At 44.6% G+C, this 72,089-nt stretch overlaps 2 non-coding genes across 2 annotated transcripts; one reads left to right on the top strand and one right to left on the bottom strand.

The window, feature by feature from the left end:
• Positions 1–35,592: 35,592 nt before the first annotated feature.
• Trnat-ugu (transfer RNA threonine (anticodon UGU)) lies at positions 35,593–35,667 on the bottom strand. The gene has a single exon. It is a non-coding gene; the product is annotated as a tRNA-Thr (tRNA).
• Positions 35,668–36,070: 403 nt separating this feature from the next.
• On the top strand, positions 36,071–36,145 carry Trnat-ugu (transfer RNA threonine (anticodon UGU)). Its single transcript has one exon. It is a non-coding gene; the product is annotated as a tRNA-Thr (tRNA).
• The last annotated feature ends 35,944 nt before the right edge of the window (positions 36,146–72,089 follow it).

The following is a 72,089-nucleotide window of genomic DNA, read 5'->3' as shown; positions in this document are numbered from 1 at the left end:
CAGATTTCGCATATAGTAGATGAAGTGATGCGAATGAATTCATGCTTACGGCGTGGAAATGGCTGACTAATCTTCTATTTCTATGATTGTAGTATGTAAGTGAATCAAATGGTTCAAATGGCTCTGAGCACTATGCGACTTAACTTCTGAGATCATTAGTCGCCTAGAACTTAGACCTAATTAAACCTAACTAACCTAAGGACATCACACACAGCCATGCCCGAGGCAGGATTCGAACCTGCGACCGTAGTGGTCGCTCGGTTCCAGACTGTAGAGCCTAGAACCGCACGGCCACTCCGGCCGGCAGTATGAAGGTGCAAATGTTTTCCAGAGGACTCGCTGCAATCGCTGTTGACGATTAAGATGCCAGATACCGTACCACCTGGACTACATTTAACAAATAAGAAACATACGCCTCAACCCAGGATCGAATCATCGACCTCCTGCATGATAACCCAAAACTCTGTCCACTGCACCAACTGTACAGTATAACTGATTTGTGCTGACAGAGATAGTTACCGTACATGTGGCTACAGTGTTGCCAGATTGCCACTCTTTAACGTCGTTTTTCTGCCGACTCTACTCGCCGGACGAAATTTTTTGTGACAGACATTTTTTTTTTTTTTTTATTCCTGGCATGTGAGGAGTCGCGTTGCGAAGCTCGCGTGCGCGAATTTCTCTTCACCCTGTATATATATTCAGATGAATCGATATTGACATACGGGAGCCATCACTGTATGGATATAGTGAATTCGTTATTCGCGCGCTTCCTTCGAAGCTTGACAGAGGAGTCGTTGTCAAATCTCCGAAGGAAGCACTCGAGTAACAAATCCACTATATCCAGACACTGATAGGTTCAGTATGCCAATATCGATACAACTGAGTATCTATATACACTCCTGGAAATGGAAAAAAGAACACATTGACACCGGTGTGTCAGACCCACCATACTTGCTCCGGACACTGCGAGAGGGCTGTACAAGCAATGATCACACGCACGGCACAGCGGACACACCAGGAACCGCGGTGTTGGCCGTCGAATGGCGCTAGCTGCGCAGCATTTGTGCGTCGCCGCCGTCAGTGTCAGCCAGTTTGCCGTGGCATACGGAGCTCCATCGCAGTCTTTAACACTGGTAGCATGCCGCGACAGCGTGGACGTGAACCGTATGTGCAGTTGACGGAATTTGAGCGAGGGCGTATAGTGGGCATGCGGGAGGCCGGGTGGACGTACCGCCGAATTGCTCAACACGTGGGGCTTGAGGTCTCCACAGTACATCGATGTTGTCGCCAGTGGTCGGCGGAAGGTGCACGTGCCCGTCGACCTGGGACCGGACCGCAGCGACGCACGGATGCACGCCAAGACCGTAGGATCCTACGCAGTGCCGTAGGCGACCGCACCGCCACTTCCCAGCAAATTAGGGACACTGTTGCTCCTGGGGTATCGGCGAGGACCATTCGCAACCGTCTCCATGAAGCTGGGCTACGGTCCCGCACACCGTTAGGCCGTCTTCCGCTCACGCCCCAACATCGTGCAGCCCGCCTCCAGTGGTGTCGCGACAGGCGTGAATGGAGGGACGAATGGAGACGTGTCGTCTTCAGCGATGAGAGTCGCTTCTGCCTTGCTGCCAATGATGGTCGTATGCGTGTTTGGCGCCGTGCAGGTGAGCGCCACAATTAGGACTGCATACGACCGAGGCACACAGGGCCAACACCCGTCATCATGGTGTGGGGAGCGATCTCCTACACTGGCCGTACACCACTGGTGATCGTCGAGGGGACACTGAATAGTACATCCAAACCGTCATCGAACCCATCGTTCTACCATTCCTAGACCGGCAAGGGAACTTGCTGTTCCAACAGGACAATGCACGTCCGCAAGTATCCCGTGCCACCCAACGTGCTCTAGAAGGTGTAAGTCAACTACCCTGGCCAGCAAGATCTCCGGATCTGTCCCCCATTGAGCATGTTTGGGACTGGATGAAGCGTCGTCTCACGCGGTCTGCACGTCCAGCACGAACGCTGGTCTAACTGAGGCGCCAGGTGGAAATGGCATGGCAAGCCGTTCCACAGGACTACATCCAGCATCTGTACGATCGTCTCCATGGGAGAATAGCAGCCTGCATTGCTGCGAAAGGTGGATATACACTGTACTAGTGCCGACATTGTGCATGCTCTGTTGCCTGTGTCTATGTGCCTGTGATTCTGTCAGTGTGTTCATGTGATGTATCTGACCCCAGGAATGTGTCAATAAAGTTTCCCCTTCCTGGGACAATGAATTCACGGTGTTCTTATTTCAATTTCCAGGAGTGTATGAAGTGCACAAAATAATTTCTCAAATACGTACAGCCATTTGGCCGTTTGACCAGCCGCTGTTCCGTATCCACAATGGATCAACATAGATTCTGTGTATGAAGCCTGTATGACATTAAACGGGAACAGTTACAAAGGAAACCTAAACAAGTACCACTGGTTAGGCGAATGGAGTAACATACCATGACGTGGCAAAAGTTATGGGATAGCGATATGCACACATACAGATGGCGGTAGTACCACGTACACAAGGTATAAAAGACCAGCGCATTGGCAGACCTGTCGTTTTTACTCATACTTTGAACGCAGAATGGTAGTCGGAACTATACGCATGGAACATTCCATTTCGGAAATTCAACATTCCGAGACCCACAGTGTCAAGAGTGTGCAGAGAACACCAGTGTCAGGCACTGCCTTCCACCAAGGACAACGCAGTGGCCGACGGCCTTCACTTAACGACCGAGAGTAGTGGTGTTTTCGTACAGTTTTCAGTGTTAACAGACAAGCAACACTGCAAGAAATAACAGCAGAAATTAATAGCGGACGCACGGCGAACACATCCGTTAGGACAATAAGGCGAAGTTTGGCGTTAATGGTGTAAAGTTGATGCATTAAGTTGTTCTGAAAGCGGTGCTGATATTCAAGATAATAAAAGAGAGTTAAAAGCTGTGACCTATCTGGGGAACTTATCCTTGCATTACTGAGCAACTGTGTTTTTACCAGGTATCCAGTCTTGTTTACCAAATTGCCAACCAGACTAACATTAATTATAATCTTTTAATAGTCATCTTACGTCAAAGGGTGTCCCAGCTATCTTGTCCACCGAAACAAAATATCTCTGGAACAATAACAGCTATTGGAAAACGACTTTCACCGGTATCAATGTAGGGCTGGGGCCCATGAATGTACATATTTGGAAACATTCTAAAACGAAAGCATATGTGTTTTTTAACATAAATATATGTTTTTTTAAATGGACCTCCTATATTTTTTCTTCGGCAATCCATAGCATGACAAAGCAGATACACAATGGCGTTGATTGCATCGCAATATTCCCATTACATCCCGAGATACTGAGACGCGAAGTTGACGCTTGAAACACCCGACATGCGCTGCTAGCGCACGTCCTGAGGCTCAGGCGTGAACCCCATGCTGCCCGTAATCGCGATGTGATTGACATGTGTAATCACACCTCCATACTTATCAAGAGGTCCGAAACGAATAATACGGTCTGCTGCCATCAACTCTCATAAGCACATAATGGTTTCCCTCTTGCACGTTTTACGTATCTACGTACACAATATGAACCAGTACCGATCGATGTACACCTGTCAGGTTGTCTTATTTATCCTGCACACCCAAAATAAGGTTTATCTAATGCGTTATATGACCCATTGTGCCTGTCGCGCAGGGCCTGGCTCTATCTAGTCAAGTGTCCAACGTAGTTCCCACTACTGCCACAGTTACCACTTCGCCTTGTTTATGATTTGTGACCCATGCAAACTCCTGTACTCCACCACCCTCCGAGCATCCCATTTGTTGTTGCTTTGGCGTGCAGTACACCGCTTGCCAGTGTAGCCGTGCATCAGAGTAATCTAGTGACGGCAAGGAGGTAGTACACATTGTGAACAAACGTTGTGTTGTGGAACTTATACTATACAGTATAATGTACACACATGAAGATATGGTAGAAATGCTGCTGATCTATGGAGAATGTACGTTGACGGGAAATGCGTTATGATATTGCTTGTTTGTTGATAGTACTGTTAGCGAACATTATGATTATTAATATGTCTGTTTTCTACCCTACTCTTCATACCTGTACTGTACCCTGTTGTAGGTGGACGAAATGCTGTTCAGGCAGAACGACTGTACAGAAGACGATTCCCTGACAAGCCATCGCCTTCGCGCCGGATGTATGGTCGTCTCACATCTCGTCTACGTGAAACGGGAAGCTTAAATCCAAGACCTCGACGTCGTTCTAGAACACGCACAGATGAACATGCTGAAGTTGCTGTGCTCGCTACCATAGCTGTGAATCCTCAAATCAGCACACGTCAAATTGAACGTGAAGTTGGTGTGTCGAAATCATGTGCACAGGGTATTCTTAAACGTCATAAATTTCATCCTTACCATGTTCATTTACACCAGGATCTTCATGGAAATGACTTCCGCAATAGGGTAACATTTTGTCGGTGGGCTCAGCAAAAACTTCTGACTAAACCAATTTTTTTTTTTTTGCAGATGTTCTCTTTACCGACGAGGCATCATTCTCCAACAAAGGAATTGTCAATATGAGGAATATGCATTATTGGTCCGCAGACAATCCAAAATCAGGTAGAGCATCAACGTCCGTGGAAAGTTAATGTTTGGTGTGGGATTATTGGAGATACCATTATCGGACCTTTCTTTATAAATGGCATCCAAAATGGCAGACAATACTCCAGATTTATACGACACAATCTTCCTGTTCTCTTGGACACCGTACCTCTGAACCGGAGAATGGTCCTGTGGTATCAGCATGAAGGATGCCCTGCACATAACGCCTTACGAGCACGACGACGTCTGAACCTTAAGTTCCCTGGTAGGTGGATTGGACGAGGTGGCCCAGTTTGGTGGCCTGCCCGATCTCCGGACCTTACACCGCTGGATTATTTTATTTAGGGAGCAGTGAAGGATGCTGTTTACCAACATGAACCAACAACACCAGAGGACATGACGCAACGCATTATTGATTCTTGTACAGCCATCAAAGAGGAAACAGTAGCACGAAGTGGGGCATCCTTCATCCGCAGAGTGACCCTATGTATGCAAGCCAATGGGCATCACTTTGAGCATGAGATGTGAACGCTATGTTTAGTATGTAGTGCTGGCATCACAGTGGAAGTTTCTACAAAGGGCCATTTTACCCAGTGATGTTAAGAAACATTTGTTTGCAACAATTTGTCATTTAACGCATTAGATAAACATAACATTGATAATTACGTGATAATTAAACTAATTGGTTAAACATGTTTACATTCATCTTCTATGTCCTACCTGAACTTCCCAAATCAAAACATTTTAACCTAAACAACGGTAAAACTTTTAGTCCACTTGCTCGTTTCACTAAAACTATAAACATGAATTTTACTATTACGATTAACTGTCACTTGCGCTAGATCTACAGTAAAGTAAAGTTTTAACGTTGAACGGCATTACCTTTTTAGTAACGGATTAACGATAAGCGAAGTTAACTTTGTGACTAACGTTGCGGTATACAGATATGTTACAGAACCGCATCACCCCTAGCCTATGGGATAAATACCTGCTGGAATGTACGACGTTAAGGCAGGATGGCAGCAGACCGTATTATTCGTTTCGGACCTCTTGATAAGTATGGAAGTGTGATTACGCATGTCAATCACATCGCGATTACGGGCAGCATGGGGTTCACGCCTGAGCCTCAGGACGTGCGCTAGCAGCGCATGTCGGGTGTTTCAAGCGTCAACTTCGCGTCTTAATATCTCGGGATGTAATGGGAATATTGCGATGCAATCAACCCCATTGTGTATGTGCTTTGTCATGCTATGGATTGCTGAAGAAAAAATATAGGACGTCCATTTGAAAAAAACATAAGTTTGTGTTAAAAAACACATGTGCTTTCGTTTTAGAATGTTTCCAAACACGTACATTCATGGGCCCCAGCCCTGCATTGATACCGGTGAAAGTCGTTTTCCAATAGCTGTTATTGTTCCAGAGATATTTTAAACTTGATTCATAACTAAACTGGTGCCTAATTTACGATTGTGAAAATGTGAGTTTGTAATCTAACGGAACACATCAAATATGGAGCCAAGATTGGGAGACTGCATACAACACTGAATTCATAAAATAATACACGAAAAACGTTGAAACATATGCAAGAGGAAATTAACCACAACCAAGCGATTCAAGAAGTTAAAGTCGTAGCCCAATCCTGTCCGTCATGAAATTACCACACACTGGTATACTAAATTCATATTAATTGTCTGTGAAATATTCTCGAAAAGAATAGCTGAGGGTGTAAGTAGGCTGTTTAGGTTTTTATATTGGTAACGCCACGTAGCGCTCTGTATGAAAATCACAGACTGCACACAGCACAGCCAGTGATTTTCATACTATCTGCATAATAATTCATTAAGTTTTCTAAGGGGACACTTCAAGGGATACTTTGATAATTACGCCACATGCTTCACGTGGTCAATTTGGTTTACACACAGAGTGTAACTCCACAATAATTTTGGTAATTAAAATAAATTACATCGAAAGGCAATTTACCAAAGAAAATCCTCGAACTAGCTACTATTGTCATACTATTAACCTGATGGGTCAATCAATTATATAAGCACGTGGTACAGGTCTCACACAGTACACCCCACGTGGGTTGAACATAAAGAAAAGTTTCTATATTGAAAAATATTGTCAAGACGAGACATTATAACCTCACACACATTCGCATTTAAGATTGATGATCTTAGTTAGAGTTACGGATCATCAACACGTGGTTCCACTTAGCTCACAAAGTAGTGACAAAGCAAATACTGGAAGATATTCTGAACTTCACACTCGAATTACTCTGCGTTGCAACTTAAGATAACATATTTTAGATATAAACCTGAAACAAAGGTGATTAAATTTTCATTTAGACTGAACTTAAGTAATCCATTGTCCTACGGACTTAGCAGAGACGCATATAGCAGGAGATCTTACCACTTCAGACGCTCGCCGCAGACCTACTGCTGTGGGCCCCTACCGAGGGTGCCTCACAGATACAATCTCCAGAGAGGCAGCTTCCTATACCAACATGACAAGGGATGGACAGGACCATACCAAGAATAGAAACCTCTTTGCTTTTAGAAAGCGTAGCTACTGTTCTGACGTTGGTCCTACTGTTCTCTAGCAGACAGGCTTGTCTGCTACAATCATGCTTGCAACTAGAAATACATTTGCTCATTCATCCTTTCACACAGAAGAGAAGGGGGATGACAGTATCTTATCATATACACTATATAGAAGAAAGCGGATGTAGGTTCCATATGAGACTGTGTGACATGAATTACATATAATCTGTGTTTTCAAATGCAGTAGTGTGAGAGATCGTTCTTGTTTACGTGTAAAAGTAACACGTTCCACTGCTTAGTCTTCTCTCAGATCGAGTCAGAAACACCACAGTAAATTTAGAAGTGAAATGTATGCCATAAATGACGACAGATTTCAGAAATTAACATGAAAGGAATCCAACAGAGACCTTTCAATGGGTTATGGCAGCAGAAGACCGACGAGAGCGCCTTTGCTAACTGCACGACATGGCCTGCAACGCCGCTCCTAGGCTCGTGACCATATCGGTGGAACACTAGACGACTGGAAAGCCGTAACCTGGTCAGAGGAGTCACGATTTCATTCTGTAAGAGCTGATGGTAGGGTTCGAGTTGTCGCAGTCGCAAGTTGTCAACAAGGCAGTACGGAAGCTGGTGGCAGTTCCATAATGATGTGGATTACGTTTACGTGTAATGGATTGTGTCCTTTTGTGAAGTGAACGATCATTGAGTGGCAATGTCCAGATAATTGGAGATGTTTTGCCGTCATTCATCGGCTTCATATTCCCAGACAACGAAGGAATTTTTACGGTGACGATGCCCCATGTCACCGGGCAACAATTATTTGCGATTGGTTTGAAGATCATTCTGGACAGTTAGAGTGAATGTTGTCGCCCATCTCGCCCGACATGAATCCCATCAAACATTTATGGGATATAACTGGGAGGCCAATTCGTGCAGAAAATCCTGCACCAGCCACACTTTCACTATTGCTGATGGCTATTGACGCAGCATGGCTCAATATTTCTGCAGAGGACTTTGAGAGATTGCAGGGCACTCTCACTTCTGATCCGGTGTCATGCCACTTAATGTTCTTAGGAAAGATGATCTTTATTACGGTCTGACTTCATACATCATGATGAAATGGTGGGCAGTAGTTAACACTCCTGCTTGTGTTCTCTAGTGTAGGAATTGTGGTAAGCTTTCCCGGCGTTCGAAGGAATGGGGTGCTGATTTAAACGACTGCAGTAAAAGGGTACGTGACTGATGGCCGAGGGCAGCGCGTTTATTCTGCAGAACTTGGGTGAAAACATTTCCAGACGGCCGCGTATCACGGTCTCATGGTGCGGACACGTTGGATGGCGCTGGTCAGTTGGGGGCCGCGTCCAGATAGGCTTGCTAGGGCCAAGGAGAATCCGCTGCAATGGGCAATGCATTGAAGACCGGCAATAAAGCAGAGGATGGGCGCTTGTTAGGCAGGAAGCCGACGAGACAAGTGTGAGCTTTCTGTGAATGTCTGTGCGACAAGTCACTGGCACCCAGACGTCCAGACTCTGTTACAAAACGTATTTGTGAAGGCACGAGGCTTTGAGCGAGTTTATGGCTGTTCTTTGGAAAGTTCGAAAATGGACGGAACAGGGGAGATAACAATCTTTTTATGGAGGGCTGTGGTTCCATTCTGGTCATGTTGTTAGCAAAAGCCACGGTGTAAATTGTAAGTAGGCTGTTTATATTTTCTTATTGGCAACGTTACGTAGCGCTCTGTATGAAAATCACTGGCTGTGCTGTGTGCAGCCTGTGGCTAGTTTGCCTTGTTGTCTGCCATTGTAGTGTTAGGCAGCGGCAGCTGGATGTGAACAGCGCGTAGCGTTGCGCAGTTAGAGGTGAGCCGCCAGCAGTGGTGGATGTGAGGAGAGAGATGGCGGAGTTTTGTAATTTGCATGAACTGCTATATGTATATATTATGACTATTAAGGTAAATACATTGTTTGTTCTCTATTAATATCTTTCATTTGCTAACTATCCCTATCAGTAGTTAGTGCCTTCTGTAGTTTGAATCTTTTATTTAGCTGGCAGTAGTGGCGCTCGCTGTATTGCAGTAGTTCGAGTAAGGAAGATTTTTGGTGAGGTAAGTGATTTGTGAAACGTATAGTTTAATGTTTGTCTGGGCCATTCTTTTGTAGGGAGTTTTGATAGTCAGATTGCGTTGCGCTAAAATTATTGTGTGTCAGTTTAAGCACAGTCATGTATAATTTGTTCTAAGGGGACGTTTCAAAATGAGTGGGGAAGAGGCCACGAAACTGAATCTGTTTTTTTTTCTTTTCTCCCAATTAACTTTAAAGTCTCTGATTGGTCAAATCGGTGTATGGAGAGCAAGAAGCAGTCTCCCATCTTAAGATTGCGGCGCTCCAGCTTGTGATTCGCTTGTGCTAAAGTGGGAGTAGTCTAAGATGTAAATGTATGTTGCTACCGAGCTGGCAAGCGTAGAGAAAGAGAAGAGGAGCATTCTTGTACTGACGCTTCGCTAGTAAAGAACTGCAGGTCTCTACCTAAACGGTGAGACTTGTGTCCTTTGCAAGTGTGCCATTTAGAGCCTGTGCCAGTCACCTTCTGAACCGTCAGAGGTACGGCTTCTAGCATCACACAAACTACGAGTGATACGTGGGTGTACTTATTTGTCTTTAGTCGGCCGTCTGAACATTTCACGTATTCTATCACGCATAGTCGTGGGACGAAATCAAATTGGTTTGGCAGACCAGCAAACGGGTCCACCAGCACACTGGAATCCACCAGAGCTTCAGAGCCTCATAGGGAAGTACCTGCGTTCCGAATTAGCTGAACGAGAGACCACGTACTTGCATTTTTCGGGCCCGCGCCATTAATAACAGAATGCTGCCGTCCATGACTTTAAGTCGCCGAACGCACCGTGGTGTGCCGTCCTGACCAGTAGAAGGGTAAAGTATTCGCTGCTACCGCGTAGGGCTCCAATATACGTTTCTGAGCACCCTGTTCTTTCGAACCATACTCCTCTTTTTGGAATAGAAGAGTACAGATGCTTGATAGTAGCGTAGTTTTTGTGCCATACCCAGGATTCACGTGTACGAAGTCAGTTACAGCGATTAGTGTTCTGTTCAGAGTCGTGTGTCGATCCCCAGCTGATCACTTTGTCCACCATAGACCCTATATTAGTGAAAGCGTTTGTCAAATAAAAATATGTGTGTGAAGTTTCCTTAGCCATTTTTTTGTCTTGTGATGTTAAGAATGAATAAATCTATTGTTATTTAGCTCACAATTCCTTCCTGTGTTCTGATTAACATTACCTTTGCCGTTTTTATTAAAATGTTGATTCCAAAAGAAAGTAACAAGCTTGCAACTTCCAACGACTTGTTGAGTCCATAGTACGACGAACCGGTGCACTAAGTCATGCAAAAGGAGTTCCGAAAAAAAGGCAAAAAGAGGTCAGATACGACATTGGGAGGTGTCCCCTGACTGTTGCCACCTCAGTGTACTATAAGTATTGCCTCAGAATTTTTTATGTGAAAACGTTTTAAGATTATTAAATAAAAAAAACATCTTTTTTCTGTAGGTCTATATATTTATTTCACAACATAGTCACCACGGCAACGATCACATTTTTCCCAACGAGAGACCGGCTTGTTGATACCGACACTGTGGAATGTTTGACTTTGTTGACGGAGCCACAACCTCACCTCTGTTTGCACCACTTGGTCACTATCAAAGTGAAGTTCTTGAAGGCGTTCTTTAAGTTTTGGACACAAATAAAAAGTGGATGGGACCAAGTTGGCACTGTAAGGAATATGATAGAATGACAGTGAACCCAAAACGTCATGTCGCAGCTCTCGTGTGTACTCTGGTATTGTCATGCTGAAGGAGTGGGTGCTCCATGTGTAGACGTAATCTCCGAATTCGATACTCGACTACAATACTCTGTTTCTTACACGCCGATATACACTCCTGGAAATAAGAACACCGTGAATTCATTATCCCAGGAAGGGGAAACTTTATTGACACATTCCTGGGGTCAGATACATCACATGATCACACTGACAGAACCACAGGCACATAGACACAGGCAACAGAGCATGCACAATGTCGGCACTAGTACAGTGTATATCCACCTTTCGCAGCAATGCAGGCTGCTATTCTCCCATGGAGACGATCGTAGAGATGCTGGATGTAGTCCTGTGGAACGGTTTGCCATGCCATTTCCACCTGGCGCCTCAGTTGGACCAGCGTTCGTGCTGGACGTGCAGACCGCGTGAGACGACGCTTCATCCAGTCCCAAAAATGCTCAATGGGGGACAGATCCGGAGATCTTGCTGGCCAGGGTAGTTGACTTACACCTTCTAGAGCACGGTGGGTGGCACGGGATACATGCGGACGTGCATTGTCCTGTTGGAACAGCAAGTTCCCTTGCCGGTCTAGGAATGGTAGAACGATGGGTTCGATGACGGTTTGGATGTACCGTGCACTATTCAGTGTCCCCTCGACGATCACCAGTGGTGTACGGCCAGTGTAGGAGATCGCTCCCCACACCATGATGGCGGGTGTTGGCCCTGTGTGCCTCGGTGTATGCAGTCCTGATTGTGGCGCTCACCTGCACGGCGCCAAACACGCATACGACCATCATTGGCACCAAGGCAGAAGCGACTCTCATCGCTGAAGACGACACGTCTCCATTCGTCCCTCCATTCACGCCTGTCGCAACACCACTGGAGGCGGGCTGCACGATGTTGGGGCGTGAGCGGAAAACGGCCTAACGGTGTGCGGTACCGTAGCCCAGCTTCATGGAGACGGTTGCGAATGGTCCTCGCCGATACCCCAGGAGCAACAGTGTCCCTAATTTGCTGGGAAGTGGCGGTGCGGTCCCCTACGGCACTGCGTAGGATCCTACGGTCTTGGCGTGCATCCGTGCGTCGCTGCGGTCCGGTCCCAGGTCGACGGGCACGTGCACCTTCCGCCGACCACTGGCGACAACATCGATGTACTGTGGAGACCTCACGCCCCACGTGTTGAGCAATTCGGCGGTACGTCCACCCGGCCTCCCGCATGCCCACTATACGCCCTCGCTCAAAGTCCGTCAACTGCACATACGGTTCACGTCCACGCTGTCGCGGCATGCTACCAGTGTTAAAGACTGCGATGGAGCTCCGTATGCCACGGCAAACTGGCTGACACTGACGGCGGCGGTGCACAAATGCTGCGCAGCTAGCGCCATTCGACGGCCAACACCGCGGTTCCTGGTGTGTCCGCTGTGCCGTGCGTGTGATCATTGCTTGTACAGCCCTCTCGCAGTGTCCGGAGCAAGTATGATGGGTCTGACACACCGGTGTCAATGTGTTCTTTTTTCCATTTCCAGGAGTGTAATTACACTACACGCGGCCATGTCACAAGGTACAGTTCAGAGCCCGCTAATGGAAGCGGGTTGGAATTATCTAGACATGAAGCATAAAGATGTAGAATCTTAATAACGTTTTATTTAATAGAACATTGAGTTTTCACGCAAACCACTTCGGTGCGCTTTCGTATGTAATAGAGTCGGAATAAAATGCAATATATCAATAGCGTTTCAATTCCATTTCATGAATATAGAGATCCGTATCGAAACACGGGAACATCACTCACAAAGACATGCTATGATACAATGATATATGAAGATGACAGATTAAGCTTCGAAATCAAAATTATATCAGCAATGGAGATTAGTTCCCATATAGGGAGTGTTATTTTTGTAAGAAACACAATGAATCAGAGAATTAAATTTCACCAAACCAGTTCATTGCCTTTTAGCTCTTTGTTTGGCAATGCTGCTCTCGAGCAATATCAAAATTGCACACTGTATTCTGCATCATGTTTCTAGTTTTTTTTTCCTTAGAAGGGTAATGGCGCTTGCATGTTATACTCTACTGGCCATTAAAATTGCTACACCAAGAAGAAATGCAGATTCATTGCACAAATACATTATACTAGACATGCCATGTGATTACATTTTCATGCAATTTGGGTGCATAGATCCTGAGAAATCAGTACCCAGAGCAACCACCTCTGGCCGTAATAACGGCCTTGATACGCCTGGGCATTGAGTCAAACAGAGCTTGTTTGGCGTGTACAGGTACAGCTGCCCATGCAGCTTCAACACGATACCACAGTTCATCAAGGGTAGTGACTGGTGTATTGTGACGAGCCAGTTGCTCAGCCACCATTGACCAGACGTTTTCAATTGGTGATAGATCTGGAGAATGTGCTGGCCAGGGCAGCAGTCGAACGTTTTCTGTATCCAGAAAGGCCCGTACAGCAACTTCAACATGCGGTCGTGCATTATCCTGCTGAAATGTAGGGTTTCGCAGGGATCGAATGAAGGGTAGAGCCACGGGTCGTAACACGTCTGAAATGTATAATGTCCACTGTTCAATGTGCCGTGAATGTGAACAAGAGGTGACCGAGACGTGTAACCAATGGCACCCCATACCATCACATCGAATGATACGCCAGTATGGCGATGACGAATACACGCTCCCAATGTGCGTTCACCGCGATGTCGCCAAACACGGATGAGACCATCATGATGCTGTAAACAGAACCTGGATTCATCCGAAAAAATGACGTTTTGCCATTCGTGCACCCAGGTTCGTCGTTGAGTACACCATCCCCGGCTCCCCTGTCTGTGATGCAGCGTCAAGGGTAACCGCAGCCATGGTCTCCGGCCTGATAGTCCATGCTGCTGCAAACGCCGTCGAACTGTTCATGCAGATGGTTGGGATCCAGCACGGCGTTCCGTATTACCCTCCTGAACCCACCGATTCCATTTTCTTTTAACAGTCACTGGATTTCTACCAATGCGAGCAGCAGTGTGGCGATATGATAAATCGCAATCGCAGTAGGCTACAATCCGACCTTTATCAAAGTCGGAAAGGTGATGGTACGCATTTCTCCTCCTTACACGAGGCATCACAACAACGTTTCACCATGCAACGCCGGTCAACTGCTGTTTGTATATTAGAAATCGGTTGGAAACTTTACTTATGTCAGCACGTTGTAGGTGTCGCCACCGGCGCCAACCTCGTGTGAATGCTCTGAAAAGCTAATCATTTGCATATCACAGCATCCTCTTCCTGCCGGTTAAATATCGCGTCTGTAACACGTCATCTTTGTGGTGTAGCAGTTTTAAGGGTCAGCAGTATATTTAAACTCTCATACGCTTCGATATTCTGTTTGCTCTGGTGAAAAATTTCTGAATAGTGTGCATCTATAGAGGACATATTGCAAGGTTATGTGAGCATCAGGTACCGCTGTAGTAGTTTGGTTAGATTTTTGACGATATTTTTCACTGTGCAACGAAAACTGCCCATAAATGGAAAGAAGCTGAGTTATTATACAAATGTGTTAGCGAATTCTTATCTGAGACATTGCAAACGTCTTACCTTTTTTTGGGAAGGCGAAAGATGGCTTTGAGTATTGGATGGACAACACCAGAAGAAGAAATAACAGGAGCTGCTGTGGCAGTGAATGATTTGTTCCAGTTTTGGTCACTGGCCAGAGAATGCACCTAAAGCGATGACATGAAATTTGCCCTCAGCGATAATCGACTGTAGAAAGACGTTAACATGCAATAGTGCAAAACGCAAGCAGTTTTTCAGCCACAGAAACAACATTGTAGTATCTTTACTATAGTACCGATGAGCCTTTTGTGGGCCATGATACTTGCAAGTAACATGTATTTTGAAACAATGTACGTAAGTCCGTGTACTGGACCATATACATCTAATTTATGTAATCTAATAACTTTTCATCGCAAAATATCTGAGAAAGCCAAATACAAGGTTAGCTTCAACAGAACTTGGGTAAATCACCGGAAACAAGACTTTACACAACTTTTGTTTCTAATTGTCAGTGTCAGTGAAATTCACCAAGAGCCATGTAACTTAAGATGTTATTTTATTTTATTTTGAAGGCTACCAGTTTCAGCATTTCATTACGCCATCTTCAGGCTCCATACGTGTAATGAAATGTTGAAACAGGTAGCCTTCAAAATAAAATAAAATAAAATAAAATAACACTTCAAGTTAGTCGGATGTTGGTGAATTTCATTATCACTGACAATTACTTAATCAGCCCACAGACAATTACTTAATCAGCCGATGTCCCATGTCCATGATGGACCTACAGAGACTTTTGTTTCTGGTCGTTTCCCCACTGCTCTTGAGATTAGACGGTGAGGAAATGCCATTTCAGTTTTTACTTAGTTAAGTTTTTTTATTTTATTATCATCAGACTTTCGACTGGTTGGATTCTACCTGCCACTATTACCCCTTTTATATCAGTCTCATCATCTGAGAGTAGGACACGCAAAGTCCTCAATATGATGAACCAGTCTCTGTCTTTCCGTACATATTTTGGCTTCTACGACTCCATCTAATATACTGGAAGTTGTTTTCCAATGTCTTAAGTCATGGCGAGCCAGTCTGTATTTTACCGATATTCCTTCTCTGGTCGATTGCGCGGAGTACCCCTTCATTTCTTCGTATGAGTCCAGTGAAGTTTCAACAATCCTCTGCAACATCGTATTTCAAATACGTCAATTCTTTTCTCGTTAATTATAAACAGAACGAGAAACGACAGAGTTGACTCTTGGTTGTGTCTTCACAAGACGCTCTCGGGTAACGAGGTGAAGCGACGGCAGGTGGCTGCCTGGCACCCACGTTGATGAGCGGTTTCACTTTCACTCGGGACGAATGGGCAGGTGCAGCTAATGGGTCAGACAGCTCCTAGCTGCACGCAGTCGGCCTAATGATTCACTCAGCGTGACACCGACTAAATTCAGAGGACGCTTTTATTATTTTGTATGCATTGAGGCCGGGTGCAAACTTTTCTAACGTTACATTATTTTACGAGTATATATATATATATATATATATATATATATATATATATATATATATATATATAATACAAATTGGCGAGTTTCAAATAGATCATGTGGCGATTTCATACCCAGTACAAAAAGAAATTTACGACGTCGAAGTACGCAGAGGAGCAAACATTGATTCAGACCATTACCTAACTAGAATTAAAATCAAGTTTACAGCACGAAGAAGTCATCAGAAGAAAACAGAAATACAGAAATGTGACACCAAGAAGATTAAAGAATCTAAAGTAAAAGAAGAATGGGAGAAGGAAAAGGCAAACACATGGGAAGAATTTCATTCTAAAATCACGCGAATAGCTAAGGAAACTATTCTCTTGAAAAAGATATTCAAACACCCTTGGTGGGATTCAGACTGTGAAAATGCATTGGAAAGGAGAAAAAAGGCATTTCAAGAATATAACAGTAAAAAATCACAAGAAAGTCTACATTTATTTAACGAGGTTAGAAAACAGGTTTCAAAATCTATTAGGCAAGCAAAAAGGAAGTACACAAAGGCACAACTGGATGCCATAGAAGAAAATTTCCAAAGCTATAATACAAGAGACTTCTACAGAACTTTCGCAGATAAAATACGAGGATATATCCCTCAAAATTTATGTTTCAGAAAACCAGATGGTAAATTAGCCCTAACAAACCAGGAAAACTGTCAAGTATTGGCTCAATATTTTTCTAATCTACTAAATTGCCCAGAACCTAGTTTAAGGTTTCCCAAAGAAATCAGTGCCAACGCTCAACCGGATTCATTACCACCAAAACAGGAAGAAATCAAATGTCACATTAAAAACTTAAAAAATAATAGAACATGTGGCAAAGATGGCATTGTTGCAGAGCTATTAAAAAACCTAGAACCAAAGACGTTGCAAGAGCTCACAAAAATAATAACAAAAATATGGGAAACAGAAAAATTACCAGAGGATTGGAAATGTGCCCTTATTCACCCGTTACATAAAAAAGGAGACAGAACAAATGTCAGTAACTACAGGGTGTAACGCCGGAAATGCATATCCTCCTATTTCCATCTATTGTACTATTATTTTTTTCCCTTGCTTTGTTACCTCAAGATATGACATTTCTGTCTCTTTGTATATTGTAATTGTTTTACTGTTGGTATATATATATTTATACATTTATGTCGATGTATAATTGGTTTGTTTCGTGAATATTATTTGTATTTTTACGCTGGGTCTTGCCTAGGGAAAACTACGCTATCGAACGATTACATCGATAGGTCGTGTGAAGAATCAAAGTGTGTAGGATCTTTGGTAGTGTGAACTCTGCCGCGTGGAGCGCGGGCTGAGCAGAAGGAGTCTGGCTAGAGTAGCGAGTGGAGCAGGTGTGTTGTGTGAAGCTCCCGCGAGTTGCCGCGCTTTCGGGGTTTGGCAGCATGTAATTGCGCTCGACTTGTGATGATAGTTTCTGACATGGTGTCGCGGACGGGAAGCATTAGCTGGCGCACATCAAGAGCCCGTTTCGCCTGGTGACCGTGTCGAGAAGAAGGCGCGCCAACATACAGCTTCTGCAACAGCGACGGCCGACAATGAGTGACTGTCGCCACCTCCTCGACCGACGGCTTCAAACCTTCAATCAACCAACAAGGAAGACTGGAAGCAAGTAAAGTTTTAGAAGTGTATGGCAGACCTCAGCTTTTCAATCTGTACCATTTTCGTAACTATAATTACAGCAACTTAGCATGAACCTTTGTTGCTCATTGTCCCAATTGCATTGCCAAGCAGGGTCCCTTCCTTTTCCGGAATGAGCCCGAGTGTCGTTGAAATTCAGACGCCAGCATTAAAGTAACATCATTTCAATGCTTTAATTTCAAAGTTAGATTACACAAGCACAAATTAAGAGTGCGAGTTTTGTTAGCATATTTTAGCTTACCTGTGACTGCAGCTGTGCTTGGTACGTACTAAATTTTTCTATTGTTAATTGTTCAGAATCATTTAATTCAAGTTCAAAGTTAAATCTCTTATTTCTAAATTGCGTAGATTCAAGTAGCTTTTGAAATGATTGTTGAGGTAGTCCAAGACTAACCGTATTTTACTGAATTTCGATGTGCTTCAGAAAGAAAGCTCACTATTAACTTCAGTCACTAAATTAACTTTCGATTTTCCGGTTTTATTAATTCTTTTGCTAAATTAAGTCAGGGTGTAGCGAAATTTATTACTTCTGACAAACTTTCAGTTTTCACACTACACGTGTCAACCTTCAGTTGCCACGCTTCTAGTGCTAATTATATGTGTAATAACCTTTCTTTTTCAGTTACTATAGTAATTGTCCTTAGGACTGGCGACCGTTATTTCCCCCAAATCTCAAATACCTAATTACCGCTAGTTAATTGTTAACGTAACGGCTGCACATTTACTTTCTTTATTAACTTTACCCCTTTTCAAAATTAATTTCCACCAGTTTCATTAGCACATTTCCTTTCATTTAGATGTAACCCTTTCCTCCCTCTTTACCGACAGGTTAACTTCGGTGACGATTGCTTTTCCAAAACTCCCATTAGGTACACGCGGTTTCATTTTTCACTGTCATTAAGGTCGGTAAGTGAGGGGGAGGTTACACGTGGCGACCTGGTGACAGGACAATCTTCGGATTTGAGGTTGTTCTGGACACGAATTTTGCATTGTGCAAATCTCATAACAAAGTACTGGTTACGTACAGGCCGTTACGTCAGCGAGAATAAGTAGTGGGAGTAATCCTAATTATATTTGAGATTTGTCATTTATATTGAAAATTATTAAAATGAGTGAAGGCAACAATTACCAAAATTTGGTAGACTTGGATACGGAACAATCGGTCGAACAGTGGGAAACGCGCACGGCGGTTCCCATTGTTCAGGGGCAGGCGGCTAGCATGAAAGACGCGAGCGCCGAAACGCAACAAAGAGCAGAAATGGAATTCCAAACTTTAGAAAATGTTTCGAAATCGGAAGCGAAAATCAAATCTGTACCCCTTGATGATGAATACGGGGGAACATGTATAGAGGAACCAGCTACGGAAGTAAAACCGGTAGTCTCCGGGAATTTAACTGATTTATTGAATGTTTTGATTAATGAAATCAAGAGTCAATCGGCAGAAATTATAGCTCTGTCTGCCAATCAAGAAGCTCAGTCTGAAAAAATTGAACGAAAGCTAGACAATCAGAACAAAGCTATTAATGTTGTTAACAACAATGTTGGAGTTGTTAATACAAAAGTTGATAAAATCAAAGAAGATATTGTTGTAATTAATACCGAAATCGGTAATCTTAAACAGGAAATGATGGGCGTTCAGGCGGAAATTGCGAGCATAAATACTCGTTTTAATTCCGAAATTAGCAGAATCGAGAAAAGTGTAGGAGAAGCAGTTGCTCCGATCATCGAGAATAAGGTGACGGAACAAATTCAATTAGTGAAGAAAGAGGATCAACAGAAGGTGGAAACTTTAAAGGCTTTAGTGTCCGAAGTAGACACTAAAGTGAGGGAGCAGGCTAATACCTGCGAAGAGAAAAAGAGGGAAGTGGAAACGCTTGCGACAACCACTTGCCAAGTAATTACGAGAGTGTCGGAATTAGAAAAGAAACTTGACGAAAAACAGAGCTGTGTGCCAATCTGTGCACATAGTTCGGAATTGTTGACGAAAGAGGAGCGGTTCGACCCCTTGAAAAAAGGCGGTATACACGCGACGGATTTCATTAAAAATTGTGAAAGAGTTTTACCCAGATCATGGACTAATGAGAGAAAAATTAATGCGGTTATTGATGTGCTGGCTGGTGATGCCAAGCGTTGGGGCTTAAACATTACGAACCTAACTTTTGACGAGTTTAAAAATTTGTTTCTGGCTGAATACTGGTCAGAGCAAAAACAGCAAAGTGCCTGGCGCGAGTTTGTCGTATCGAGGCCTTTCGATGCGAATTCGCGCGGTTCGATGAGGGAGTTTTGTGAGGGCTGGATCCGCAAGTTGGAATATTTGCGTGATCGCCGCACGGAATCCGAAATAGTCTGGGAACTCTACAAGAAGCTTCCAGATGATACAAAACGCTACGTAGGAAGCAATTACAGGACAATCAATGATTTCCTGGAAAGAGTTGAGGACGAGGACAATTGGCGCAATAATCGCGACATTGGTAGAGGCAGTGGTAACAACAACGGGTACCACCCCAACCATAACAACGATAACCATGGGAATAATGCATACCGCAGCAATAACAATAATGGTTCGGACCGTAATGAAAATCGGTACAATGCAAATAATAACAGGAATGACAGAAACCAGTATCATAATAACGTGATACGGGCTTCACAGAATAGTAATAACGCCAGAGGGTGTGATCAGCCGCCTCAGCAGCATTCGGGGAGCGTATCTGCTGGGACGAGACAGGGAAACCGGTGAGGGGCCGAGCGGGCGTGGAGAAATTTTGGCGGCCCAATAACAGGAGAAAACCCAGGTATCCTCATTATGAAAATTCCGTGTGGAATAATCAACGGCGGGAGTGTGTGCCAGTGTTAGGAGAAAGGAGTGCGCCCATAAGTTGTAGATCAGCTGTATACACGGCAGTAGGAAGTACATTCACTGTCAGTGAGAACAATTTAAGTAGTGTTCCGGAAATCGATTATAAAGTGGCAGCTATAATACCCACAGCGGAACTGGAGATTGAGTTTAAGAATGATTCGCAAGTGTTGACAGGAGATCAGATGTCGGATAAAACGTCCGTCATCGAGCGAGGGGATGCAGAGAGGGATGAGGTCTGGTTAAGGCAGTTCGGTCGCTTATACGACGAACTAAGAGATTATAGGGGCCTGTATGGGAGAAGTGTTTATGGGGAGCGCGTGCAGGATTTGCCGCGTCTCGTCCCGCAGAAGATAGTGTTTGTGAAATGATAGAAAGTTCTGGCCCTAATCGGCAGACTTTACTAGAAATAGTTGATGTTAAGGGGGAGCACGAGCAAGATTCGTCGTGTTTCGTCCCGCAGGAGTTAGATGTTGAAGTAGTAACGGAAAGTTCTGGCCCTAACCGGCAGACCTTACCGAAAGTTTCAGTGGTAGAAGTAACCGACCCATCCGACGCAAACCTCCAGTTTAAACATTGCGAGAGTATTAAGGAGAAAGATTGCGAAAATTTTAGTGATAGCCGGACACGATTGGTAGAAAAGCACATAGATTACAACGTGTATGAGGTTAGAGCTGACATTATACGGTCAGACGATAGCAGTGTGGGTTGCGCAGATCTAGCGGAAGTAATTGCAGAAACTACTGGACACATTCCTCCAGGTAGATTGGCGGATGAGATTAATCTGACCAAAGTGGGATCAACGAAGGTGACGATTAATGAATTGATAGCAAAGCAACACTCACTAGTTGACGAGTTACAGGAAAAGGTTTCGGTATTGGAGGCGAAGCTACAGACTAAGCCTCAGGGCAAACTTGTTGAAATTAAAACTGTATGTGAACAGAGGCTGAAAAGGCCGCCAGATAAGCCGGATTTAGGATCAAAGCCGGATGGTTTTTTCTGGAATGACCTGGATATACACTCCTGGAAATGGAAAAAAGAACACATTGACACCGGTGTGTCAGACCCACCATACTTGCTCCGGACACTGCGAGAGGGCTGTACAAGCAATGATCACACGCACGGCACAGCGGACACACCAGGAACCGCGGTGTTGGCCGTCGAATGGCGCTAGCTGCGCAGCATTTGTGCACCGCCGCCGTCAGTGTCAGCCAGTTTGCCGTGGCATACGGAGCTCCATCGCAGTCTTTAACACTGGTAGCATGCCGCGACAGCGTGGACGTGAACCGTATGTGCAGTTGACGGACTTTGAGCGAGGGCGTATAGTGGGTATGCGGGAGGCCGGGTGGACGTACCGCCGAATTGCTCAACACGTGGGGCGTGAGGTCTCCACAGTACATCGATGTTGTCGCCAGTGGTCGGCGGAAGGTGTACGTGCCCGTCGACCTGGGACCGGCCCGCAGCGACGCACGGATGCACGCCAAGACCGTAGGATCCTACGCAGTGCCGTAGGGGACCGCACCGCCACTTCCCAGCAAATCAGGGACACTGTTGCTCCTGGGGTATCGGCGAGGACCATTCGCAACCGTCTCCATGAAACTGGGCTACGGTCCCGCACACCGTTAGGCCGTCTTCCGCTCATGCCCCAACATCGTGCAGCCCGCCTCCAGTGGTACCGCGACAGGCGTGAATGGAGGGACGAATGGAGACGTGTCGTCTTCAGCGATGAGAGTCGCTTCTGCCTTGGTGCCAATGATGGTCGTATGCGTGTTTGGCGCCGTGCAGGTGAGCGCCACAATCAGGACTGCATACGACCGAGGCACACAGAGCCAACACCCGGCGTCATGGTGTGGGGAGCGATCTCCTACACTGGCCGTACACCACTGGTGATCGTCGAGGGGACACTGAATAGTGCACGGTACATCCAAACCGTCATCGAACCCATCGTTCTACCATTCCTAGACCGGCAAGGGAACTTGCTGTTCCAACAGGACAATGCACGTCCGCATGTATCCCGTGCCACCCAACGTGCTCTAGAAGGTGTAAGTCAACTACCCTGGCCAGCAAGATCTCCGGATCTGTCCCCCATTGAGCATGTTTGGGACTGGATGAAGCGTCGTCTCACGCGGTCTGCACGTCCAGCACGAACGCTGGTCCAACTGAGGCGCCAGGTGGAAATGGCATGGCAAGCCGTTCCACAGGACTACATCCAGCATCTCTACGATCGTCTCCATGGGAGAATAGCAGCCTGCATTGCTGCGAAAGGTGGATATACACTGTACTAGTGCCGACATTGTGCATGCTCTGTTGCCTGTGTCTATGTGCCTGTGGTTCTGTCAGTGTGATCATGTGATGTATCTGACCCCAGGAATGTGTCAATAAAGTTTCCCCTTCCTGGGACAATGAATTCACGGTGTTCTTATTTCAATTTCCAGGAGTGTAGACGAGGATTTACTGTGGGAAAATGAAGATACAGTCGAGGACAAGTGTAGACAGATAGTAGTGTCTGTTAATATGCACGACCTACAACTAAACGTGTTGATTGACACCGGTGCAGAATTGATTGCTGTATCTGGGAAAATATTTGAGTTACTGAAAGACAGACCTGGCATCGTAGTTATGCCAGTAGCAGGAGTGAAAATTATTGGTGCTACTGGGAAGGCCAGTAAACCGGTCACAAAACAGATTTTTGTCAACTTCGAGATATGTGGGGCACGATTTGAACAAGAGTTTGTCGTCGTGCCAGACTTAACTACGGAAGTAATTATTGGGTTAGATTGGCTATTAAAGTACCGTGCAGTGATTAACTGCGAAAGCAAAACTTTGACATGTACGTCACAAGATAAAACAATAGTAGTTAGTTTTGACGAGGCAGGAGACGGTGTGCATAGGCAATACCAGCCTATACACATTGTTAACTGGCCGGATGACATTGACGTAGGAATGAATTTGAACTGCCGTAACGTGAGGAATTTCGGCATTGACAAAAGTGTAGAAAGTGAATTGGAAGAGATAATCAAATTCCCTCCACGGATTGACATTAGTATTGGTGTGAAAAAAGATCGTTTGCGAGAAGTAATGAAGCTAAAAGCCGACGCTCGCATACGTCGTCATGACGCTAAAGCGCGTTTTGCTAAGTTTGCAATCGGAGACTTAGTACTTGTAAAAGCTCATGAGAAATCGAGCGAGATAGACCATGAAATCTCTAAATTTAAGTTTGTTTATAATGGACCATATAAAGTCATTGGTATACCTCACACAAATGCTTATTGCTTAGAGTATCCAAGCTCTGGAAAACGATTAGGTATACGGAATATTGTAGACTTGAAATTGTACCAACCTAGGATCGATTAATGCCACACAATGGGTAACTTGTACAGTATGTAAATATAGAGTGTAAGATTTAAGGATGTGCCATGTTACGATGCTTTTGCCTGACGTAGAGGTCATTAAAGAAGTTGTAATTAATAAGTAATTAAATTTGACTAAATGATTTAAGAGTAACTGATTAGTAATCATCTGAAAAATCCAAGCTGCTAGTTTAAGTTTTCAGCTGAGTCACAGTAGATTAAGGAATGTAAATATGATATTGTAACTTGCTGTAATATTTCATGAATGTGTGTTTTTATTAGCCATTGCCGATGTACTTAGACGCTGTTTTAAGTTTCAGGCTAGTACATGCGTGTCATGATGGACAGTGTTGAGTTATCCGCTGTGATAGTGTTTATGGACTCCTTGAGATTACTCGGGAGTGAGTTTTTCCGAAAGAATTCAGTGAAACGGACGTTCTGCAAATGCCGTTACACAGGCGAGTGAGATCAAGCGTGCCGCACAGGCGGGCGCAACAATACTTGCGAGGCGAAGCCGCTGTCGGCTCTTGTGCCGCTGCCGGCTCTTGTGCCGCTGTCGGCATCCTTTGTACTTGCGAGTACGGAAGGTGGAGTTGTTTTTCTTCCCGGACAGCTGATGTGAAAGAATTCTGCTGTCAATATTTATGTTTTATTTTATCTGCTGTATATTATTTTCTTGTTTAGCGTTAATTGGACATGACGAGAATATTAATTATGATAAGGTTACATAAAGATGTGTATTCTATGTAATTAATTATTAGTTTGCGTATTTTGATATACCTGTTTTTTATGACCATGTACTCTGATCAATTTTGCAAATAGTATTCCATTTCTTATAGTGTTACGAATTTTAATGATTTTGGAATAGCTAAACCATTTTCTATGTTTTCTATGAATTTTGATATGTTGTCAACCTGTTTTATTTTGTGCAAGATGACAGAGTGGAATAAGATTAGGAGTGTCTCCACTCAATTATTATTGTCTAAAAATTGGTTTATGGTTAATTAGACGAATGCTAAATTTTTTTGATGTTTTGAGCATATGCATTTCCGCTGTTTCTTTTTTGGGACATTTTCTGAGTCTGTTTACGTTACACGAACATCCTCAGACAATGTGGGGCACGTGTAACGCCGGAAATGCATATCCTCCTATTTCCATCTATTGTACTATTATTTTTTTCCCTTGCTTTGTTACCTCAAGATATGACATTTCTGTCTCTTTGTATATTGTAATTGTTTTACTGTTGGTATATATATATTTATACATTTATGTCGATGTATAATTGGTTTGTTTCGTGAATATTATTTGTATTTTTACGCTGGGTCTTGCCTAGGGAAAACTACGCTATCGAACGATTACATCGATAGGTCGTGTGAAGAATCAAAGTGTGTAGGATCTTTGGTAGTGTGAACTCTGCCGCGTGGAGCGCGGGCTGAGCAGAAGGAGTCTGGCTAGAGTAGCGAGTGGAGCAGGTGTGTTGTGTGAAGCTCCCGCGAGTTGCCGCGCTTTCGGGGTTTGGCAGCATGTAATTGCTCTCGACTTGTGATGATAGTTTCTGACATGGTGTCGCGGACGGGAAGCATTAGCTGGCGCACATCAAGAGCCCGTTTCGCCTGGTGACCGTGTCGAGAAGAAGGCGCGCCAACATACAGCTTCTGCAACAGCGACGGCCGACAATGAGTGACTGTCGCCACCTCCTCGATCGACGGCTTCAAACCTTCAATCAACCAACAAGGAAGACTGGAAGCAAGTAAAGTTTTAGAAGTGTATGGCAGACCTCAGCTTTTCAATCTGTACCATTTTCGTAACTATAATTACAGCAACTTAGCATGAACCTTTGTTGCTCATTGTCCCAATTGCATTGCCAAGCAGGGTCCCTTCCTTTTCCGGAATGAGCCCGAGTGTCGTTGAAATTCAGACGCCAGCATTAAAGTAACATCATTTCAATGCTTTAATTTCAAAGTTAGATTACACAAGCACAAATTAAGAGTGCGAGTTTTGTTAGCATATTTTAGCTTACCTGTGACTGCAGCTGTGCTTGGTACGTACTAAATTTTTCTATTGTTAATTGTTCAGAATCATTTAATTCAAGTTCAAAGTTAAATCTCTTATTTCTAAATTGCGTAGATTCAAGTAGCTTTTGAAATGATTGTTGAGGTAGTCCAAGACTAACCGTATTTTACTGAATTTCGATGTGCTTCAGAAAGAAAGCTCACTATTAACTTCAGTCACTAAATTAACTTTCGATTTTCCGGTTTTATTAATTCTTTTGCTAAATTAAGTCAGGGTGTAGCGAAATTTATTACTTCTGACAAACTTTCAGTTTTCACACTACACGTGTCAACCTTCAGTTGCCACGCTTCTAGTGCTAATTATATGTGTAATAACCTTTCTTTTTCAGTTACTATAGTAATTGTCCTTAGGACTGGCGACCGTTATTTCCCCCAAATCTCAAATACCTAATTACCGCTAGTTGATTGTTAACGTAACGGCTGCACATTTACTTTCTTTATTAACTTTACCCCTTTTCAAAATTAATTTCCACCAGTTTCATTAGCACATTTCCTTTCATTTAGATGTAACCCTTTCCTCCCTCTTTACCGACAGGTTAACTTCGGTGACGATTGCTTTTCCAGAACTCCCATTAGGTACACGCAGTTTCATTCTTCAATGTCATTAAGGTCGGTAAGTGAGGGGGAGGTTACAAGGGGAATCTCACTTTTACAAGTCACCTACAAAATTCTCTCAACATGCCTGCTGAAAAGAACACAAGAGCAGCTGGAACGACAAATTGGTGATTATCAATCAGGCTTCCGCCCCGGTCGCTCATGCATAGAACAAATATTTAATTTAAAGACAATATTAAAACACAAAGCAATTAGAAATGCCCCATAATTTGTACATTTGTAGATTTTAAGAAAGCCTATGACTCAATTGACCGGCGATCTTTGTTTAACATTTTAGAGGAACTTGGACTTGACTCCAAAACACTAAGGCTTATCAAAGAATCACTGACAGACACTGTATCTAAAGTTAAATTCAGGGGAGAAATCTCTGAACCTTTTCTCATAAAAACTGGAGTACGTCAAGGTGACGGGCTATCTCCACTTCTGTTTAATATAGTCCTGGATAAAGTCATTAAGGAATGGGAAAAAGAATTAAAAAATCAATCTTACTGGAAACCAATCCATCTTGGTAGAACCAAAGACAACGTGGAGGTATCTTGTTTAGCATTCGCGGACGACTTGGCCATACTTGCAGATGATGAAGAAATCGCCACCAAACAAATAGAGATCCTTAAGGAATGCGCGGATAAAGTAGGTTTACAAATTTCGTTTCAAAAGACAGAATTTTTCTGTACGAAATTCCATATACACAGTTTGAACACAAAATATGGAAAAATAAATAGAGTAAAACATTTTAAATACCTAGGTGAAATTTTGGAGCCAACCGGAGGAGAGAAAGTTGCACAGAAGATCAGACAACAGAAAATGAAGAGAGCATATGGTATGACACATGAAATATACAATAAAAAATGCATCTCCTCGGACACAAAAATCAGACACTACTGCGCAGTAATTAAACCAGCAGCACTATATGCTAGTGAAATGCTCACACTCCACACAAAATGTGTCTTAGAAAAAATACTAAAAGAAGAACGCAAAATTATGAGAAAGATTTTAGGTCCAAAATTAACAGAAGAAGGATACCGGATACAATCAAGAAGAACCACAGAAACTATATCAAACCTGGCAGCAGACATAAGAAGGCGAAGATTAAAATTTTATGGACATGTCACTAGACTTCCCCCCACACGACTCACCAACAGAATTCTCACTTACATAGAAAAAGTCAAATCAACAACACTATGGATTAGCCAAGTAAAATTAGATGTACAAAAAGCAAATATTGAACTTAAAGATGTCAAAGATAGAAAAACTTTTAGAAATAAGGTGGAAAAGTGGATTGTATTGTCGGAGAAGGAAGCACTAAAGAGACCAGGAACAAAATGGACAGAAGAAAGAAAAAGAAAACATGGAGAACGAATGAAAGAAGTATGGAAGAAACGACGTCAGAAAGCTTTGCGTGATCCTTCTGGGTCCATTCGCGATAAGTAAGTAAGTAAATACATATATATATATAGTGTTATTATAAGTGTTGCTGTTGCAATGTTGGACAAAAATATAGGAAAACCGCGACAAATACATTCTTGAAGATAAAAACAGATACTAGGCGAGCATGCAGGCCGTGCTGTTTTATTTGACCACGAACATCTGTGAGTGTCCCCAATACTTACCAAATGTCAGTCTGGTCAGAACACTGTTCTGTGTAGTTGTGAGTGCCTTATAATGGATCCAAGAGCATTCGAACGTGGGCTGATTGTTGGTGCTTGTGAGGTGGATGCTACCGTAATTAAGGTAGCCGAAGTGTTTCATGTTTCAAGATGCACCGTATTGATGATTTATGCTGCAAGCAGGGAAAGCAGAGAAACATCATCCGCTAAGTCATGTTGTTGTTGTTGTGGTCTTCAGTCCTGAGACTGGTTTGATGCAGCTTTCCATGCTACTCTATCCTGCGCAAGCTTCTTCATCTCTAGTACTTACTGCAACCTAAATCCTTCTGAATTTGCTTACCTTGTTCTTCTCTTGGCCTCCCTATATGATTTTCACCCTTCACGCTGCCCTCCAATGCTAAATTTGTGATCCCTTGATGCCTCAGAACATGTCCTACCAACCAGTCCCTTCTTCTTATCAAGTTGTGCCACAGACTCCTCTTCTCCCCAATTCTATTCAATGCCTCCTCATTAGTTATGTGATCTACCCATCTAATCTTCAGCATTCTTCTGTAGCACCACATTTCGAAAGCTTCTATTCTCTTCTTGTCCAAACTATTTATCGTATATGTTTCACTTCCATACACGGCTCCACTCCATATAAATACTCTGAGAAACGACTTCCTGACACTTAAATGCATACTCGATGTTAACAAATTTCTCTACGTCAGAAACGCTTTCCTTGCCATTGCCACTCTACATTTTATATCCCCTCTCCTTCGACTATCATCAGTTATTTTGCTCTCCAAATAGCAAAACTCCTTTACTACTTTAAGTGTCTCATTTCCTAATCTAATTCCCTCAGCATCACCCGACTTAATTCGACTACATTCCATTATCCTCGTTTTGCTTTTGTTGGTGTTCATCTTACATCTTCCTTTCAAGACCCTGTCCATTCCGTTCAACTGCTCATCCAAGTCCTTTGCTGTCTCTGACAGAATTACAATGTCATCGGCGGACCTCAAAGTTTTTATTTCTTCTCCATGGATTGTAATACCTACTCCGAATTTTTCTTTTGTTTCCTTTACTGCTTGCTAAATGTACAGATCGAATAACATCGGGGAGAGGCTACAACCCTGTCTCACTCCCTTCCCAACCACTGCTTCCCTTTCATGCCCGTCGACTCTTATAACTGCCATCTGGTTTCTGTACAAATTGTAAATAGCCTTTCGCTCCGTGTATTTTTACCCCTGTCACCTTTAGAATTTGAAAGAGAGTATTCCAATCAACGTTGTCAAAAGCTTTCTCTAAGTCTACAAATGCTAGAAATGTAGGTTTGCCTTTCCTTAATCTATTTTCTAAGGTAAGTCGTAGACTCAGCATTGCCTCACGTGTTCCAGTATTTCTACGGAATCCAAACTGATCTTCCCCAGGTCGGCTTCTACCAGTTTTTCCATTCGTCTGCAAAGAATTCGCGTTAGTATTTTGCAGCCGTGACTTATTAAACAGATAGTTCGGTAATTTTCACATCTGTTAACACCTGCTTTCTTTAGGACTGGAATTATTATATTCTTCTTGAAGTTTGAGGGTATTTCGCCTGTGTCATACATCTTGCTCACCAGATGGTAGAGTTTTGTCAGGACTGGCTCTCCTAAGGTCGTCAGTAGTTCTAATATAATGTTGTCCGCTCCCGGAGCCTTGACTCGACTCAGGTCTTTCAGTGCTCTGTCAAACTCTTGACGTAGTATCGTATCTCCCACTTCATCTTCGTCTACATCCTCTTCCATTTCCATAATATTGTCCTCAAGTACATCGTCCTTGTATGGACCCTCTATATACTCCTTCCACCTCTCTGCTTTCCCTTCTATGCTTAGAACTGGGTTTTCATCTGAGCCCTTGATTTTCGTACAATTGGCTCTCTTTTTCTCCAAATGTCTCTTTAATTTTCCTGTAGGCAGTATCTGTCTTACCCCTAGTGAAATAAGCCTCTACATCCTTACACTTATGCTCTAGCCATCCCTGCGTAGCCATTTTGCACTTCCTGTCGATCTCATTTTTGAGACGTTTGTATTCCTTTTTGTCTGCTTCCTTTACTTCATTTTTATATTTTCTCCTTTCATCAATTAAATTCAATATCTCTTCTGTTACCCAAGGATCTCTACTAGCCCTCGTCTTTTTACCTACTTGGTCCTCTGCTGCCTTCACTACTTCATCCCTCAGAGCTACCCATTCTTCGTCTACTGTATTTCTTTCCCCCATTCGTGACAATTCTTCCCTTATGCTCTCCCTGAAACTCTGGTTTAGTCAGTTTATCCAGGATCCATCTCCTTAAATTCCCACCTTTTTGCAGTTCATAACGTGGACGAAAATGTGTGTTGAGTATTGGTGGCGGATGTAGATTGAAGAGGACTGTGACGAAACATAAGAGGACGACAGCTGCGAAAGTCATTTCAGAACTGAACGTCGCACTCGCGAGATCTGTCAGCTCCAAAACAACGCGAAGGAATCACCGGAAGCAGGGGACCGCAGGGCTAGCCGGAATTCCAAAACCACTTATCAGTGGTACAACTGCCCGTAACAAGAAAACTTGCTGCCGAAGCCGTAAAACCTGGACTATCGAGCAGTGGAAGGAAGTCGTTTGCTCGGATGGGTTGTTTACCTACTTTCCGTGTTCTGACGAAGATTACGTCCCCAGAGAGAAACATAGTAGGGATTCGGTGATGATTTGGGCAGCCATATCGTGCGTAGTATTCCATGGGCCCCATAGTCACTCTTGAAGATTGCATTACCGGCAAGGATTATGTGACACGTCTAGCTGATCAGATCTATCTCACGGTAAAATGTTTGTTCCCCAATATTAAGGCTGTGTTCCAAGACGCACAACTCGCATCGTTTGGGGCTGTTTCACTGTTACTGAGTCTTTCTCGCCTACTTTGGAGAGAAGGGTGCATTAACGCTGTCCACCTCAGTCACCGTTACCTCAACTTGCCACTGGTAGAAGATTCTCTTGGAAGCCGTATATACACTACTGGCCATTCAAATTGGTACACCAAGAAGAAATGTAGATGATAAACAGTTATCAATAGGACAGATATATTATACTAGAAGTGACATGTGATTTCATTTTCACGCAGTTTGGGTGCATAGATCCTGAGAAATCAGTACCCAGAACAACCACCTCTGGCCGTAATAACGGCCTTGATACGTCTGAGCATTGAGTCAAACAGAGCTTGTTTGGCGTGTACAGGTACAGCTGCCCATGTAGCTTCAACACGATACCACGGTTCATCAAGAGTAGTGACTGGTGTATTGTGACGAGCCAGTTGCTCGGCCACCATTGACCATACGTTTTCAGTTGATGAGAGATCTGGAGAATGTGCTGGCCAGGGCAGCAGTCGAACATTTTCTGTATCCAGAAAGGCCCGTACAGGACCTGCAACATGCGGTCGTGCATTATCCTGCTGAAATGTAGGGTTTCGCAGATATCGAATGAAGGGTACAGCCACGGGTCGTAGCACATCTGAAATGTAACGTCCACGGTTCAAAGTGCCGTCAATGCGAACAAGAGGTGACCGAGACGTGTAACCAATGGCACCCAATATTCTGCTAAGAATCATTGGATCTCGAACAACACGAGCAGCAATGTCGCGATACGATAAACCGCAATCGCGATAGGCTACAATCCGACCTTTATCAAAGTCGGAAACGTGATGGTACGCATTTCTCCTCCTTACAAGGGCATCACAACAACGTTTCACCAGGCAACGCCGGTCAACTGCTGTTTGTGTATGAGAAATCAGTTAGAAACTTTCCTCATGTCAGCACGTTGTAGGTGTCGCCACTGACGCCAAGCTTGTGGAATGCTCTGAAAAGCTAATCATTAGCATATCACAGCATCTTCTTCCTGTCGGTTAAATTTCGCGTCTGTAGCACGTCGTCTTTGTGGTGTAGCAATTTTAATGGCCAGTAGTGTAACATGAATTTATCCATTCCGAGACAAGTGGAAGCTGGCTTCAATTCCAGTGGTTTCGCTACACCGTCTTCGGCATGGTAACGTGTGGTGTTTGTGGTGTTTCCATCCTTTTAAATGCGTAGAAAAAAAAGTGTGTCGATCGTAGTTTTATGTTTTTGCTGTAGTTGGTGAGAAAGAACGGACAGATCGAACCTCCTCTCTAATAGTGCCAAGGAAATCGCTGAACGAATGGTCACATCACAAGGTAGTGAAAAGGAGTTCGGTATTTAAACCAGGACATTGTTACAGTCAAGTGACCTGGGATTTTTACACCATAACATCTCTTTCTCAGCCGGCCGGTGTGGCCGTGCGGTTAAAGGCGCTACAGTCTGGAACCGCGTGACCGCTACGGTCGCAGGTTCGAATCCTGCCTCGGGCATGGATGTGTGTGATGTCCTTAGGTTAGTTAGGTTTAATTAGTTCTAAGTTCTAGGCGACTGATGACCTCAGAAGTTGAGTCGCTTAGTGCTCAGAGCCATTTGAACCATTTTTGAACCATCTCTTTCTCTTGCCGGCCAAATCGTTGCTAAGCTGGTTTCTTCCACAGCCAGTAGACTTCCACTGTGGATTTGCAAAATGCACTTCTACCTCCGCGCTAACCGAGAATATACAATTTTTTGGTATAATCCTTCAGGAAGATTGTTACGTTCTAAAATGTAGTACTTAAATATTTCGATTTTTATTAATATTAGTTGTGGTAGTATATGAAGTTCCTTTGATAGTATCGCATAATGTGATTGAAAGTGTCGAAACCGAATAAAGAAAAGGAATGGCTTAAAAGTGGCTGCGGACAGATATACAGTATTCAATCTACTCCTGAGCTGCTCTAGCAACGATTCTCACAAATATCATCAAACTAAACTTTGCAGTAGTCTGTAGTATCGCGTATCACGCCTGATTTTACCGATAGTGGTGGAAGGTACCGTGTTGATACAGCAGCCGGACACTGTGGCCGAGCGGTTCTAGGCGCTTCAGTCCGGAACCGCGCTGCTGCTACGGTCGCAGGTTCGAATCCTGCCTGGGGTATGGATGTGTGTGATGTCCTTAGGTTTAAGTAGTTCTAGGTTTAGGGGACTGATGACCTCGGATGTTAAGTCCCATAGAGCTTAGAGCCATTTGAACCATTTTTGATACATCAGTCTATAATCCGACAGGTAAAACATCTACCAGCATGTGAGCGGGCTTGATGTCTTTGAAGGACACTCACTTAACATGCAGAGTTGTCGCAACAGCTCTCGACGAAAATGTTATATGACTTGGAACACAAGGTCGGACTGGGTACTGATCGGAGCCACGACATGCCATCTCACAAATATTGCGTGTTGCACTGCAGACCTGGGGTATAGCCTCACAAACTTCCTCTCTTTTGCCACGGCTCATATAATCGGAGTCTGGTGACCTATCCCCTACCAAGTGGCTAGGCCTATCATGTGGCTATGCTCTGGGCAAAATGCCTGAGGATGGAGCATTAATCATATGAAACCTGTAGTCCTTAACAAGGGCCATTTGCCACAAGCGAATTTTATTTACGGTAACTGCCACTGCCTTTCAGCGATATCAGTGGCACATGAGGATAAAATTCGCCGTATGTTTCTACATAGACTGCGGTACTGCTGTTGCGGAGGAACAAGTGTCGTCCGAAACACTATCTGAATCACCAATAAATACATTCTGTAGTGCTTCAGGATCTTCCCTGTGCTCTACGTACTTATAAGGGCCAATCAAAAGGTTTCCGTTCGAAGGCCATAGAGTTCAGAATCGGTATCCTAATGAGGCTAAATCTCCTCGAGCATTTAGGCAATGATCCCAACAACACATCAGGTTGAAGATTCCGTTGGGTAAAATACCATATCCTCCTTAACTGTCTGCTGCACGTCCTCGACCAGGAGGAATTGTCGATCCTTCAAGGCCTTTATCAAGGGACCGAAAGCGTGATAATGGGGAGATATCAGGACTATATGGCGGGTGCTCGAGTGTCTGTATAACGACATTTACGATGTGGTGACTGCGTCATCATGAAGGAGCAGCACCCCTTGTCACAGTTTTCCCGGAAGTTTCACCTTAATTGTCCCACATACATTCTTCATCCTCCTGTGGATGTGCCCGGTGTTTGTCTTTCGCCAGCTAAGAAAAGAATAACACCACATCGGTCCTGTTTGTTCGATAACAACGTCACCATAGTTCGCGTTTCAACGTTTACCGCACGCACGTCGAAAAGACACGGATCCAACACTAATCTCTTACCTAGATGCCTGTGCTTATATACCGCATCGGAATCGCATTGCGTTGCATATACGCTACAGCAACGCCCTCAAACAGAAATATTGATCACCCCTTACATTAGATCGAGCCCGAACGCTATGAGGATGGACATTAGCGAGAAGCTAAAAATGCTTGCCGACCTTCTAGGCAAGTCTCTTGCGAAATGAACCATCCGTTCGTGCCTTATGAACCTACACTTGAACTTCCTCTTATTTCTTATGGGTCTTTGATTTGATTTTCACACATTTTATTGGAGTACACTATGATCGGTTATACTAAGATCCTTCTTCTTCTGTCGCGTGTTGTGTGAGCACTCGACGCGTTAAAGGAAGTATATAACCGTAGCAGAGAGGAATGGAGAATCATTACACCGTCAGTATGAGCCGCAATTGAGGAAATCCACTGCAATATGCAACTTTGACAAAGGGCAGATTGCTATGGCTGGGCTCGTGTGAACGATCATCTCGGGAACGGGGAATCTGGTCGGCTGTTAACGTATTACTGTAGTGAGCATGGAAGTCGTTGAAGGGCGGTGCGGTGCCCAGAAGTAGGGGTCAAGTTGTTGGACGTACATGCCACAACACAGAACTTGGCTGTCAGAGGATTGAAGTGTCTGCAAAGCAGAATAGGTTGCGATATGTGACAGGTCTGACCACAGGCTACAGTGCTGCCACAGCCACAAGTGTTTCGATGTGCAACATTCAGCTTACTTTGTTGACCAGACGACTGTAACGTGTCCGCTGTTGACCCATCAGCACCGTCAATTATGGCTGCAGTTCGCACAAGGTCATCGAGATTGGCTCGTGGATCAATGGAAACGTTTACATGGTCGAATGAATTGCATTTCTTTTTGGCACCAGGTCGATGGTCGTGTCCGAGTACACTGTCATCCAGGGGTACGGATGCTAGTAACGAGCACCACGCAACGGACACATGCCAGTGGTGTTAGTGCTGTCCTATGGAGACATCCTTCTTGGTTCCCAAAGGACCTTTGGTAGTGATTAAAGGCACGATGACAGTTCTGCATTAATGAAACGATAATTAAATTGACACCCTAGCTGCAAGCAGGCGTTGATACACTTCATTGGGGACATGTTGAAAATGTGTGCCCCGACCGGGACTCGAACCCGGGATCTCCTGCTTACATGGCAGACGCTCTATCCATCTGAGCCACCGCGGGCACAGAGGATAGTGCGTCTGCAGGGACTTATCCCTTGCACGCCCCCCCCCCCCCACGTGAGATCCACATTCCCAACATGTCCACAACACTACATTCGTAGTGCGCCTAATAGATGTTTGCCCATCATACTCATTACTCGTGGCAGATTAATCTACCAAGTCCCGCACGAGTTTGGGCATAGCGTGTGCGTTCGCACAAGAAGGTCAAAGGCCGGGAACCCATATTTTTAACTATATATGACGGTAGTATCTGTTCCCGAAAGAACAGTTACCGTCGATGACCATGCAGCTTTGCTAGAAATGAAAAGATAATTAAATTGACACCCTAGCTGCAAGCAGGCGTTGAATGTGGATCTCACGGGGGGCGTGCAAGGGATAAGTCCCTGCAGACGCACTATCCTTTGTGCCCGCGGTGGCTCAGATGGATAGAGCGTCTGCCATGTAAGCACGAGATCCCGGGTTCGAGTCCCGGTCGGGGCACACATTTTCAACATGTCCCCAATGAAGTGTATCAACGCCTGCTTGCAGCTAGGGTGTCAATTTAATTAACATTTCATTTCTAGCAAAGCTGCATGGTCATCGACGGTAACTGTTTTTTCGGGAACAGATACTACCGTCATATATAGTTAGTTCTGCATTACGTAAACGTTGGTGAGAAGCACCAGCTCCCGCTTGATGTCTACCCCGATAGCGGTGGCATTTTCTAGTAGGAAAACTGTCTATATCACCATATTCGCCTGGTCCCGACACTATTGAACACATCGGAGATGCAATCGGGTGCCACCTGCGCTCCGAGAAAACACCGATTCTCTGTTTAATGGAAATGCTGTATGTAGACGTCCGGTGCTACAGATCTCCAGGATTATACCAAGGCCTTGTCCAATATATACCACACAGAATCGCTGTTGTATTGCGTCCGAAAGATGGACCAATACACTTCTGGTTGTCATAACTTTTTGGCTCATCGGAGCTATTAATTCTTCTTTTTTTTAATTAACTGTTTCGTAAACAATACTGATATACTGTTTGAGGCCTTACCGTCGTAACAGCTGCTTGAAGAGCAGTCCTGCGTTGCGGCAGATGGTGTTGTGAAAAGTGAACAGTATAAACAAGGCAGCTGCTCGTCATCTTCAGCTGCCCCTGAAGATGATGAGCAACTGCATCGTTGAAATAGTGGGTAGGTTCCGTAGCACCATACACAAAGTGGTGACGAAAGTCATAGGGTAGCGATAAACAATACAGATTGCGACAGTAACGCGTGCACAAGGTATAAAAGTGGAGTACATTGGCGGAGCTATCATTTATGCTCAAGTGATTCATATGAAACCGTTTCCGACGTTATCATGGCGCACGACGCGAATGGTAGTCGGAAATACACTCCTGGAAATTGAAATAAGAACACCGTGAATTCATTGTCCCAGGAAGGGGAAACTTTATTGACACATTTGTTGGGGTCAGATACATCACATGATCACACTGACAGAACCACAGGCACATAGACACAGGCAACAGAGCATGCACAATGTCGGCACTAGTACAGTGTATATCCACCTTTCGCAGCAATGCAGGCTGCTATTCTCCCATCGAGACGATCGTAGAGATGCTGGATGTAGTCCTGTGGAACGGCTTGCCATGCCATTTCCACCTGGCGCCTCAGTTGGACCAGCGTTCGTGCTGGACGTGCAGACCGCGTGAGACGACGCTTCATCCAGTCCCAAACATGCTCAATGGGGGACAGATCCGGAGATCTTGCTGGCCAGGGTAGTTGACTTACACCTTCTAGAGCACGTTGGGTGGCACGGGATACATGCGGACGTGCATTGTCCTGTTGGAACAGCAAGTTCCCTTGCCGGTCTAGGAATGGTAGAACGATGGGTTCGATGACGGTTTGGATGTACCGTGCACTATTCAGTGTCCCCTCGACGATCACCAGTGGTGTACGGCCAGTGTAGGAGATCGCTCCCCACAGCATGATGCCGGGTGTTGGCTCTGTGTGCCTCGGTCGTATGCAGTCCTGATTGTGGCGCTCACCTGCACGGCGCCAAACACGCATACGACCATCATTGGCACCAAGGCAGAAGCGACTCTCATCGCTGAAGACGACACGTCTCCATTCGTCCCTCCATTCACGCCTGTCGCGACACCACTGGAGGCGGGCTGCACGATGTTGGGGCGTGAGCGGAAGACGGCCTAACGGTGTACGGGACCGTAGCCCAGCTTCATGGAGACCGTTGCGAATGGTCCTCGCCGATACCCCAGGAGCAACAGTGTCCCTAATTTGCTGCGAAGTGGCGGTGCGGTCCCCTACGGCACTGCGTAGGATCCTACGGTCTTGGCGTGCATCCGTGCGTCGCTGCGGTCCGGCCCCAGGTCGACGGGCACGTGCACCTTCCGCCGACCACTGGCGACAACATCGATGTACTGTGGAGACCTCACACCCCACGTGTTGAGCAATTCGGCGGTACGTCCACCCGGCCTCCCGCATGCCCACTATACGCCCTCGCTCAAAGTCCGTCAACTGCACATACGGTTCACGTCCACGCTGTCGCGGCACGCTACCAGTGTTAAAGACTGCGATGGAGCTCCGTATGCCACGGCAAACTGGCTGACACTGACGGCGGCGGTGCACAAATGCTGCGCAGCTAGCGCCATTCGACGGCCAACACCGCGGTTCCTGGTGTGTCCGCTGTGCCGTGCGTGTGATCATTGCTTGTACAGCCCTCTCGCAGTGTCCGGAGCAAGTATGGTGGGTCTGACACACCGGTGTCAATGTGTTCTTTTTTCCATTTCCAGGAATGTAGAAGCACGGGACATATCATTTTCAAAAATCGTTAGGGAACTCAGTGTTCCGAGATCCAGAGTCAAAAGCGTGCCTTGAATACCGAAAATCTGGTATTATCGCTCACTACGGAGAATTCAATATATGACGCCCTTCATTCAACGACCGAGAGCAGCAGCGTCTGTGAAGAGTTGTCAGTGTTAACAAGCGAGCAACTCTGTGTGATAACCGCAAAAATCAATGTGGGACTTACGAAGAACGTATCCGTTTGGACAGTGAAGCGAAATTTAGCGTTAATGGACTATGGCAGCAGACAACCGACGCGAGTGCCTTTGCTAACAGCGCAACATCGCCTGCGGCGCCTCTCCTCTGTTCGAGACCATGTCGGTTGGGCTCTAAACGACTTGAAAACTATGGATCCAAGTTGTCAAACCCAAGTTGTCAAACCCAAGTTGTCAACAGGGCATTATGCAAGCTGGTGGTGGCTTCATAATGGTGTGGGCTGTATTTACATGGAGTGGACTGGATCATCTGGTTCCACTGAACCTATCATTGACTGGAAATCGTTCTGTTCGGCTACCTGGAGACCATTTGCAGCCATCCATGGACTTCATGTTCCCAAACAACATTTCACAAGACCACAACTGTTCGCGATCGGTTTGGAGAACATTTTGGACAAATCGAGGGAGTGATTCGGCCACTTAGATCGGCCGACATGAATCCCATCGAACATTTGTGGGACATAATCGAGTGGTCAATTCGTGCACAAAATCCTGCACCGGCGGCACTTTCTCAATTATAGACGGCTGTAAAGGCAGCTTGGCTCAATATTTCTGCAGGGACCGAGTTGTTGAGTCCATGGCACGTCGAGATGCGAGTTGCTGCGCTACGGCGGGCAAAATAAGGCCCGACACGTTATTAGGACATAACACTCGACTTCTCCTACCACAGTGTATTATGCCCTTTCCCCTTTTGTGAGCAAGCTCTACTATCGAACATATTCATATAAAACTAATATTCATTTCCTTTAATTTACGTCCATGGTCACAAAATGTTAAATGAAAAATCAGCACCAGCATCGTCAAATATATATAAATAACATCATATGCACGAGTCACGTTGTCAGTCGCAATACTGTTCAAAACAAGCTTGTCAACAATATTTGACGATGCAGTACATTAGGACTTTGTTTGTGATGATGGTCATTATAAACCGAAACCGGTAAACTGTTAACAAAAAGTTTGTGACCATAAACGTAAATTAAAGGAAACTTATTGTATATGCGGGTCACTGTTTTATTCGCGACAATGTCGCAGCTTGTGATACTAGTGTAAAGCTACTTGCTGGGCAGAGATATAATTAATGTTGGGACTTTAGTGATATCGTTACTGTATGGACACTAGGGGTAAGATAGATAGTGCCTACAGGAAAATTAAAGAGACCTTTGCAGAAAAGAGAACCACTTGTATGAATATCAAGAGCTCAGATGGAAATCCAGTTCTAAGCAAAGAACGGAAAGCAGAAAGGTGGAAGGAGTACATAGAGGGTCTATACAAGGGCGATGTACTTGAGGACAGTATTATGGAAATAGAAGAGGATGTAGATTAAGATGAAATGGGAGATACGATACTGCGTCAAGAGTTTGACAGAGCACTGAAAGACCTGAGTCGAAACAACGACCCGGGAGTAGACAACATTCTATTAGAACTACTGACGGCCTTGGGAGAGCCAGTCCTGACAAAACTCTACCATCTGGTGAGCAAGATGTATGAGACAGGCGAAATACCCTCAGACTTCAAGAAGAATGTAATAATTCCAATCCCAAAGAAAGCAGGTTTGACAGATGTGAAAATTACCGAACTATCAGTGTAATAAGTCACAGCTGCAAAATACTAACTCGAATTCTTTACAGACGAATGGAAAAACTGGTAGAAGCCGACCTCGGGGAAGATCAGTTTGGATTCCGTAGAAATGTTGGAACATGTGAGGCAATACTGCCCTTACGACTTATCTTAGAAGAAAGATTAAGGAAAGGCAAACCTACATTTCTAGCATTTGTAGACTTAGAGAAAGCTTTTGACAATGTTGACTGGAATACTCTCTTTCAAATTCTAAAGGTGGCAGGGGTAAAATACACGGAGCGAAAGGCTATTTACAATTTGTACAGAAACCAGATGGCAGTTATAAGAGTCGAGGGGCATGAAAGGGAAGCAGTGGTTGGGAAGGGAGTGAGACAGGGTTGTAGCCTCTCCAAGATGTTGTTCAATCTACATATTGAGCAAGCAGTAAAGGAAACAAAAGAAAAATTCGGAGTAGGTATTAAAATCCATGGAGAAGAAATAAAAACTTTGAGGTTCGCCGATGACATTGTAATTCTATCAGAGACAGCAAAGGACTTGGAAGAGCAGTTGAACGGAATGGACAGTGTCTTGAAAGGAGGATACAAGCTGAACATCAACAAAAGCAAAACGAGGATAATGGAATGTGGTCGAATTAAATCGGGTGATGCTGAGGGAATTAGATTAGGAAATGAGACACTTAAAGTAGTAAAGGATTTTTGCTATTTGGGGAGCAAAATAACTGATGACGGTCGAAGTAGAGAGGATATAAAATGTAGACTGGCAATGGCAAGGAAAGCGTTTCTGAAGAAGAGAAATTTGTTAACATCGAGTATGCATTTAAGTGTCAGGAAGTCGTTTCTGAAAGTATTTGTGTGGAGTGTAGCCATGTATGGAAGTGGAACATGGACGATAAATAGTTTGGAAAAGAAGAGACTAGAAGCTTTTGAAATGTGGTGCTACAGAAGAATGCTGAAGATTAGATGGGTAGATCACATAACTAATGATGAAGTATTGAATAGAATTGGGGAGAACAGGAGTATGTGGCACAACTTGACAAAAAGAAGGGACCGGTTAGTAGGACATGTTCTGAGGCATCAAGGGATCACAAATTTAGCATTGGAGGGCAGCGTGGAGGGTAAAAATCGTAGAGGGAGGCCAAGAGATGAATACACTAAGCAGATTCAGAAGAAGGTGGGTTGCAGTAAGTACTGGGAGATGAAGAAGCTTGCACAGGATAGGGTGGCATGGAGAGCTGCATCAAACCAGTCCCAGGACTGAAGACCACAACAACAACAACAACAATGGACATTTATTCTTTGCCTTTACTCTATGCTTAGTCTATTGGTATTCTTTTAGATGAAGATAAGTCTGAGTTTTGCCTGGAGAGATATTGATTTCTGTACTAGGATGTACGGTAAAATGTGGAAAGGAGTTGTAAGAAGGCGAATGAAGAATTAGGCCAATGTTGTCTAGGGAATTATTTGGACGCATGAATCAAAATACCAATAAGCGTCTTCATTGGTTCTTTTCTGGGAGACTAAATTAGAATTGTACGCCAATTCATTTCACTAATTAGTCATAAATGTTGCAGATCGATGGCACTGACGTGACAGGGAGTCGCCACTTCAACGGACGAATCTGCAGTAAACGGTCGATTCTATGTCTCTACACCGCTTCGAGAGTGGCCATTCCCTATATCTGTATTTCCGTACATGGAATATACGTAATGAATGTACGAGTGCATGTTGTGCACACATTCCTACGTATCGAATATACATAATGAACGTAAGAGAGGAGGTTGCAGAGACATTTCCATACTGGGAATATATCGGGTGTTTCCGTAAGACCGCGAAAACATTTAACAGGACGTAGAGGACGTTAAACTGAACAACTTGAGGTAGGGAACCTGGAGTCGGAAAAGCAGGTTAAGGAAATAATAGGAAAAAAATCTTATTACTGTGTACTTCTTTATTTATATCAGTTACAGTTAACTGCAAATGCCATCAGTGAGACAATGAGCGTACCATTTGTACTGTATGTTACAAAACGTGCTGAAACTGGCGGCCGTCAGCCTCAATGCAAAGCATGACATCGGCGAACAGGATTCTGACGCACCCTGACGAATATCCCCGGTGTGTTTCGAATCACATCACAGACGGCTACAATTCTGGCAATTAATTCTGTGGTGTCACCGCCAGACACCACACTTGCTAGGTGGTAGCTTTTAAATCGGCCGCGGTCCGCTAGTATACGACGGACGCGCGTGTGGCCACTGTCAGTAATTACAGACCGAGCGCCACCACACGGCAGGTCTAGAGAGACGTACTAGCACTCGCCCCAGTTGTACAGCCGACGTTGCTAGCCATGGTTCACTGAGAATTACGCTCTCACTTGCCGAGACGATAGTTAGCATAGCCTTCAGCTACATTTGTTACGACCTAGCAAGGCGCCGTATTCAATTTATATTGAGATTCTATTAATGTATCATCAAGAGCGATGTTCTACAAATGTGGATTAAAGTTAAGTATTCCAGAAGCTACGTACTTTTCTTTATAGCATTCATTACGTATCCTGTTCCAGACCTCACGCCAGCCTGCGTGAGTTTAAGCGCGTGCCTTTCGGCTTCCTCTCATTGTGTCTAGGCTGTCTTGTCTAGACACAACATATTCCATCTTTAGATATCCCAAATGAAATAAACAAGGGGATTCGTGCCAGGCGACCACGCATGCCGCGCAGTAGCACCTCTCCTTCCAATCCAGCGACCAGGAAATACAGCATTGAGATGGTTGCAGATATCCACTCTGAATTGAGGCGGTGCACCATCCTGTTGTATCCACTCACGAACAGCCAAGGGTACGCTGTCCAACAATTCAGGTAGAACCCTTTTCACGGAGCTCAAGTACAGTTGCCATTCAGACGGCCAGGTTGAAAAAATGGCTCGTTCTCCTTGTTTCCTTGCAGGAAATAAAGAATGTACTTATAAATAAACAGCATAGTACGTGTAAACTTGCACGCATGTTAGTTGTAAATAAGCTGTAAAACAGTAATACTAGGCAAAGCGATAGACAACTTTACTTCCATATCCCCTTAAGCTGGCTTCTCCGACTTCAAATTCCCTATCTCAAACTGTTCAGTTGTGCATCCTCTATGTCCTGTTAAACTTTTGCGCGCTGTTAAGGAAACACCCTGTACATAATGGATGTGCGAGTGTAGGTTGTGGACACATTGTTGACGACGTATGGAAGTTTGGGTCTGGCAGTGAGTCGTGCCCGGATAGCCGAATGGTAAGCCGATCGGTCGCGATAAGCCGGAAATCACGGTTCGAGTCCCGGTCCATCACAAATTTTCATTGTCGTCATTCCATTATGCAGGCGTGGCTGCCCATTCGACTATACAGGTGATGGTTATCCATATCCGCAACAGCGAACATATTTCAAGCTAGGGATGCGGCTACACTGCGAGACGGACGACTTTGTTGTCAGTCATGGGCTGCTACCATCACGCGTTTTGCAGTCGTTCTCTTATTGATTGACCGGTGCAAGACTGCCATCCGGTCTCTGATAATACAGCCTTATTTGCTACACATGTTGCATTCGTACCGACTACACAATTTAGTAATTGTAAAGGTGAAGGTTAACTGTCATACATTTTTCTTTTATTATTTCGCAGCAGAGGCCTTAATTTTGAGGCTTTTTCAAAGTTACATCCTTGAACGTTATAACAAAAAAAGGCACGTAATTTTCGTGGAAGCCTTGCAACACAGTTCAAGAAACGCTGCTCTAGAGGACTCAACGATACTGTGTTTCAAACAAATCCGCTTTTTCACATTTGCGAGGAAACCGTGAACAACTTCTATGAAACGTCCCCTTAGAAAAATTGTACATGACTGTGCTTAAACTGACACACAATATTTTTAGCGCAACGCAATCTGACTTTCAAAAATCCCTACAAAAGAATGGCCCTGATTAACATTAACCTATACCTTTCACAAACCACTTACCTCACAAAAATCTTCGTTACTCGAACTACTGCAATACAGCGAGTGCCACTACTGCCAGCTAAATAAAAGATTCAAACTACGGAAGGCACTAACTACTAATAGGCATAGTTAGCAAATGAAAGATTTTAATAGAGAACAAACACTGTATTTACCTTAATAGTGTTGAAAAATCATAATATACATAGCTGTTCATGACATCCAGTCTTAGAAATTTCAAAACTCCGCCATTTCTCTCCCCACATCCACCACTGCTGGCGGCTCACCTCCAACTGCGCAACGTTACGCGCTGCTCACATCCAGCTTCCCAACACTACAATGGCAGACAACAATGCAAACTAGCCACAGACTGCACACAGCACAGCCAGTGATTTTCATACAGAGCGCTACGTAACGTTGCCAATAAGAAAACATAAACAGTGTACTTACACTTCCTATCGTTATTATGCCCGTATTTGTGGTGTCGAAAGAAGGAAGAGAGTAAAAACCACTCCTGGGCATTGCAGCAAGAGAATCTACATCTATAAATTCACATATAGTTCGCCAGCCGCCGTATGGTGCATGGCGGAGGGTACTCTGTAGCACTGTAGTAATTTCATTTCCTGTTCCGCTCGTAAACAGTGTGAGGGAAAAATGACTATCTATATGCCGATGTATCAGCGCTAATGTCTCGCGTCGTACCTTCATGCTCCTTACGCGACATATATGCTGGTGCCAGAAGAATCGTTCTGCAGTCAGCTTTGAATTCGGTTGACTAAATTTTCTTAATAGTGCTCCTCGAAAAGGAAGTCGCCTTGCCTCCAGCGACTCCCATTTGAGTTCTCGAATCAGCTCCGTAATATTTAAGTGTTGTTCGAGTCTATCTGTGACAAATCTAACAGCCTGTCTCTGAGTTGCTTCCATGTCCTCTCCTTAAATCCGGCTAGGTGCGTATCCGAAACGCACAGTACTCAAGAGTAGGTCGCACTAGCGTCTTGCATTTGTTCTCTTTCACAGGTGGACCACACTTTCCCAGTAATCCGACTATTGGCCTTTCCTACCATAATCATGACGTGTTCGTTCCACTTGTAACGCCAGAAATGCATATCCTCCTATTTCCATCTATTGTACTATAAATTTGTTTTCCTTATTTTTGTTACCTGAATATATGACATTTCTGTGTCTTTACATATTGTAATTGTTTTACTTTTTGTATATATATATATTTATGCATTTATGTCGATGTATAATTGGTTTGTTTCGTAAATATTATTTGTATTTTTACGCTGGGTCTTGCCTAGGGAAAACTGCTATCGAACGATTACATCGATAGGTCGTGTGAAGAATCAAAGTGAGTAGGATCTTTGGTAGTGTTAACATTGCCTCGTGAAGCGCGGGCAGAGCAGAAGGGTCTGGCTGGGGTGGTGCAGTGGAGCAGGTGTGTTGTGTGACGCTCCCGCGAGTTGCCGCGCTTTCGGGGTTGGGCAGCATGTAATTGCGCTCGACGTGCTATGATAGTTTCTGACACGGTGTCGCGGACGGGAAGCATTAGCTGGCGCACATCAAGAGCCCGGTTCGCCTGGTGACCGTGTCGAGAAGAAGGCGCGCCAACATCCAGCTTCTGCAACAGCGACGGCCGACAATGAGTGACTGTCGCCACCTCCTCGAACGACGGCTTCAAACCTTCAATCAACCAACAAGGAAGACTGGAAGCACGTAAAGTCTTAGAACTGTATGGCAGACCTCAGATTTTCAAACTGTTCAAATCACAAAATTACAGCAACTTAGCACGAACCTTTGCTGCTCATTGTCCCAATTGCATTACCAAGCAGGGTCCCTTCGTTTTCCGGAATGAACCCGAGTGTCGTTGAAATTCAAACGCCAGCATCATTCGATTTCACTGCTTTAATTTCAAAGTTCAGTTAAGGTATTCATAGCTGGCTACAATATTTAGATTACACAAGCACAAATTAAGAGTGCGAGTTTTGTTACCGTATTTTAGCTTACCTGTGACTGCAGCTCAGCTTGGTACGTACTAAATTTTACTATTGTTAATTGTTCAGAATCATTTAATTCAAGTTCAAAGTTAAATCTCTTATTTCTAAATTGCGTAGATTCAAGTAGCTTTTGAAATGATTGTTGAGGTAGCCCAAGACTAACCGTATTTTACTGAATTTCGATGTGCTTCAGAAAGAAAGCTCACTATTAGCTTCAGTCACTAAATTAACTTTCGATTTTCCGGTTTTATTAATTCTTTTGCTAAATTAAGTCAGAGTGTAGCGAAATTTATTACTTCTGACAAACTTTCAGTTTTCACACTACACGTGTCAACCTTCAGTTGCCACGCTTCTAGTGCTAATTATATGTGTAATAACCTTTCTTTTTCAGTTACTACAGTAATTGTCCTTAGGACTGGCGACCATAATTTCCCCCAAATCTCAAATATCTAATCACCGCTAGTTAATTGTTAACGTAACGGCCGCACATTTACTTTTTGTATTAACTTTACCCCTTTTCAAAATTAATTTCCACCAGTTTCATTTGCATTTTTCCTTTCCTTTAGATGTAACCCTTTCCTCCCTCTTTACCGACAAATTAACTTCGGTGACGATTGCTTTTCCCAAATTTCCATTAGGTACACGCGATTTAATTTTTCACTGTCATTAAGGTCGATAAGTGAGGGGGAGGTTATACACTTCATATCACTTTGCAACGTTACGCCCAGATTTTTAATCACCTTGACTGTGTCAAACAGTGCGCTAGCAACGCAGTATGCGATCGTTACTGGTTTGTTTTTCCTACCCATCCACATAACCTTTCATTTTCCTACGTTTAGAGCAAGCTACCAATCATCGCACCACCTTCAACTTTCGTTTAAGTCATCTTGTATCCTCCTACAGTTACTCAACTTCGACCCTTCCCGTACACCACAGCATCAGCAAGCAACCGCAGATTGCTGCCGACACTGTCCGCCTACCTTGACGTCCCCGTATATTGTCCCATTGGCATCTCCCCCCTCTCCCCCCCCCCCCCTCGGCAGGTTTTCGGTTTTAACCACTACGTAGGTGGCTAGCAACCCTAGCCCTCTATTTCCGTTTGCCTCGCTGACCAGATATTGATATTTCTTCACCATTAGGGGTGAATTCAATTTTCTCTAGATCGATAGAGCGTATACTAATGTGCTAACGACCTCGAATGTAGAAGCAGATCACTCTGCACCTGGCGCGATACCCTTCCGTTGATTCCTCGTGACACAGTATCGGTCCTTAACCTTGCCGGATTTTCCAAACAGTTATAAACAAAAGCAAATTCAGTGTTTTTCTTTCTGTCACTTGTAGGTCCCATACATAACGCCGCTGTGCTGTAACCAGACACGTGTGTTCGCCTAGAGCTGTAATCCTATTTACGGATTTCGGTGTGTGTTGATTTCGCTGGCGCCTCTGTTGCCGCTGCTGTCAGACGGGCGTGTTTCCGGAGGAATGCACTCCCACTCGGCTATTGCTTCAGGCAGGTCAGCTGGTGTTTTTGCTGGCCTGCCGGAGTGAACTGGCCCTCGAGGGTGGATAGAAGTCCGGCCGGCGTGGGGCAGCGGGGGCGGTGGCGGCGGCACCTAAGCCGCGGGCAGACGGAACACAGCGTCTGTCAAAACTCGCCCGGCCGCCGTCTTTCAAGTATCGGGTTGCTGCGGCCACGCAGAGCCCACAACGCATTACCGACCGAACTAACCTCGAGGGATGGCTGTGTCTTCACAAGCTCTGCTGCTGCGGACACAAAGCAGCGGCAGAAAGGAAGCTGCACTAATAAACAAAGCAAGCTACGACGATTTTCAATAAGTAACGCAACACATATTTTTTCTCTGACGAATTCGGTTGAAAAAATGCGGAATTTATTGTGGGATATCGTGAATTATTCGCGCTTTAGCTCGACATCGTGGAATATTCCCGCTTCAGTTCCTGTAGTTTCATCTTGTTTCAGTAAGTGGCGGCGCTATCCGTAGCCTTCAAAATGGCGTCTGTAAAGGGGGTGCGTTCCAAGCAAAGAACTGTCATTGAGTTTTTCTGGCGCAAAACCAGAGCATCGCAGACATTCATAGACGCTTGCAGAATGTCTACGGAGACCTGGCAGTGAACAAAAGCACGGCGAGTAGTTGGGCGAGGTGGCTGTCATCATCACAAGGTCGCGCAAACCCCTCGTCGATCTCCCGCGAGCCGGCCGGCCGCACACAGCTCTAACTCCTGCAGTGTTTGAAAGTGCGGACACTCACAGGAGGTGATCAACGGATCACAATCAAACACCTTGTTGCGCAACTGGGCGTCTCTGCTAGTAGTGCTGTCACAGTCGCTCACCAGTTGGTCTACTCGAAGGTGTGATACCGCTGGGTTCTCCTTGCCTAACAGATGACCGTAAAGACCAACGAACCACCATCTGTGCGGAATGGCTCGCACGTTACGCGGTTAATCGTGACAATTTACTGTCGAACAGTGTCGCAGGGGTTGAACCGTGGGTTCATCACTTCGAACCGGAAACATAACGGCAATCCCTGGAGTGGCGCCACACCATCTCCCCTCCGCAGCAAAAAATTATAAGACTCACCCTAAACCGGTAAAGTCAGGACGACGATCTTCTGGGCCTCTGCAGGGGTTGTTTTGTGGGATGTCTTTTCTCATGGTAAGTCATCCAGTAACTCTGAGCAACATTTCAAACAGACCTGCAATGGTCGGATGTCTAAATGTAACCGCAAAAAAGAAAGTCTGGTTGGAATAGCTCCAGAAAGTATAGAAGATGAATGGTAAAATACACAATGTATACTGTTAGCCAAAGAGCGTGGTTCCACACCACAGTCGGCAACACGCATCAATACCACAGACATTAGCGATGTCTCACTGCAGTCTGCAAGGAAGAATAGGATTGGCTAAGGAGATACGCCCTCTCTCTCTCAGCCGGCCGGAGTGGCCGAGCGGTTAAAGGCGCTACAGTCTGGAACCGCACGACCGCTACGGTCGCAGGTTCGAATCCTGCCTCGGGCATGGATGTGTGTGATGTCCTTAGGTTAGTTAGGTTTAAGTAGTTCTAAGTTCTAGGGGACTTATGACCACGGCAGTTGAGTCCCATAGTACTCAGAGCCATTTGAACCATATGAACCCTCTCTCTCAGCGCAGTAGCACGCTCGCACAGAGGTCGACCCAGAGCCGAGCATGGAAGCGCTCTGCCCCACTTCGCGACCTCAGCTGAAGCAGACAGCATCACCAAGTAGGACCAGTGTTAGTCAAGTCTCAGATGGAAATGTTTTTTTGAAAATGTTGAACATTGTACTCCAGGGGAACATTTGGTTAATTAGAGTATCAAGTGTTGCTTCTATACTCAGTGACAGTTGCAAATCATCAAGCACTCCTGCGGTAAAGGACTGTATCAACTAAATCTATTTATTCATTCATGTAATAAAGTGAACTAATGTTTCATATATTATAAATCCAACGAGACCACTCCCAGAGCAGTCAAAGAATGCACAGTCATGGCTGGGCAATTGAAGTTTCGTCTGGTCGTAACAGAATGTACCATAATTAGTAGCATACAATGTCTTAGATGAAGTTATGCGATAATTCAGTCAAAAATACTCCAGGAAACGGTCCGCAAATGAGCAGTCTGTGATTTAATTGGAACGTGTGGCTTTGTGCTGACACTGACTTCATTTTGAAATGTTGTTCTAATTAGTATAAATGTATTTGAAACGTAAACTTTTCGATTACGTCTCCACCTCATTGGGCATAAATTTCATCCATGGGCTAGGTGAAAAAGAAATGTAACTCTGCTTCATCTCATTAAATGTTAAAAACAATTGTTCTGTTGTATCTGCCAAGGGAGTTGTTCCAAGCATCTCCATCATATTTCAAAGCGATGCAGAGCTCGTCTCTGGCGTAACTTGCGAAATAGTTCAAAGATGCCAGGGTCATCTCGTGAAGCTTGACATTACGTACTGTTTGTTGTTGAGTTCTTCATCCGTAACAAGGAGACTGCCATACACTTACTTTTCTACTGAATGGGTACAGTACCGCCCGACATTGAAAATAGGTACAACATACTACATTATTCTGGTCAGAACAACATATTTTTTGTAAAAATAACTCAATTTCAATTAATACAGCGAAGCCGGATACCAGTGTGGGAAAGAATGAAATTTATTTATTTAATTGATCACATGTGCACTCCCACAAAATAAATCCCTACATCCAGTTTGGAGAGATCTGTGAAATGAATGAATGTGTGGTCGTCTGCTAACCGCAGATAGTGAATGTGAATATATGATCACCTTTGAGACGTTCTTTTGGTCACCTTTGGTGGAACCAAAGAAATGAAACTTACCGGAGCTTTGAGCACCTGAAATGTGGCTGACCAATACGGTAGCAAGGTGCTCCCCCACTTCGGCAGAGGTGCGAGAGGACCTGAAGAACGGCCATGTTTCAGCACTCTGCCGCTGCATCTAGTGTTGGTAAGACCTGTCTTAGGTGTGCTCCATAAAGACAAAAGAGTGGAGACATGGTATGCATGTGAAATACTTAAGAGTAGTTTGGAATAATAATTTCTCTATTTCAGGAACTTTTGTGGGGAGAATTAAATGTCAGGCAGGTAATCTTAGGAAGTGACCAACGGTCACAATGAAATCATGTGTAGCAATAAGTTGAAATACTTCCGAGTGATTAAGTTAAGCTGAATTACTAGCGTGTGTACTATAAGTTGGAAATATTTAGGAAATAGCGTGTGCAGGACTTGAAATTAGAGACGAGTACTTCCACGTGGTGAATATGAGACAAAGCATAAAGAGAAGTACTCGTCCATGGTATCAGTGGAGGACTCGCGTGTGTGATGAATATGTTCTTAATATTACTTTGCGTGTTATGTTTCCGTGTGACGCTTGATTCAAACTATAATACTCTGAGAGAGAAGCAAGGTGAGTCAGTCCTCTATCCAGCAACGCCACTTGGCTTGCATTGCACAGGAAGACGTGCATATATCCTCCAGAGTTCATAGTAGGAAAGAAAAATTACGAAGTGGGGCAGTGTCGTGTGAAACTGGGATAAATACTAATTGAAGTGGGAAAGCTGAAAGTGATAATGTTGCGACTATTCCTTGTGTTGTATTCCACGTTGCAGTGTGGTGTATGTCATGTGATTTAAGTATGTGTGGTTTGCATGGGAGCGTAGAAAGGTAGTTTCAGAGGTAGTGGGTTATGCATGTTCCTTTTGTATCGCTCGGTCTGGAGGACAGTTTCGTGGCGATGGTTGTGAGAGTCGAAGTGTGAGATATAGCAAAAGATCCACCATCCTATCCAGAAAGTGCACTGTAGCGTTAAATAATTACGAGACCATAAGGTAGAGAACAACCAATGTAAAGCCATGCCCACTGGGCGGAGTTTCTCATGTGTAATTGTTGTAGAAAATGTAATGGTGTGTTTAGGCTATAGAATTTATCGGAATAAAAAAGATAGTGAAAAGAAAAAGATTGGTGGCCTTTTCCTTCGACTAGTATGTTGTCATGATATCTAGAATTTATAATGTGTGCGCCATTCATATGCAGTGCGATGGCCACGTGTTGATCAAAGCCGTTGAATAAGAACGAAAATGTGGTATTGCCAGTGCTTAGTGAACAGTGAGAGTTGTGTAAATTACTAATAGTCAGATGTGCTTTTCCGTTGCGCAATATACAAGCAGGAAAATATCTTGTAACTTAATTGTGAGTACTAGAGTTCATGTTACTTGATAAATAAAAAATGAATCCACTCGCTTGGCAGACCACTCATCTTGCAGGCCTGACTGCTTGATGCCATAGTATGAGCAAGGCATTCGGGTGCCTCTCACTACATGACCCCTGATAGCAATCCAAATCACTAAAATCGCGTGATTTATAGTTCAAGGCACAGGTTCTGTCCAATCTTGCCATTTTGACCACAAATGGCACTTTGGATGTTGTCTCACTCTAGCAGCAAAATGTGCCAGTGTCCTGTCGTGAATGTACCACATGTATCAACCGTGGACCAGGAGTTGTGCTTGATTCTAATTATATGAGGACTCAATCGAAAAGTTAACGTTAAAAGTTAACATATCAAATGTGTTTCTAGTTAATGTGATAATACTTCATAGGGAAGTCAGTAGCGACTCGTAACTAAACATCTGCAGTTGCCTTGCGAATGTTTCTCTTCTGTCATCGTAAAATGGCATATATATCAATTCTTTCCATTAGCTATGGTACACCTAGAACATCGTTTGTCAAAGTTGTGCCAGTGCTAAAACTTGCAAATGGAACTGAATCTTAGAGTAGCACTTGTAACCTACTACCTGGATGTATTCCAATCTCTGTCTCTCTTTACGATTTTTACCCTCTGCAACTCCCTCAAGTAGCATGATGACCTCCCAGGTCTTAACAGATGTTCTATCATCCTGTCTCTTCTTTTAGTCAGTGTGTTCTTAATGTTCCTTTCTTCGCAGATTATGTGGAGAACTTCGTCATTCGTTATGTTGTCAGTCCACCTAATTTTCAACATTCTTCTGTAGTACCACATCTCAGATGCTCCGACTCTCTTGTCTTCCGGTTTTCCCACAGTCCATGTATCACTACCATTCAGTACTGCTCTCCAAACATGTATTCTCAGAAATTTCTTCCAGAAATGAAGGCCAGTTGGTACCAGTAGACTTCCCTTGGCCAGGAATGCCTTTTAGCCAGTGCTAGTCTAATTCTTACGTTCTCCTTGCTCCATTGGTTGGTTGGTTGGTTTGAGGATTAAAGGGACCAAACTGCAGAGGTCATCGGTCCCTTGTTTCATAAACACACACAGCACAGTGAAACCATCCACCAGTCAGGCGAAGCACTAAAATTATAATTCCGGGGGAAGAAAAGCCCCATGGTCAATGGTAAGACAACACGGGAAACGGAGCACAGCACGTTCGGTCTGCGGAATCGATTCGTCAGTATTTGATGTGGTTTACGAAATATATCCAGCGGTAATGTTAGGTGACTCACCCTGTATATAGGGTGAGTCGCGTAAGACTTAACACCTCCTTTATTCTGGGGGCAATTGCACGTATCGGAATGCAGTTTTCGGCGAATCATAGCGGACTATGGGACACATACGTTGGTACATGCACAATAATGACAACGTTTATATTGACCGAGATAATGAGGCAAGTACATGTTTTTTAAATGAGGCGCTATACTTTTCTTTACCATCATTCGAACGCTCTGGAAAAGTCGCGTATAGTGATGTAACGCATGTTGCTATTGTGATTCAAACTTTGCTTAAAAGAGGGCGGATGAGGATTTACCTACGTAGCGCAGGCCGTGCATGCTGCATAGAGCACGGCAACTCGGCCTGCGGCTCGCGCGAGGCGTGTTTACTATCTGCAGCCGCTTCCGACCGCCTCGACCTTCAATCGTGCAATATTTCCCAGTGTCTTTTAAGCGAAGTTTGAATCAAAATAGTAACATGCGTTACATCACTATACGCGTCTTTTCCAGAGCGTTTAATTGATAGTAAAAAAAAGTATAGCGTCCCATTTAAAAAACGTGTACATGTCACATTATCTCGGTCAATATAAACGTTGTGATTATTGTGCGTGTACCATAGTATGTGCCCCATAGTCGGCTATGATTCGCCGAACACCGCTTGTCGATACGTGCAATCGTCAACGGAATAATGGGGGTGTTACGTCTTACGCGACACACCCTGTATATATTTTTTGTGTGACAATGTATGTTGAATAGTTCCTTAAATGGTACATTTCTATTTTTATACGTGTACATACAAGAAGGCGGGTTGTGGGGAGATGTTCAACGGCAAGGGTTAGTGAACCACGAGATACCCCAGCCAATACCGTCATTCAGCCTCATGTGACTATGTGGTGCGCTTCATAGTGAGCGCGAATCTTCAGCAGACACCTTGCTGGAAAAAAGAAACCTCTCTCCAGAGGCCTGTGTCTTGCCGGGGAGTTGCGGGTTCGGTTAACGGCTGTGGCCCGTCGGACCCTCGAAGGCGACGCCGCAGCGTCCCTATAAATCGGCGGCCAGCTTGTTAGCGCGCTGCAGTAACGGGACGCCTCGAGTCGGGTGGCGCCGCCGTTGGCCTAGCGTCGTCGAGTCGCCACTTTAGTTGCCGAAAAGGCGTTTCATGCCCCGCATGATGTCCCTGTTACTGCAACCCGGGGCTGTAAGACGCTGCCACGGTTTGTTAACATGTGCTAACCATCGGGAAGAGCTGCTATCACACAGTGTGGTATCGTCTCATACTTTCGGAAGTACGCTGCTACCCTTTAAACTTGGAAACCCAGGGGAGGATTGCAAATAATGGCATGAACTTATTATGTGCATACAACGCCGTAGGAACAATATAAACTACTGGCCATTAAAATTGCTACACCAAGAAGATGACGTGGTACAGACGCGAAATTTAACCGACAGGAAGAAGATACTGTGATATGCAAATGATTAGCTTTTCAGACCATTCACACAAGGCTGGCGCCGGTGGCGACACCTACAACGTGCTGACACGAGGAAAGTTTCCAACCGATTACTCATACACAAAGAGCAGTTGACCAGCGTTGCCTGGTGAAACGTTGTTGTGATGCCTCGTGTAAGGAGGAGAAATGCGTACAATCACGTTTCCGACTCTGATAAAGGTCGGATTGTAGCCTATCGGGATTGCGGTTTATCGTATAGCGACACTGCTGCTCGCCTTGGTTGGGATACACTGCCTGTTAACAGAGTATGGAATCGGTGGGTTCAGGAGGGTAATACGGAACGCCGAGCTGGATCCCAACGGACTCGTATCACTAGTAGTCGAGATGACAGGCATCTTATCCGCATGGTTGTAACGGATCGTGCAGCCGCGTCTCGATCCCTGAGTCGACAGGTGGGGATGTTTGCAAGGCAACAACCATCTGCACGAACAGTTCGACGACGTTTGCAGCAGCATGGACTATCAGCTCGGAGACCATGGCTGCGGCTACCCTTGACGCTGCCTCACAGACAGGAGCGCCTGCGATGGTGTACTCAACGGCGAACCTGGGTGCACGAATGGCAAAACGTCATTTTTTCGGATGAATCCAGGTTCTGTTTAAACCATCATGATGGTCGCATCCGTGTTTGGCGACATCGCGGTGAACGTGCATTGGAAGCGTGTATTCGTCATGGTCATACTGAGGTATCACCCAGAGTGATGGTTGGGTAGCCATTGGTTACCCGTCTCGGTCACCTCTTGTTCGCACTGATGGTACTTGGAAGAGTGGATGTTACATTTCAGTTGTGTTACGACCCGTGGCAGTCATTACTCTTGATGAACTGTGGTATCGTGTTGAAGCTGCATCGGCAGCTGTACCTGTACACGCCATCCAAGCTCTGTTTGACTCAATGCCCAGGAGTATCAAGGCCGTTATTACGGACAGAGGTGGTTGTTCTGGGTACTGATTTTTCAGGATCTATGCACACAAAACGCGTGGAATTGTACTCACATGTCAGTTCTAGTATAATATATTTGTCCAATGAATACCCGTTTATCATCTACATTTCTTCTTTGTGTAACAGTTTTAATGGCCAGTAGTGTATATCGTTATAAATACGAGGGTTATTCGGAAAGAAAGGAACGATTGGTCGCGAAATGGAAAATACAGTGAAAAGTTTTGCACAGATGCATTGGGCACTGTGTCTAGTACGCCCGTCGATCGCATCATGTCGCTCTTTTCAGTTCTGAGCTCACAGTCAGGTCGTAAAGATGGCTAGAAATTAGTGTCTCCCGCCAAATATGAGGGCCTGTTGAAAAATTCTCCTGAAGCTATGCAATCCACATAACATAACTGTCATGCGGTTCGTTCTACATAACAATTCTCGACCGCACTCGGCAGGGGCAATGAAGATAATCCTGCAGCCTTTTCGATGTGAAGTGTTTGATCACCCTCAATACTGCCTGTAATTGGCTACCCCTGAGGTTCATCTCTGCTCAAATGAAACACTGGCTATGAAGACAATATTTTGACACAGACAACGAGCTTCAGTCCAGAGTAGAAAATTGTCTACAAGCACTGGCGGCTGTCTTCTATAACGAGTGAATTGAAAAGTTGGTACAACGCTACGACAGATGTCTCAGTCTGAGCGGCGACTGTGCATAGGAGTAGCTGGAAGGTGTAGCTAACCGTTGCAAATAAAACAGTTTTGATTTTCACTGTGGTTTCCATTTCGCGACCTATCGTTCCTTACGTTTCGAATAGCTCTTGTATTTTAACGCACATCCGCTAAAATTAGGGAAACACTGCTCAGCAACGCGTTTAAGTAGTTAAACTCCAATTGTAGGCTGCCTAAGTTAATCCTACATAAAGATGCACCTCAGACACACACACGGTCAAAACATTAGAAAAATTATTTGAGAAGGAAATTTTCGCGTTACTTTAAAAGGGCACCACTAGTTTCACTTCCGCCTAGAGTGGTTTGTATTCCCGTCTGGTACGGAGATACTCCTGCGTTTGTGCACGGTGGCCCGTGCGCGCAATTCAGAGGCATGCGTGACTGCACGGTTGCATGCGCTCCTTGCCTCTTCGTAAAACGACCGCATGTGCCCAGAGCGCTCGGAAAGTCGGACAGTTGTAAAACAGACTTTTGGGCTTTAACACCGGTCACTACAGCTGACTCTCCGTGCACCTGTTATTTCGGAAACATATGTACGGCTCTGACAGACTGCACTGAGCCGTCAACTGTTCCATAACATTCCAAAGGACACGAAGAGACACCACACCAGTGATTATCTGTGCAATATCGTTCACATTTATCGTACTAACGTCAACGTAATGCATTACGATTTTCACTAGTTTTTTATATTAAGTACATTAGCAAACTTAACCCTGTAGATTGCTGTTTCAAGTTCCTCAAGCACGTTGGCTTTATTTCCCTTCTTATCTACATGTATCACCTCTTTCTTCTGTGCCTTTCAGGTGGTGACTAGTACCATACGTATGTTCGGCAACTACCGATGTGCGTATCTGGCCAATCTAAAAGCGTTTGCATGCTCGTTACATCTCGAAAATTTCCTACCTGTTTGTGTTATGCAGCACGTCTCTCGCCCTGGTTTTGGCAAATATTTGCAATTCCTTTTTTGCAACGTGTAGTTGAAGTCAGATTAGACAAATACTGTTCATCACGTCTTTCCTGCGATGCCCTGCGTCGGTGGATGGATTTTATAGGCACTCAACATCGAGATCATCAGCGCCCAGCGTCGATGGAAAGCGAAGGTCTCTTGTCCATTACGAACAACATTATTTTTAAAGTAGACTTTTTCGTGACCATCCCAATGAACCATACCACATTAAAATCATTTTGTTTGTAGTGGGAAACGCTGGGCGTCGCATGAAAGTCGTGCTGGCCATTATTCGCTTAACTCTAGCTACACGCTACAAAAAAATAAATTGCAAATATCTGCCGAACACCACAGAAAATGCTCCTGGCGACCCACAGGAGAGACATCCGGTATACTTCGCTTCACACGATGCATGCGTATTTTATGGACGCCTGCCCATTCAAATTTACTTATCCAGATGATGGGAGATTGATTCCCGAAACGTGTTGCTGAGGATTATGTTCTTGTCATTAGTGGTTGTATGCTGAAATATTTGTAATGATTATCTTAACAATCGCTACCTCTTGTCATGAAGATGGAAATATTAGGAAGAATAGATGTTTAAAATAAGGGTTAAAATAAGAAATAGGACACGACGGTGGCTAGCGTAGCTGACGATCGCCCATTTCACGTGGCTGACTCAAGATAACAAACTTCCACTTGCTGTGCGCCCAGTTCTATCGCCATTTTCGTGCTTCCCCACACGGACAACTGGCGCGGCTGGGGGCCATGTGACACAGTAACCGCCGCTGGTGGCGGAGTCGCTAAACCTGTCATCGAGACATAGATCCATCGATGAACAAAGATACAATGTCTTAATGTTTTTCTCTTTTCTATAGTGTAACATGTTTTAGAGAATAAATTGTAAATCAGAACTGAAGACCAAACAAACGAGCCAAAACATTATACCACCTATTTGATAACTTGTTGGTACACCTGTAAGGTTCTCATATGCTTTATGCTATTGTAAATAATTCACTTTTACTGTACCGGACAAAGGTGAATCGACGCACTACAGGAGTAGTGAATAAGATCCTAGACTCTGCGTTTAGTTTTATATATGTTTGACTGCTAGTCAGTCAGCTATGCAGCGCTAGGGCATCCTTATTTGAGGCATAGTAGCGAGCAGTTGAGGTTTTCAGAGAAAGAAGCTATCACTTGTGAAGCTGGGAAAAATTATCTGGAATTCTCAACTACGGAGACGAAAAATCATTAATAATACTTTCTCGGCCTTTATATTGATGGAGAAGATTTTGGAGGAATGATAAAGATAACGAAGGCACGCGCAAGGCTGAAACGTTTGTTTGTCAGAAGTACTGATTGAAGGAAATCCCTCAGACAACCAATAACTTTCATGATTAGTGTTAATTTGCTCTCTTTGTTTTTCATGATTTCACAAATATGTCAACTGATTGAAATGTTTATACCTTTTTTTTAATTAGAGGAATTTGTAATCGTTGTTGTCTCCTTATGTTGTGCATTCTCTATGTCAACAATCAGAGTTTTATTTCTCAAGAACGACTTTCTTTGAAGTAAAATCCACCTCCAAGTTTTGAATATTCTGTCGAGTGTGCATTGTGCCTTACGCTACACCAAGCGAAACGAAATAAATAAGTGGTGAATAGAATGAGGTTCACACTCTGGGCAGCGGAGTGCACTCTGATGTGAAACTTCCTGCCAGATTAAAACTGTGTGCCGGACTGAGACTCGAACTCGGGACCTTTGCTTTTCGCGGGCCAGTGCTCTACAATCAGAGCTATCCAAGAATGACTCACGATCCCTCCTCACAGTTTTACTTCCGCCAGTACCTCGTCTCGTACCTTCAAAACTTCTCAGAAGCTCTCCTGCGAAACTTGCAGAACTAGCACTCGTGGAAGAAAGGGTATTGTGGAGACATGGCTTTGCCACCGCTTGGGGGATGTTTCCAGAATGAGACTTTCACTCTCCAGCGGAGTGTACGCTGACATGAAACTTCCTGACAGATTAAAACTGTATGAAGATGGTATCTGTTCTTTCGGACATGCCCGATAGAACAGATACCATCGGTGATTAAAACTGTGTACCGGGCCGAGACCTGAACGCGGGACCTTTGCCTTTCGCGGGCAAGTGCCCTACCATCTGAACTATCCAAGCATGAATCACGATCCATCCTCACAGCTTTACTTCCGCCAGTACTTGTGAAGTTTGGAAGGTAGGGCACGAGGTCGTGCTTCGACGGCTCAGATGGTAGAGCACTTGCCCGCTAAAGGCGAAGGTCCCGAGTTCGAGTATTGGTGCGGTACACAGTTTTAATCTGCCAGGAAGTTTCAAGCAGTGAATAGTTTATTTTCCTTGGGCTGCTGCATCTGCAGATTTGTATTTGCTTGCGAGAACAGCAAGCTGCGCGACAGGTAAGTCACTTTTATTTCAGGACGGATCTCACGTTGCACGCAGAGCAAGCAGTGTGTAGTCGGGACTGTCAGGTGTCAAAAAGGGTTCAAATGGCTCTGAGCACTATGGGACTCAACTGCTGAGGTCATAAGTCCCCTAGAACTTAGAACTACTTAAATCTAACTAACCTAAGGACAGCACACAACACCCAGCCATCACGAGGCAGAGAAAATCCGTGACCCCGCCGGGAATCGAACCCGGGAACCCGGGCGTGGGAAGCGAGAACGTTACCGCACGACCACGAGATGCGGGCTGTCAGGTGTCGAGCTCGCAAACAGATTAATTTTCAGTGAACAGTGTTGGTCATTTCAAACAGTTATTTTCTTTCGCGTACAGTCCCAATTTATTTCAGTTGATATTTCAAGTCAAACATTGCACTTCATAGCACGTAACGTTCATAAAGAGTTTTAATTTTATATTTTCATTGAACACACTGTTGGTTTCTTTTGCCATTTGATTAGATTCGTTTTCTTTATTTCAGATTTTGAATTTCATGGAGTTAAAAGTTTTACTTCACGACACTGTTCACAAGCGCAACGAGGGGTCAACCAACAGCCAGTTTTGTTCGGCAATTGACTAGGACACCTAAAGTATAAGTTACATGAGGACATAGTTTTTGAAACCAATATATTAAATTTTCTCACATGTCGACAATCTTTTATATAAAGATTACAACCTTTGGAACGCAATATGACAATGATTCTCCGTGGTATTGATTCGAACAGACCTTAGTAAGTTTACGGAAATATATGGCTCCAGATGTCTACGCTATTCCCGTAAGTTATGGGCCCGTGGTTTGCACTTGCGGAGCTGATACGAAGAGTGTCCCTGATGTGTTCCATGGGGTTCAGACCAGGATATTTTGATTGTCAGGACATGAATGCGAAGTCACTACCATGCTCTTCAAACCACTGCAGCACGATTCGGGCATTGTGAAACGGACAGTTGTCCTGATGGAAGATGACGCCGCTGTCGGGGGACATATCAAGCAAGAAAAGATACAGGAGGTCCGCAATAATGTTCATATGGTCTTCAGCTCTGCTGGTCCCTTCGACTACTACCGAAGGTTCCATGGAACAAGGGCTCACCTGGATGATGAAGTACCCGAACACAACCGTCGATCTGATCGATCCGACCAAGTCACACGTTTCCATTGGCTCACAATCCAATCTCGAAGATCATGTGCCTACTACAATCGAAACTATGTCGTTAGGTCAGCACTGGAACAAGCAGAGGTCATCTGCTGCGGGACCTCAGGTTCAGCAGTGTGCGCTGAACTGCGTTCTCCGAAACACAGCGTACACCAGCATTGTACGCTGCCGTCCTGCTTTACACAGCGGGAAAGCGTCCTAAATCCACGTTCTAGACGTCCAACATCTTACATCGAACTCGGGACCTTTGTCTTTCGCGGGCAAGTGCTCTACCAACTAAGCTACCCAAGCACGACTCACGCCCCGTCCTCACAGCTTTAATCTGCCAGGAAGTTTCGTACCAGCGAACACTCCGCTGTAGAGTGAAAATTTCATTCTAGAAACATCCCCCAGGCTGTGGCTAAGCCATGTCTCCGCAATATCCTTTCTTTCAGGAGTGCTAGTTCTACAAGGTTCGCAGGAGAGCTTCTGTAAAGTTTGCAAGGTAGGAGACGAGTTCTGGCAAAAGTAAAGTTGTGAGGACGGGGCGTGAGTCGTGCTTGGGTAGCTCAGTTGGTAGAGCACTTGCCCGCGAAAGGCAAAGGTGCCGATTTCGAGTCTCGGTCCGGCACACAGTTTTAATCTGCCAGGAAGTTTCGTATCAGCGCACACTCCGCTGTAGAGTGAAAATTTCATTCTAGAAACATCCCCCAGGCTGTGGCTAAGCCATGTCTCCGCAATATCCTTTCTTTCAGGCGTGCTAGTTCTGCAAGGTTCGCAGGAGAGCTTCTGTAAAGTTTGGAAGGTAGGAGACGAGGTACTGGCAGAAGTAAAGCTGTGAGGACGGGGCGTGAGTCGTGATTGGGTAGCTCAGTTGGTTAGAGAACTTGCCCGCGAAAGGCAAAGGTCCCGAGTTCGAGTCTCGGTCCGGCACACAGTTTTAATCTGCCAGGAAGTATCTTACAGGCTATTCGTGGTTTCATCATTCCAACGCTCACGATAGTAACGCGCGAACTGCTGACCAGTTTCGTCATTTCCAAGATGCTCGCTGCCAGACGCCAGGCTATAGCAATCTACCCTTTCGTAAAGTCGTAAGAAGGACTCCCGATTGGTCTGTGCAGCACATGCGAGGTGGGTGAGAAAAATAATGAGCCTGACAATACTGCGAGCTATATGGCAACTCCCACTTCCAGATGCTCAGTCCTAGTTTCAGCTCCGTACGGTCATCACGTCATTACTGCGTGCGCCATCAATATTATTTTTATTGTGTGTTGCGAATATGGAACAATTTAGAGCAATATTACGGCATCAAGTTATATTTGGGGAATCCGCGAGTGTGATCTTTGAAAAGTTGAAACGGGTCCATGGGGAGCACAAGTTTTTGCTGACACAATTCATTTTTGGAAGGCCGATAACACGTTGACGATGAGCTTCGCTCCAGAAGACGAACTTCGTGCTGTTGGGATATCAGACAGATATTTAACAATATGGATGATGGATGACCAGTCAAAGCAATACGCTTTCATTGTACATCGAATTTTGACAGAATATTTGCATATGCAAAAGATTTGTGCCAAAATCGCGCCGAATAATAAGAATAATCTTGAGACGACTGCTAAAGGCCACGAATGATTCAACATAATTGCAGGTGTTGAACTGTGGATTTTTTAGTACGATCCTAAGACAAAGCGGAAAAATGAGGAGTGGCACATCGGGACCTCTCATCTGAATGAACAAATCAAAGATCAAAACAATGCTGATTTTCTTTATCAAATGGTTCAAATGGCTCTGAGCACTATGGGACTCAACTGCTGAGGTCATTAGTCCCCTAGAACTTAGAACTAGTTAAACCTAACTAATCTAAGGACATCACAAACATCCATGCCCGAGGCAGGATTCGAACCTGCGACCGTAGCGGTCTTGCGGTTCCAGACTGCAGCGCCTTTAACCGCACGGCCACTTCGGCCGGCTTTTCTTTATCACAGTAGGAGTATTGTACATAAAGAATTTGTTCCTATAGGCCGAACTGTCAACCAAGTGCTTTACAAAGATGTTCTTGAAAGGGTGAATGTAGTAGAGTGGACATTGCAGACAAGTGGATGCTCCATAGTGACGACAACCCATCCACCACTTCCGTCACGGAATGTTTGACCTCAAAAGGCATTCGTGTTGTTCCAACCCCCCCCCCCCTCCCGCCATTCACCTGATCTCAGTTCTCGTGACTATTTTGTTTTCCAGCAAGGGCGTCATTTTAGGACTCTGTAGAACATTCAAAAGAATGTGATTGGCATGTTAAATACCCTGCCCGTCGACGCCTTTCAGGGTTGCTACCAAGACTGGGAACAACGACTCCGCCGGCGAACAGCTGCCGAAGGGAACTACTTTGTAGAGGAAAATATCGTTGTACGAAGAAAATAAAAACTATGCTCGGTAAAAAATTCAGAGTTTCATTACTTTTTTCACACACCTCGTACAATTTTTTTCTTTTCTTAACGCGTCACTCAAACTCTACGCCACCACGGAACATTCAGTGTGGTATCGCGGTGAACCGTGGTAACGAACTTTTGCCGGATCAGATGTGTATACTGTCATGTGCAGTTTAGCTACCTGTGGAACATAATTCATGGTGTTCTTTGTTTTTAAATTACACTTTAGGAAACACTGCAACCAGCCACAAGTTTTCTTTAAAGGTTTTTGTTATATCATTACAAGTTTCGGACCTGAACTCATCGTCATATAGTAGTATTGACTTCTTGCTAGTTTTAGATTTGTGTCCCAAAATATAACAAAATTTTTGTGATACATAGTTTACAGAATATTTTACATTTCATATTTGCGTCCTGAAAAACCTTCATTATACACTGAAGACCCAAAGAAACTGGTACACCTGTCTAATATCGTGTATGGCCCACAGGAGCACCCAGAAGTCCTGCAACGCGACGTGGCATGGACTCGACTGATGTCTGAAGTACTACTGGAGGGAACTGCCACCACGAATCCTGCAAGGCTGTCCAAAAATCCTTAAGAGTATGAGGGGGGTGGAGATCCCTTCTGAACAGCACGTTGCAAGGCATCCCATGTCTGGGGGATTTGGTGGCTTTCGGAAGTGTTTAAACTCAGAAGAGTGTTCCTGGAGCCTCTCTGTAGCAATTCTGGACGTGTGGCGTGTCGCATTGTCCTGCTGGAATTGCCCGAGTCAATCGGAATGCACAATGGTCATGAATGGATGCAGGTGATCAGACAGGATGCTTACGTACGTGTCTCCTGTCAGAGTCGCATCTAGACGTATCAGGTGTTCCATATCACTCCAACTGCACACGCCCCACACCATTATACAGCCTCCACCAGCTTGATCAGTCCCCTGCTGGCATGCAGGGCCAATGGATTCATGAGGTTGTCTCCATAACCATACACGTCCATCCGCTCGATACAATATGAAACGAAACTCGTCCGATCAGGCAACATGTTTCCAGTCATCAACAGTCCAATATCGTTGTTGACAGGTCCAGGTGAAGCATAAAGCCTCGTGTCGTGCAGTCGTCAGGGTTACACGAGTAGGTCTTCGGCTCCGATGATGTTTTGTTGAATGGTTCGCATGCTGATGGCCCATCATTGAAATCTGCAGCAATTTGCGGAAGGGTTGCACTTCTGTCAGATTGATCGGTTCTCTTCAGTCGTCTTGGGTCCCGTTCTTCCCAGATATTTTTCCGGTCGCAGCGATGTCAGAGATTTGATGTTTTACCGGATTCTTGATATTGGCGGTACACTTGTGAAATGGTCGTACGAGAAAATCAACACTTCATCGCTACCTAGGAGATGCTGTGTCCTATCGCTTGTGCGCCGACTATAATATCACGTTCAAACCCACTTGAATGTTGATAAGCTGCCATTGCAGCAGTAACTAATCTGACAACTGCACCAGGGAATTGTTGTCTTGTATAGGCGCTGCCGACCGCAGCGCCGTCTTCTGTCTGTTTACATAACTCTGTAATTGGATACGCATGCTTATACCAGTTTCTTTGGCGCTACAGTGTATTTTAGGACACAAATGTAAAACATCTGACGCTACAACGCAGTCCTTGCTATGAATTTTTTTCGCTTACTTAACACATGAAACTGTTTGTATACGATGTATTGTCTAGTGTAAATATGTATTGTAAATACTATGTTTAAATTGTGTAATATTTAACACTGGCAAGCCAGGGCATATTTAATTAACGTTGAAGTCTGAGAGATTGTTTTGTCGTGCCGCTGGGTGCGCGAGCGCGCCAGCGGGCAGTAGTAGCAGTGACGCCGTGCTCGGAGTAAGACGTACAGTCGAGTGCTGCTATTCCTAGAGGTGTTTCATCTAACGGCTAGTGTGTGGATCTAAGTAAGACGGGAAAGTAATGGTCGGCATATCTGGAAGCATGGCCGGGCAAGTTATTATGATTAATGGGCATAGTGCTGAAGAAACGAGGGCTTAAATGTGAAGTGCACTATGGGCCCAAGTCGCAACAGTAAAAGCCCACTGCCAGATTGTGTCGCCGCCCTGGACTTCCGTCGATCCACCGACAACGAAGGAAGTAAGATCTACGTAATTTTTGTAGGATAAAATTGTAGAAGGCTTGCCAGTGACTGTGCTTTTCTCTGAAGTTGAACAATTAATAACAAGCACTTTATAATCGAAGTGTTGCAGTTACATTCCACCCGACAATAACACCAAGTAGGTACCTTCCGATCCTTACCTTATTGAACCTAGTGTGTCACGCCATTATCAAGAGAAAATATGTTAATTATCAAATTATTTGCATAGATGGTGAAGAGTAAATTTCAGACTGTTTTGAACGACTTGTTATCGTAGTTAATTGTTCCACTTAATAAGCTTACGCCAACCGTAGCAACTTAATAACAGACTGAAGTAATAAATTTGATTATTAAGACTTATTTCAATGCATATTCAGCTGAAGTTAGTTCAAGGATATTTCATGAAACTATAAAGCTTATTCGACCTGACAATCACCCAATTAATGAATTATTATCACTCAAAACATAGTTAATCAATTATTGGCAATATATTTCATTATAAGTAGATTAAACTGTGCAAAGTACGTAATTTTAAAGACAGAATGACAGTCCATTATTCAAAATCTCGATAGATAATTATTTGTGTTGTCAGCATTGCACTTAGCTGACAAATTATGAACAAAATACTTATCAAAATACTTATTGAAAGTTAACCATTAATGTTTAAGTGTAGTTAGATTGTTATGACATTATTTTATGTGACTACTGAGCCTGACACAGCACTTATGTAAAAGTTCCCGTTCCACCTGCTGCGCTGCAAACAGGTAAACGTACTTAACAGTACTGTCGCTAATCAGTTGAGTTGGCGAACGATTTTTTAATTGCTTTCACAACTTAATCATTTCTTTCGGCAAAATTTCCACTGGCAAAATTTATTTCCAAATTATTTCCATTATTTCATTTACCGATCGTTATTGAATGAAATTACTCTTTCAATAACTATCAAGTTATAACGTCTCCAGTTTCCCGTGGAATAATCATTATTTACTTCGGATTCGGATGCCTTATCCCGACATGGGTCAAAATTCATAATTCACGGTCATTGTTAACTTTTAATTTCGCAAATCCCGGGAAGCAGTGCGGTGTTATAAACGCTACCATCTGACGATGGGCTCAGGCCCGAAACTAGTAATGGTATAATAAAATCATTTCAAGAAAACTTGTGCATGATTGCAGTATTTCCTTCAGTATAATTTATGAAAATGCTGCCGTGTTCTCCAGCCAAAATGGATAAAATAAGTTCTTTGTTTTTGGATTAACATCACGTCTTGTGAGATGCACTGCTGTGAAGTGGATCAACGGCTCATGCAGACGCAGACAGTAGGTGGCGCTCAGCAGATAGTGCTGAGCGAGGGTGGGAGAGGACGGAGGCCCTGGCGGGTTAACGCGGACCCTGGGGAGCGCCGACTGACACATCTCCATGACAATAGCGCGGCGGTGCGGTGTGTGCCGCGGCCCACAGCGCTCCCCGCCACACTCGCACGCACACACGCACGCACGCATGTGCGCCAGCCCGGCGCCGTGCTCCTCACCTAATGAGTTTCACACCACTCCACTCCTCTCCACTGCACAAGGCGGCAGGACGGGGCGCGGACTGCCCTCCACTCTGCCCAGTGTATAGGGACAGGTCCGTTGTAGCTCTTACACTGGTTTCAGATTAAGAGATTAACTCCGGGGGATCGGGGATTAAGCTGCTATGACACCGCAAGGGGTGTAATGGGGTGCTCTGATGGGATCAGCGGTCGATGATTCCGAAACATTGCTTGACTATTTACTGACGAGAACCATCTTCGTTTGTGCCCATTCAATTGGTCAGATTCAGAGTACTTCTGTTTTCCGGCATGGGTTATGAGTTTGCTAATGAGAATTACCGTGATTTATCCCTTTTCAGTGTCAGTTCCAATGTAAAAAATTTCGTTGTGTCTGAAAAGTTTCTGTCCATGACATCAGCACGAATTTAGAAAGTACTGCTCATGCGAAATTCAGCTTTCCCTTTTCTAGGATCATATTGTCCAAACTATGGATGAAAAGCAACAGGCAGATTCCATATTCCCATATTTCTGAAAATCGTTTGACACGGTAACCCACTGGAGACTGTTGACTAATGTCCGTATAACAAAAAAATGGCTCTGAGCACTATGGGACTTAACATCTGAGGTCATCAGTCCCTTAGAACTTAGAACTACTTCAACCTAACTAACCTAAGGACATCACACACATCCATGCCCGAGGCAGGATTCGAACCTGCGACCGTAGTGGTCACGCGGTTCCAGACTGAAGCGCCTAGAACCGCACGGCCACAATGGCCCCCTCTGTATAACAAATTAGGTTCCCAGATATGTTTTGGTTGGTTGGTTGGTTGGGTTGTTTGGGGGGAAGAGACCAAACAGCGAGGTTATCGGTCTCATTGGATTAGGGAAGGACGCGGAAGGAAGTCGGCCGTGCCCTTTGAAAGGAACCATCCCGGCATTTGCCTGGTGCGACTTAGGGAAATCACGGAAAACCTAAATCAGGATGGGCGGACGCGGGATTGAACCGTCGTCCTCCCGAATGCGAGTCCAGTGTGCTAACCACTGCGCCACCTCGCTCGGTCCCAGATATGTGAGTGGCTCGAAGACTTGTTGAGTAGTAGATCCTACAGTACATTTTCCTCGACAGTGAGTGTTTGTCAAAAACAGCCGGCCGAAGTGGCCGTGCGGTTAAAGGCGCTGCAGTCTGCAACCGCAAGACCGCTACGGTCGCAGGTTCGAATCCTGCGTCGGGCATGGATGTTTGTGATGTCCTTAGGTTAGTTAGGTTTAACTAGTTCTAAGTTCTAGGGGACTAATGACCTCAGCAGTTGAGTCCCATAGTGCTCAGAGCCAACCATTTTGTCAAAAACAAGGATACAGTCGGGAGTGCCACAGGGCAATGAGCGGAAAGGTTGGCGTCCGATGGATGGACGTGTGACGCTGTAGCGCATTTCCACAGTCCATCCGACAAGCATAGTAAACAGGGGACATGTCAATACCAGGACACAAAGTCTCTGCGGATTTCTTTCCGTGTACTCAGTTGGACAGTAGCTATGCTTCCCAGACAATCGCGTGAACAATGTACGCAGATGTCAGCATTTGGAAGAGGACATGTAGTTAGGCTCAGAGAAGCTGCTCAGACGAATCGGCCAGCAGCCGGTCAGAATTTGAATAAGAGTGATGCCACTATTCGACGACGTTGGCAGAAACGGGTGGACCATCCGAGCCCAGAATCAAGAAAGAAGCGGTGGACCTAGACAGACGACAGACCCAGCAATCTTCAGAGACGCACTCACAGCCCCATGTTCATCATTATCATCGATTCGACGTGCAACTGGAGCTTCAGAGACCACAAGAACCATTAACAGGCGGTCCACAGAAAGAAGGTTCAGCTCATAGCACCCAAATTTCTCAATTATCTGTTGGAAAGATACATAGATAGCCCTAATGTCTCAAGTCCCATCTTTCTGTCCTTTCTCCTTGTCAGTGTTTTCCACATACTTCTATAGCACATCAAAAGTCCTTGCATTACCAACAATTACGGTTTTCTACATTTCACGATTCGCGTCCATACAATGCTGTACTCGAAACGTACATTCTCATAAATTTCTTCCTCAAATTGAGGCCTATTTTCGATAGTAGTAGAATTCATTTGGCCAGGAATACCTCCTTTGACTGTGCGAGTCTGCTTGTCATGTCCTCTTTACTCTGCCCTTCTAGCTTTGTTATTGTTACGGCGTAAAGTTAAGCGCCAGTACGTCAGTCGGTAACGATAGCGAAGAGAAGGCTGTGTCAAGATGTCAGCCAATCGCACGCTGACCTCCCTTCCAGGACGACAACGCTACAACAGCGGACCCTAGGAGAAGACGAGATAAGCGCCGCACCCGACAGGTGGCGATCCACTTGGATAGCACCGTCAACGTTAGGCACTTCGACAGCAGTTCAGGAAAGACTTTTGTCAGTTAGAGATCAGCAGTCACTGCAAAGACTGATTATTTTGTATGTCGCCCATTAAGTACTGTCATTGTATCTTGTCTATTTGCAATAAAGCTCGTTAATACGAGCTGTTTGATTGTTTGTCCAGCGAACCGAGTAGGCAGGTTTCCTATACACAAAGGGTTATGACCAAAGGCCGTAGTTGCCCTCTGTTCCAAAGCTGCCTTGTGGTTAGCGGATTTATTCATTGTTCCATTCACTTCATTCATTCATTCACATTTCGCGGTCCGTCAATCCCATCATGGAAAAGAGATTTCATGTATGAGGTACGAGCGAAGCTACACATTAGCAGGCAGGAACAACCAATCCTGTCTACCTCTGCATAATAACAATCAATTACGAGTGGGTCTAATTTGGTCAAATTGTAGTAATTGCAGGGGTTGGACAAAAATATGGAGACACCAAATACATGCCTATGGGATAGAAAAACCGAGGCAATAAAAATTGCTTTTTATCGTCTCGGAATGAATAAACTCCGGTTCTGTACGGTTTTCAAGGGAACCTTATACCATTCTTCCTGCAAAATAGTGGCAATTTCAGCTGAATATCGATCATGCACCCTTCTCTCCAAAGTAGATCACAAAGCCTCAATAACGCTGACTTACGGTGACTGTGTTGGCCAGGGGAGATGAGGTAATTCATCCTCGTGCTCATAAAACTAGTCCTGGACTGTGCGATCTGTGTCAATAGGGGCGTTGTCATCTTGGAACTTAGCATCACGGACCTGATGAGCCAAAATGATCACATAACTCTTCGGAGCTATGCGATCTTGCAAAATAACCATGTGGCCCATGGAATATCATGGTATGGTTGTCTAAACCATCACCGAAACCCTGCAATGTTTCACTCTCGGGACGTACACGAGGCCACAATTTGGAAACAGTGCGAAGCAGAACTCATAGGGTCAAATTACATTCTTCCATTGTTCGATAGTCCCGCTTGCATGTAATCGGCATCACGTTTTCCTGTTACTGGCATTTGTATCGCTGATGAGTGGTTTTGGAATTCCAGCTCAGCCTACAATTTGGAGCTGATGAAGCTCTCTTCATGTTGTTTCGGCCGCGCGGAGTGGCCGTGCGGCTGAGGCACCATGTCACGGATTGTGCGTCTCCCCCCGTCGGAGGTTCGAGTCCTCCTTCGGGCATGTGTGTGTGTGTGTGTGTGTGTGTGTTGTTCTTAGCGCAAGTTAGTTTAAGTAGTGTGTAAGTCTAGGGACCGATGACCTCAGCAGTTTGGTCCCTTACGAATTCACACACATTTGAACATTTTAGAACACATTTTGGTGCTGACCTGGTTCCCGAGTACCACATAAAGTTCTGTCGTGACTTTTGCCGTTATCGTCCTCTTATTTTTCGTGGCAGTCTTCTTCAATGACCGTCCGCGGCGATCACTCAAACTTTCGTCCACATTGTGAATTAGCAGATGAGCCTTTGCGCCTTCCCTGTATGCCGTAGAGACCTTCGACTCGGTACCTCTTGAAACAGCAAACTGTTTGGCTGCCTTGGTTACGGAAGCACCCACCAAACGAGCACCAACAACTTGCGCAGTTTTGAATTCACTTCGCTCCGACATAACGAATCCACGACTACACAGATCACGACACTTGAAACGTATTGAGGATGGCGCACAACATTAGATACAAAGCACAACAAGCAGGCTTGTCTAGCATCTCCATATATGTTCAAGCAAGCATTTCTCGCGGCGTTTCCTGTACTTCTAGATTACGTTACACAGGGAAGTCGGAAACAGTCTGGGAAGCGTGTTGACGGGGAGGTCCCGCTGAGAAACGACTGTCAAGAAAAACATTCCATACGTCGCGTTGTTTCCAAATTATTCAACATTGAAATTAGCCAATCAGGTCGTCACGCTCGCAAATTCAAGCAGCCTGCCGGAGACAGTGTCGCCAAACTCTTCTTCCGTTGGGCCCCTGAAACCGAACACACGTAGCCTTTGCTCACCTAGCTTAAATCTGTCGTTTACGAAAAAGGAACATTTTAAATGGTAATGAGCATTTTAACAAGTAGCTATTCATGGACCGACAAATGTGTGTGCATTACCGCATTTCAGTGCGCGAAAGTGCTTCAATCTGCGAGTGCAACGAACTGATTGTCTAACTAGCTCGGAAACGACGCAACGTATCGACTTTTTTCTTAACATTTATCTCTCAGTACAATCTCCTCTGCAGCAGTTTTTTAAATTACTACTGACCTCCCTGTAAGAAGCTTCTTCCTTCCTCATTTCACGATTCTCCAACATTTGTATTTACCTATAAAACAGAAAATGAAAACCAAATTATCTCTTTCAGGACGGCTGTGCGAACTAGATACTGTAGAACTTGACGGCTGGTTAATAAAGTCTCGAAATGCAGTTTAACAGTTGTATCTATCCATTCTCTGACGAGCTGCAGCAAGTGTTTCATCAGTCTGAAGATGACACGACGACATTACAACCAGCGGAAAAATACACCTATCGAAGCACCAAAACACATATACGTTCCTCTTCATTTAAAAGACTCTGATTGAAAAGTGGCGTACCAGCTGCCCTATTC

This window comes from Schistocerca cancellata, chromosome 7, assembly GCF_023864275.1.
Source record: "Schistocerca cancellata isolate TAMUIC-IGC-003103 chromosome 7, iqSchCanc2.1, whole genome shotgun sequence".
NCBI classification, from domain to species: Eukaryota; Metazoa; Arthropoda; class Insecta; order Orthoptera; family Acrididae; genus Schistocerca; species Schistocerca cancellata.
The sequence above is the reverse complement of the archived record's forward strand: the minus strand, read 5'-3'. Positions and strand labels throughout refer to the sequence as shown.